General features: G+C 42.5%; 4 protein-coding genes across 7 annotated transcripts in view; 3 read left to right on the forward strand and 1 right to left on the reverse strand.

Annotated features, from left to right (window-relative positions):
- Positions 1–6,505: 6,505 nt before the first annotated feature.
- alms1 (ALMS1 centrosome and basal body associated protein) lies at positions 6,506–24,574 on the reverse strand. Of its 2 annotated transcripts, none has more exons than XM_083791322.1 (19): positions 24,499–24,574; positions 23,184–23,355; positions 22,849–22,963; positions 20,428–22,351; positions 20,028–20,175; positions 18,130–19,113; positions 15,560–15,766; positions 15,299–15,408; positions 13,697–14,864; positions 13,356–13,475; positions 12,378–12,533; positions 10,918–11,894; positions 10,329–10,446; positions 9,823–10,044; positions 9,488–9,738; positions 9,172–9,337; positions 8,917–8,974; positions 7,145–7,244; positions 6,506–6,850 (listed from the first exon to the last, which is right to left on the reverse strand). In XM_083791322.1, exons 1-19 carry the CDS (start codon positions 24,511–24,513, stop codon positions 6,806–6,808), a joined length of 7,056 nt encoding a protein of 2,351 aa, XP_083647448.1. In that variant the 5' UTR covers positions 24,514–24,574; the 3' UTR covers positions 6,506–6,805. The 2 variants fall into 2 exon arrangements, with proteins under 2 accessions (XP_083647448.1, XP_083647449.1); XM_083791323.1 differs by having other exon boundaries at positions 23,184–23,352; positions 24,499–24,572.
- A 1,435-nt stretch (positions 24,575–26,009) lies between these two features.
- Positions 26,010–41,672, forward strand: LOC310878066 (uncharacterized protein). 3 transcript variants are annotated; one of them, XM_083792158.1, is made up of 26 exons: positions 26,010–26,148; positions 26,467–26,519; positions 29,130–29,255; positions 29,961–30,030; positions 30,492–30,592; positions 30,837–30,863; positions 31,511–31,570; positions 31,666–31,710; positions 32,395–33,342; positions 33,941–34,177; positions 34,254–34,355; positions 34,457–34,594; positions 34,672–34,809; positions 34,887–35,018; positions 35,100–35,231; positions 35,312–35,494; positions 35,824–35,887; positions 36,013–36,103; positions 36,212–36,353; positions 36,501–36,605; positions 37,090–37,201; positions 37,853–38,048; positions 38,678–38,764; positions 38,910–39,012; positions 39,608–39,688; positions 40,122–41,672. In XM_083792158.1, the coding sequence occupies exons 2-25, from the start codon at positions 26,478–26,480 to the stop codon at positions 39,665–39,667; spliced, it is 3,441 nt and encodes a 1,146-aa protein (XP_083648284.1). In that variant the 5' UTR covers positions 26,010–26,148; positions 26,467–26,477; the 3' UTR covers positions 39,668–39,688; positions 40,122–41,672. The 3 variants fall into 3 exon arrangements, 2 of the variants coding, with proteins under 2 accessions (XP_083648284.1, XP_083648285.1); XM_083792159.1 differs by lacking the exon at positions 29,130–29,255; XR_014570852.1 differs by lacking the exons at positions 39,608–39,688; positions 40,122–41,672 and having other exon boundaries at positions 37,853–38,058; positions 38,694–38,764; positions 38,910–38,964.
- Positions 41,673–63,750: 22,078 nt separating this feature from the next.
- Positions 63,751–65,324, forward strand: LOC310877498 (nanos homolog 1-like). The gene has a single exon (XM_083791374.1). It carries the CDS (start codon positions 63,839–63,841, stop codon positions 64,517–64,519), a length of 681 nt encoding a protein of 226 aa, XP_083647500.1. The 5' UTR covers positions 63,751–63,838; the 3' UTR covers positions 64,520–65,324.
- Positions 65,325–69,959: 4,635 nt separating this feature from the next.
- Positions 69,960–71,820, forward strand: part of neff2 (neuronal intermediate filament family member 2) — a 3,687-nt gene continuing 1,826 nt past the window's right edge. The window contains exon 1 of the mRNA XM_083791972.1: positions 69,960–71,148. Within this exon, the coding sequence (XP_083648098.1) occupies positions 70,111–71,148 (1,038 nt within the window). The 5' untranslated portion in view covers positions 69,960–70,110. The remainder of the gene's footprint in view (positions 71,149–71,820) is intronic.

Genomic DNA, 71,820 nt, shown 5'->3' on the forward strand with positions numbered 1-71,820 from the left:
GAAAATTAAGAAAAACATACATCGGCCGGAGTTGTAAATTTGTGCCGGAGTTGTGAATCTCTCTGCCGGAGTTGTAAATCTCCAATGGAGTAAAAAAAAACTCAGTTTAAGAATACTTTAACCCAATTCAATAAAAACAACATTTATATCCAATCTGCTTTTATTGAAACAGCCTCACAAACACCAACAAAAACAAAAAACATAAAAATGTAATCGCCATTCAGGCTATAGATGTCCATAATAACACGTCAAAATAAACAGGCACTCCTCGCCATGAAACTCAAAACAAATAAAGGTGCTGGAACTGCTTTGGGTCCCTCTGTGGAGGTAGAACTGAGTGAAACTCAAAACAAATAAAAGTGCTGGAACTGCTCTGGGTCCCTCTGTGGAGGTAGAACTGAGTGAAACTCAAAACAAATAAAAGTGCTGGAACTGCGTCCCTCTGTGGAGGTAGAACTGGGTGATGACAACATCACGATTGCAGGGTTGGGGGGGAAGGAGGTGGAACAGGGGCGGGGGGTGGGGGCTAGTGGTTGACGAGGCCTTGCATCATCATCATCAGGGAGGGGGGGGGGATGCACTTGCTGAGGGGGCTATGGGGGTCCTGCTGCAGGAACTGGAATAGCTTCTGGTGCACCTGGGAGAGCACGGCTGACATGTGGTCCCTGGTGACTGGGTCGTCGTGGTCCAGGTTCATCACCGCTTCCTCCAGGTAACTGGTATGGCAGAAGGGCAGAGGGAGAAAGGTTAGACTTCAAGAGACATACAAGTCACTAGCACAGGGAGACAGGTTAGATTAGGCGTAATTCGGAATTAAATATTAAATATGCCTCCTACATTGGAAAATGTAGAATTCAAATGTTCTCTTACCAGCATGACTTCAGCATTGGACAACAGGTGACGCACATGCTCTCTCTCGATGAAGTCCATGACATCAGCGGCTATGCTGAAGATCTCTCTTGTACGACTTGATTGTAATGGTGATGACTCCCCACTTAGTTTCACCAGAATGTCTACAACTGGACTGAAACAGACATCCTTCCTGCCACGTTTAGGGTGAACATTTGTTGTTGGACCATGGGGATGCATAAACTCCACTTTGACATCTTCATGCTCAGTGTCCACATCTATGGTCTTTGCCAGCCACCAGTTTCCATCATACTCAACGGCAAGCCAGTCTCCCTTATTAAGGCTATTGACAGTAGTTATTGCAACAATGCCCTCTGGATATTTCAGTTGTTCCTCCTCCATCTCTCCTGACATCCTCTCTTCCATCTCTCCTTCCATCTCCTCTTCCTTTCCTCCTGTCTGTTCTTCCAGTAGATTCAGACTGGGACATGGAGGGAGCTCCATGTCCCAGTCTGAATCTACCCCCATATCCTTTTCCATCTCCTCCATCAACAGGGATAAAGGGCGTGTCTTTTTTGCCTTTCCTGACTGTCCTCCTGTTTTGCCTCCCCTTCTTTCCTGCCTCTCTCTCTCCTGGCTTGTTCCCTCTCCTGTGTCCATCTCTGTCCTGCTTGTTTTGTCCAACTTTGTCCTCGGTCCTGTCTTTCTCTTTGTCTTGCCTCTCCCCATTTCCTGACTGTCCTGCTGTCCTGTCCTCTTCCCTGTCCTGCCTCTCTGTCCGTGTTGATCAGGCTGTTGTTCTTCTGGGTGGCCATGAAGATAGAAAGTAGCTGGGCTAAAGCAAGAGCAAGGCAATGGCTCATTACAAAAACAGGACAGCTGTCGGTGGCTGACACAGTTTTGATGTGGGATGACCTGGTGTATTTTTCTCGTTGATGGAACTGGTTTGAGTGGTACTGTGAGTAGATTGTCAAATCTTTGCATGTCTTCTTCCTCAATGTAGTACAGCTGGACACCCTTCAGACTGTTGGATACTTTTTCAAAGAATATGTGTCCATCCGTCACATCATTCCCTCTCAGAACCAGGTTGTCAGCCGTTCTCTTCACTGTTCCCCCAATGCCGTCTGGGGCACCCTTGCCATGGGATGTGGGGAAGAAGTTCCACGTCGCTCTTTGGTAACCCATTGTAGTTGGTACCTTAGTCAGAAGGACAAAGTTGGTCTTGTTCTTATATTGTTTGCTTGGACCATCAGACCAAATGTGCACAGTGGTAACCAGTGGGAACTTTGTCTTGATGTGTTTCAAGATGGGATCCATGTGTGTCCAGATTGCTGAAGCATCTTGTCTCTTTGACTCTGACACTGTGCAAAACCCTGCCTTTTCTCCCTTGGTGTAATACATTCCAGTATGTAGGGTAATCTGTGGCAGGTTTTGTCCAAAATGGCAGGATTGAATTTCAGATTGATACTTGCAGCTCCAGGATTCAGAAAAGTCTACATGTACAATGACTGTATTTTCATCACAGGTCTGGATTGTGTTTCTGTATTCCTTTGACTGATTCCGAACTGAACACACATGTGTTGTAGTTTCATCTCTCAGTTTTCCCTCGTACTGTTGGGTGAGTTCTACGAGATTGCCACTGTGCTCGACGAGTTTTGTGTTCATGTGGGTTCCACTGGCTGTTTCTTCTGGGACTCGCTCCCACTGCTTCCACTGCACAGGGATTTGGTCTTGGTCTGGGGCCAGAACTGTGTGTTTGTTTACACACCGTGTGCAGGTGCGAAGAAGGCAGGCCTCGCTTGCTGGAGAGCAACATACTAACTGAAAACTGTCTTCCAGTTTAGCCGTCTTCACTATCCCTGACGATCTTAAGGCCTCGTGCATTAAGCGTGCGTTTTCGTGATACTGGCACAAACATGTCTTCCGGTCCGATGCTTTTGGGGCTGTGACATGGAATGGCCGCAGAGCACAGAATGAGGAATAACTGAGCTTCACCGTTGGATTATCCACAAGGAAATCACAATGAAGGTTGGTCAGGTAGTCTGTCAGGATCATTCTCTGGCGCTTAACCTTCTTCCTAGTGATGGTGTCAGTTTTGTCGGTGGTCATGCGTGAAGAACTGAGGTAGAACTCCTGAACGGTCCGGGTGATACCCTGAAGGTATGTCGACTTTGTCACAGTTGTCGCTTTCCGCTCTGTCATTGACTTGTAAGTCAACCCAAATTCATGAACTTTATTGAGAAGGCGGTACTTCTTTAGAACTCTGCCAGATAAACTCACTGTTGGTGTCTGTCTTCGTGACACAGGAGTTTGTTTCTTCTTCTGAAGTTCTCTTCTCAGAACGTTGTGAAAGAGAAGCGATCTCTTGATGTTCGGATTTCTAAGTTGACTTCCTGACAGCATTTTCTCAGTTTCTGTCAGTGGGGAGTCTGGTGTTGTTGTATTTGGGGCATTTCTTTCTTCTTTTCTCTTTTTAATTCGCCATTTCTGTTTCCTCAGTTTGTTTCGCTGTTTTGTTATCTTCTGAACTTTCTTCTTTAAAGCACGTATTTCTCTTGAATGCCTTTTCCTGGTTTTACTTCTCTCCCTTTCACCTCTGTCTGGGGGCATGCCACCACGTGGCTCTGCATCACTGAGCTCTTGTGAACTCTCTGGAGGTGTGTCATTTGGTTGCAGCACTGCCTTTCGTTTTGCCCTCCTTTGATTTGCAGCTCGCCAAGCCTTTCTCCGTTTCCTTTTCTCTCTGTCTCCCACCTCACTTATTAGTTTGACTTTCTTTTCTTCAACTCTCTTCTTCCACCTCTGCCTTTCTTTCTCTTTTGCCGCCTCTTTGCTCTCTGGGTTGCTGTTAACTTTCTCTTTTCTCTTCCTTTTATATTCCTTGTTACGTTGTCTTTGCTCCTCCACTGACAGTCTTTGTTTAGCCATGTTTTCCTAAAACACAAAGTATGAATAATTTTAACTAGACACTGGGATGTGGTTTAAATGTAACATGTGTTTTATATTTGAACACTTATAGATGGTTCAAACAGATAATGTAATATAATTAATTAGGGTAAGTAAAAGCTGTATAAGAGTAGCCTACAGCTTGTCCATGCTCTACAAGTCAAAGATGTTGGGTATGCTATAAAAGACTAAAACAGTATAAATAAATAAATAAATCAGCAGGTGTATACATTTTTCCATAGGTAAAACAGTCTAATAACATTGGAATATGTAATCATGAGCATAAGTAATATTATATGTCCACAGTAGGATGTTATAGGAAGATTTTACAACTCCAGCCATTGACATTACAACTCCGGTCAATGGAAAATCGTCCGGAGTTGAAGTCTGCCGGAGATGTAAAATGTGCCCTCTTCCCTACATAAAGTAAATATTGTACATGCTAGCTCTTTGTTGTTAGCACAGTTGCTAGCTGCTTCAAGAACAAAGCTAACATATACACATTCAATCCACAGCTCATACCTAATATTATCAATATTAAGGGGGCGGAGTTGTATTGCATTAGCTGTGACATCAGTAATATCAACATTGTTTGTCTAAAATCTCAAAAAAGTAAAACTTACCTGAGCACATCTTTTACTGCTGCACCCTTCATGCACAGGTGGTGGGAAAGGGGTCCTCAGGCTTATAGCTGACCACTCTATTTACTGATTAGAACTGTTTTTTTTTTAATCATCCGGAGTTGTAAGAAACTGAGGACACAACTTTGATAGGCAGATTTCTGTATAAAATATTTTTTTAGAATTGTGTTATTTCTTGTTTAATGTGTCTTTAACTGTTCTTTTTCATTTGAAACATATATTTTCAAATTGGTGGTGTTTTTAATAGGTTTTTGGAACAGTGTGATATTGTGACCTCTTGCTGAGGACAGGTAAATTAACATGTAATCTCTATGTATAGATCATGTATTCAAGTAAATTCAACAGAAACAGTAAATACATATATACAAATACTACTATGGGTATACACATATCCCATATATTTAAATGTGTATATATATTATTTATTATACATTTCATGATTTTTAACATAAAGATCACTTTTCTATGTAGGACGTGTTTTGTCCCAATTCTCAAGAATGGGTGATCTGTATGTAATTTATTAATTCTGTCACTGAGGAGTGAGGAAATCTCAAATCTCTTACATTACCTGCACAAAAGCACCGGCGGCGTGAGCGGCCGTCCATACGCCGTTACTACGCTGTCCAAGAGAGAGACGGCGTATCAACGTCGTGTGCACGGCGTGTCGGCGTAGTTCATTTTCCAACTGTCTGAAAACACAAAAATAGTCCAAAAAAGTCCGCCGGCGTGAGCGGACGTTGATACGCCGTTGATACGCCGTCCAGAGAGAGGTCGGCGTATCAACGTCGTATGGGTGGCGTGTCGGCGTAGTTCATTTTCAACTGGACATTGTCGGCGCTGTTCACTTTCTTTATTGATTCTTTTATTTATCGTGTCCTGCACACCAAGTGCCCCAACTCCCATGGGTTTATAAGACACACATTTGCATTGCATTATATTCATAATACATTTAATTAGAGTGAGCTGACTGCTGAGTGAGTGTTGGTGTTGGACGTTGTGTGGCTATAATTATGCAGAGAGAAAATATCATATATTAACTTCTTTGTGCAATGTTGAATTTATACTTTGCTCATGCACTTTACTAGAAATATATAGCCTATAATTCAAAGTTCTCCAGAATTGAACTAGAAGACATGGGAATCTGGGACTTGAACATGGAACCTCTGTGTTGAGAGCCTATGATCATCAGACCAGTACACCATCTCTCATAGTTGTTGTAGTGTTCTTTTGTATTTTAGCCTTCAGTTAGGTAACGTTACTTTCCACCACTGCATACATACATGCAGCTGACCTCCCCATTGGTGTATGTGATCCGAAGAGCTGGCCCGAAGATTAAGGCCCGGCCCTACTGCTGGGCCCTCATCGAACCCTGTACACTCAAGACACTGCCCCCGCTGCCACCCTTACATCTCCATATATGGAGTTGACCTGTTCTGACATTCTATATGTTGATCTGACCTCTGAGCTCATCAAACCCTGTACACTCAAGACACGCTCCATATATGGCCAGTACAGAATTCATTCCATATGTTGATATCTGACCCCCCATGCCAAAGCGCCAGCCGCCCAGCCGTTACCCAGCCGTTACCCAGGCGGATGCGTGTGAGGTCTTACTGGTACTTTACTTGAGTATTTTCCAATACCAATACTTTTACAAATCCCAAAATTGTAGCCTACTTTAACTCCATTACATTTATTTGAAAACTTTAGTTACTAATTAATTTGTAGATTTTGATTATTACTACAAAACTTGCATAGGCTATATAGATTTCGGGCATTTGAAAATAGCCGATCTACAAGCTCACATGGGCCACGATGCGACACATTGTGAGCTTGGGGAGATCTGCTATTTTCAAAAGATTTTTATATGTTTAGGACACTTTTACTTTGGGTACTTTAAGTACATTTTGATGCCAATAACTTAATTAAAAAGAATATATATATATATATATTCAAAACAAACTAAAATAAAATAAAATCCAATCCTTGTGTATTTAAATACACAAGCCATATGACAACCAATAAATGAGATAAAAAATTATGTTCCGATCTACTTTCCAAATTTGTTTTAGTATGTTTTATTAAAAACCTTTCAAGTATTTCCAGCTAATTCGTTAATTTGGTCTATATAAAACAAGAGTAAAGCTTTAAAACAGACATTTTAAATACTTGTTCTAATTTATAACATCAGAACCGGTTCACAGATAATAATAAAAATAATAAAATAATAATAAAAAATAATAAAAATACATTTTGTAGATTTAGGTAGCTTTGAACAAGTCATGAAAAAATGCCACATATATTAAAATTGTTCACAGCACTCTGATTTGATCTATACTATAGTAAAAATGTTTTCTGGGCCGGTGTGGTCAATGCCATGGTACTCGTCTTGCAAGGACACGGTTGGTGACTTTCTGAAAAATAAAAATAGAACCAGGCATTGAATGTTGTTATTAGCAAAACGTAATAACATAGACACTATTGAGTAAAAAACAGGAGTTGTAATTAAGGATAGAAATAGTCTCAAACAAATATTTTCCCTTTTGCTGGATAGTTAACTACCTGCTGTTTGGTATGTGGAATCACTTAGATTGAGTTCTACTGTAAATTTCAACTTGGATGGTACTGTACATTTGTGAAAGTAGCAGGATAAAGAGGAATTCAGGGTTATGTACAGTAGAAAGTGATAATACAAAAAATATTAATACCTTATTAAAGAGCTGAGCGTTTAATCTATAGGACTGATACTCAGCTTTTCTTATCTGCTCATCTCGTCTTCTCTGCACCTCAGGTAGATTCTCATATATCCTGTAAGAGCACATAATGTTGAGAGATCACTAAAAGTACACATTTTTACGGTATAGGTCTTACGGGTTTCTAACAGAAAACGAACAGCCTAATAAGCATCAGTTCCCAATCACAATTTAGGCATAAGAACCTTACATCTGTCCAACAGTAGAATATCTGTACAATGAAACTAAGTAAACAATGCTATGTCTACATAATATGCTATCTAAAATACATCATCTTAGCTGTTCGGTTCTTTTGGGTTTTGGTTTAAAAACAAGTAAAATTTATGGGTATAAAAAGGCTCATTCATAAATAATGGGAACTGTGGGGTGTTAAAAGATGTTTATTTCATAATTGTCCTATTTAATAACTTCATGACTCTAATTTCATGTTTTACATTATGCCTGATACGTGTGTCAGCCTGATGGTCATGATTATGGAACTTGGATGGAAGTGTTTGTGCATGCGCGACTGTGCGACCGCGACCGTATGAAGGGTTGATTAGAGCGTCACTCATTTCATTTCTATGATATGTTATCAGGAGCACACAGCCCGTTGGTAAGTTAGATTTGGAACCGTGTGAATGTATAATGTTTGCTATGAGCTACTGGTAGCATTTGTGCAGTAGTATTCTCACAATACAATTATCACGTTGTGTCCGCATTTGATATACCGCAAGTATTAAAAGTGTTCTGGCTAATTCTATGCTGTAGCAATGCTAGCGATCTTAGCCGTGGCCATCGCTGGTTGTTTAGACAGGTTGCTCTGTCGGCACGCTTGTAGACGGCAGCGTGGTAAACGGTGGAAGAGTCCTGTAGCCTGTAATGTTGCGTGGTGGTGGTTTTGTACATATATCTCCATTAAAAATGGTATATTCAAAAGTGTATATTCAGGGAATATATTTATGATGCCAGTTTTCTTTATAGTGCAGTCTGTATCAGTAGTGAGAGGAGCTGTGAGATTTTTGCATTTATATTTAGTAGTTCAGTGAGAGAGAATATATTGTGAAAGTCTTTAAAATAATATTGTACTGTTTATTATTATTGCATTTATATTCAAAGAATATGATAGTAATACAGTTTTATTCTTCTTGATTTTTCAGGTTTATTACCCGTGTACCGACCTGTGTACTGTACCGTGGTCTACAATAAAAATGAAACACGAGTAATGACATTGTGTGCTGCCTGTTACTAGCCTTTCGGAGGGCTTCATCCACAAAACTCCGAACATTAGCCTTGCATACGCCAGTAAGGTCGTCAAGGCAATGGGAAGTTCATTCCATAGTTTGAGCCAAAAGGGAGAAGAGTCTGGGACGTGTGGAGCGTTGTCCCGGCTGTTTTAGTGAAGGTTGTGCCAGCCTCCCTGTGTTAGCTGATCTGAGTAAATTAATCTGTTTTGTCATGCTCTGTACACTACACTCCTAGATGGTGACTGTGTCGGGTGTCTGTCCTCTTACAATCGCTACTTTCACCTGTATGACCTGACTGTATGCAGAGGATTAATGTTACTTAAGACAATTAAATGTTTACACTGAACATTTAGCTTACAAATTAAACTATTTTTGAACAAAAACATTCATAAAGCACAAATATTTACAGATTAAAAACTGATTTAGCAAACTGGTCAATTTGGCTTTCAATTGGAAAGGGATTGACAGGGTGGACTATTACTAGAAAATAAACAAGCTTACTGTTTGGACCTCTGCACCATCTCCTTTCTAGGGACAGCTCTTCTGAATAGTGGTATGCCTATAGAGAGAAAGGAAATGCATGCTTAAAATTAATGTCAGTAATGCATTTAAAATCCTGGCGGAAAACAAATTACAAATGCAAACACATAGCCACACAGAGCAAACAGAAAACATACATTCTCTATGAGCACCTTTCAGACTTAACGACTTTACAGTTGGTTGTCAGTGTCAAGATCATCAATGATTATTTTTTACCTTCTGGTCTGGGTAGCCTCTCTGGCCCTCCAGGCCGGGTATAAAACTGCTCTCTCTCTCTTCTGAAGAGGACCTGTAGTTTCCTCTCCTCTGCCTGCAGCGCTAAACATTTCATCCTCTCCCTGGAATGGGTGATGAACGTTGGTCGATGAAGTTCCAAGGCCTCCTGGATTTCAAAATCATGTTTAATGTTAGACAGGGCAAAAGACCATTTTAAAACGGTAGAACCAATTTTATTTTACTTGACGTCTTGCCGTCAACCCAAAATCCTACAGCTAAATGTGTATCTCATGAATACACACTAACCCAAACCAACCTGCAGAGACACTGGGACCAGACCAGAGGAGGTGGTCTTATCTCTGGGGTCTGGATCAGGTCTGGTGTGGATGCTGTTCCACTCCTCCTGGACCTGTCTCTCTCGGAGGGGTTCTCTCCAGGGAGCAGTTCTGCTGTGGGGCTGGAACCAGGCCGAGCTGGGTCTCTGAACCAACTGCACATCTTCCTCTGGCTGGTTCTCCTTCCTGGCTTCTGACCGCAGGTGTTCAGCGGGGACAAACCATGTAACGCCTAACATAGGAACAGAGTGTGAAACCTGACACAGAGCAAAGTTTAATGGGTGCCGTGGTGAAAATGTTATCCTTATAAACGTACATTGAGGGTAATGTTTGCTGTGGCTTTTCTTGCTCTTCTTCTCCTTCAGGAACACCTGGGTCATGGAAGGGCTCCTCTCATCTCCTCTTCCTCTCTCCAGGCTGGAGGAGGAGGAGGAAGATGGCAGCCGCCTGGCTCCTCTGGCCTCAGCGGGGGAAGGGAATGTAGTGCCAACGTCTCGGGTGTGGCGTCTCGTTCCGTTACTCACAATCTCCAGGTCACCTGGGGGAGGAGGATTAATCAGTCCCTGCGATGTTATGTAATGTGACTTTAATAGCACAAACTCAACACCTTGCCCACAACAGATCCAGATGGAGAGGCCAGGTTGCTATGGTCGGCTCTACGTGCCTTGAAGTGCAAGAGGACCAAGTAAGTATTATATTCACTTTTACTATAGTACAGAGTAAACTCACAATGTGGTTGAAGTGGCTCATTGTTTCCTTTGACTGTATTTTCACCGAGCCAAATAAGTACTTTCAATAGTATAGCTGTTAGTAGTGACTGACCTGCTTGGATTCCTTTGTTGACCTGTTTAACACTCTTCTTGGCTGCCAGAGACTGGGAGGGACCGCGGCGGGTTGGCAGGGTGTAGGTACTGGTTGATGAAGCAGAATCACTGGCAACCTGGAGTACAACACAGACATCAACAGGCTGTTAAATAAAAACAAAAAAACATGGGAATATGTACTCACCTATTTGCAGTATTACACAGAAAAAGCCTCAGTCTTACTTTAACTCGAGTGTACTAATGCAACCCAATTTTAGTATAGTTTAGTCTATTTGAAAAGCAAATCAGAGTCCTTTTTGTTACATTTGTACACTCCCAGGGATACAAAACAAATGTATAAATTAACACTGAGGATTTTACTGTGTACCTACTGTACATGTTTCACATGGTCCCCTGTGCATATGTGAGGTGCTGTTGCCAACTGCCATTTATTTCCATGTGTATCGTCTTACTGAGACGATTGTGTAGGCAGTGGCACCAAGACCAACTGTGTTAACTTACTACACATAGAAGATGATAAAGGTACTCACATTTTGATATGTTCCAGAAAGATATGTGAAGGCTGAAAATAGCTATGTAATACGTACTATAGAGTCATCAGTAACAGTGGTCTCTGAGGGGCTGATGATGGTAGGAGGTGTGACGTCTCCATCCTTCCCTCTCGTCCTCCTCGGCTCCTTTGCTTCCTTCTGCTTGTCGATGGTGCTGTACAGTTTACCCAGACTGGATGCTGACTTCAGGCAGCGGACCCTGTCTGGGCCGAAGGCCCGGATCAGTCGGGCTGTGTCCACAGTGGACATGGAGCCGGACAGGGTGGACGTGGTGTCCGACTCGTCTCTCTCTGCGGGACATCGGTGGCGGCTGGGGCTGAAGGAGGAACGGACGTCGTCTCCTGCGAGAGGGGTTTGCTGCTCCGCCTCCTGTGTCCATACCTGACGAGGAGCAATGGGTTTCTCTCTCCTCTGGGGCCCCCCCTCCCCGCTTACCATCTTCCTCGCCTTTCTTTCCCTCCTTTTCATTGCAGCATCTTCTCCTCTCTTTCTGGACTCGTCCTCGTTGTTGTGAGGACGTGGTTGCATGCCGTCTGCTAGTTGTGACGAGGTGCATACCCCCTCTGTGCTGTGAATAAGACGAGAGAGGCGCTCCAGTCGTTCCAGTAAGGATGCCTCTCTCTCACTGGTTGGACGCCTCTCCTCAGAGCCCCACCTTTCGTTGAACTTAAGCCATAGCTGGTCCAGATTGCTGCAACTCGGCCGGGAAGCAGGTTGAGGGAGGTCAGGACGGCACCTCCCTTGTTCTCGTTCCATTGCTGCCACAGTGTCAGAAGCACTGGGTCTCTGGCTGGCCGTGTTTGAGTCCATCTCCACGTTCATTGGCTGAAACTCCACACGATGCCTCTCTGATTGGCCGTAGCTGAGGAACTGGACTGGGCTCGTCCCTCTGTCTCTCCTGGAGCCAGAGGGAACCTGGTTACTTGACAAAGGCACTCTGGTAAAGGCCTCGGATACCTGAGAGGAAGGTTGGAGAACTTGTCTCATACTTCCATCCACTGACACAGTGGCACCTAGTAGGAAAGTAAAACACAGATGTAAATAGCTTGATAGAACATAAGTTAAGACTTTATTTTCCCAAATGATTTGTCATCACAGACGTATGTAATCCCTAATTTACCACATTTCCAGACCTATAGCAATCATACAGTGCAATAATGAGAATTACATCAGTGTGCTATCAACACTTTTTGTGTTTTTCTTCTGGTAAATTAACACCCTACTTGATCATACAGTACAGTGTCACACAAAAGCAAATCATAAGTAGCAGATCACAAGCACTAAAGCATTTGAGCTTGTAGAACTGCTTCTTTTGCCGTTTTTAAATTTTAATCCTGAAAATGTAATAATCCCCGACAGAGAATTTACCAAAACATTTGATTCATTCCAAGCGTTTTCTAGGCCTGGAAAAGCATTTTTCTCATTTCAAAATATCTCATGACCATGGGAAGTGGAACGCCGAACAACGTAACGGGTACAAATGTAATTCAGTTCACCGCTGTGTCCAGTCGGCTGCATTTTGAAGGTGGCTGTCTTCAACCTCTTGCTGTAGATCCCCTCAACGTGTCTAATGGAGATCCCACGGTCGATGCCTGGGTCCTGCTTCCCAAGGATCTCGCTGCTGAAATGCGGGGGCACGGCGTCATCCGAACCTGACCGTACATACAGTAAACATAAATGTTATGTCACTACAGTGTCCTGTCCTACATCAAGATCCTCCTCACTGTAGAGATAAGAGACACACAATACTGCTGGCTGTACTTCTGTTGATGGTTGAATGGTTAAGACTTCCAAACTCAGCCGCGGCCTCAGCTAGTCTCGATTCAGATCCATGTCTTCCTCTCGAGCCTCTCTTTCGGTGTCCTGGTTAGCTTTCTATAATCTCAATACTGTACTACATTCTTCCCGTGCCTCCTCCTAATGTCTGAATTTAAAAATAAATTAAAATACAAAAAAAGGAGGTTGGACTGTAATTTCACAGAGCAGAAAAAGAGAGAGCGTCCTCTTCCAGTCTCTCAGAGGGATTCAAGTCCCCTGCAGCCCAAGTGCTCCACCAGGGCCTCAACCGCCTTTGTTTCACTCTGCGCCCTGAACATGAATAACGCATGCCTGACACGGTGCACATTACAAAAGAGCCAGCTGCTACCCACCCAGGAGCAGGGAAGAGAGACGTGAGTGAGATGCATTCATTACAGATTCAGTCATAGCTGCTGGGTTCCCCGTACATGATTACAATATCCAAATGGAGACCTATTTCTCTGACTAATTATCCAAATCTCCTGGATAATGGAGGTGATTCCAGGTGATTTTGTATTTTTGTTTGAGTTATAGCCAGGGACTGGGTCATTTGTATGCAAGTTTTAGAATTACAAATTCGAAATGGAAATAACACAAACAATGTGCACGCGCGCACGCTGCTGTATATTTTATTAAGTCATGAATGTTAAACCACGATTCAGAAGTGCCAGTGGTACCTGGGTGGGAGCTCTCCATAGTGGTGTCAGAGCGGCTAGGAGACGTCTGGGCTTCTGTCTGAGGGACATAGAACAGCTCCTCACTCCCATGGGGCTTATAGGGCAACAGGACAGGCACTGCTGTATATGAGAGAGAGAGAGTACACATTAAAGCATACATCTGAGAGAAACTGGAACACTAATATTTCAATGTTAAAAATGAAGCATGTTTTGGCCCTCAACATTACTTTATTAATTATCAGATGTATCTCTGGGCAATGGGGTGTCAGATGAAAATAAGTTGTGTGTGCCACCGGTACCTCCCATAATAAACAACCGTTGAGATGTTTTAATGTGCCTACCTGGTGGAATGACCAAAGGCCTTGTTGAGGCAGCGAGCCTCTGTGGCGGTACATAGGATTGTGGGTAAGCGGAGGTCTCCGGTCCATCATGCACCATGGTTTTGAACAATGTGGCGGTGTCAGCTCTTTCAGGCACCCCTGCTCTTCTTACGCCTCTTGACTCATATGACTCGAGAGGACTGGAAAGACCAGGACCCTCATCTCGACTGTGGGTGGCAGGAGAGGCAGAGTATCTAAGGGGGTAAAACTTGCTCGACTTTAAATCGGGACCAGCGGCAGCATTCCTGGGCTGGATCCCAGAGTCCTGCCTCTGTTCCTGGGCTTTGGGGGACAGTGTGAGGTGGATGTGGGAGACATGACCTGTCCCGGTTGGCGCATCGACTGTAGATGAGCCTGTGGCTTGTTCTGTCATGAGGCCCATGTCAGAAGTAGAATTGAATTGGTCAGACACCATCAACAGCTGGTCGGTACCTTGGTCTTCTGGTTGGGCATCCTGGTCTCTCTGCCGCTGTGCTTCAGTGTAACTGTCTCTGACATTCACCTCCTCCTCTCTAGGTTGACCTTGTAAGGACTCCGCATCCCAACCTCCTATGGCATCTTGTCTCCTGTGAGTTCTCGGTATCAACTCTGAACGCGTCAGGTTTTGTTCTCTGGCGTATAGACTACTGGTCGGTTCGGACCCCAATACAGGCTGGATCGCTACCGGATCGGTCTGTGTTGCCTGTATTGACGCAGTGGCGTCGTCTTCCTCCATCACGTGAGGAAGTTGCTTGTTGGCTGTGGAAAGCTGAGTAAGACAGAGGGGCTCTGGAGGAGGCGGGCTAAGGGGAGGCACGGGAGAAGGTGAAGGAGACGGAGAGGTGGAGCGCCTGCATGTAGATATGGTGATGGAGGTCAGAGCTGGAGGCGCGGGGCTTGCCCTGGGGAGGGTCAACCCCTCCCGGGCAGCAATCTCCTGCACCCTGGACTCCAGGTCCAGGCGGAGGGGAGTATGGAGCTGGACGCTGGAGTCGAAATGGTTGCCGCCAAGTTGCTGGAGCTGACCGGACAGATGGTCCTCGGCCGTCTTGAGAATGGTCGTGGTCTCTGCTGGTTGGGGAGGAGGTTGTCCTCTTTGACCGCCCGTGCTGGACACGGCACTGCTCTCTGTGTCTGTACTTCCCTGGCTCTGAAATGAGGAGCCGAAGAAGAATGAAAACATCAGTATATACTGTACATGAGTACCAACAGTTGGTCCTAGTCCTGCCTATTGCAGCCTGGATTAGAACTACAATTGGAATTCATTTTCGTTGCTCAAGTTCAAGGTTAAGGTTAATAATTCCTCCCTTGTCTGCATACGACAAAGATGACTTCTCACTTCACAGCACACCATGCTTCCTGTGAGACCAACCAGAGTTTTAAAACCCAACTCACACCATGCCTCTTTTCAACACATGAGTTACCTTAAGCTTGGGGTCTACACAATCCAGAAATGGGAGGCGAACATTAAACAAGATCAAAAGACATGAAACAACGTAAAATAAATATATATTTGAAATGGGCTACACATGAATTGACTGCCACGTCAGACATAGATGCTAAGATGAGCAATACAGACTGAACCTGTATCAGGTGTTTCGGCTCTCTCTTGATCTCTTCAATCCGTCTCCTGTCCTCAATGTCCAACTCCAGAGGGTCACTCTGCTGTCCTGTTATCTTCAGCTTGATCCATTCTGTAATTGCATAAGTGTTTTCAAGCAGGTGGATTGGATCAAAATTACAGCCTCATTTTCTTTAATTAATCTACATTTTCTTTCTTACTGAAGATGACTATTTGAAAAATAAACTACCTACGGTTAAGGCAGTCCTAAGAAATGTTCTTACCCCTGGCCCTGCTCTCCTCCTGGTCAGTAGTGCTGGATCTGCTGGACAGCAAAGTGGCTGGTGACTCATTGTGCAGCAGCTTGGCCACTCGGGCAGCCAGGGAACTTTCACTGCTGCTTGCATTGCTCATGGCCTCCTGCTCCTCCCCAGGGATGGGAGGTGAAGACGAGGAAGACACACTCTCTGTAGGAACACGCTGGGAATAAACTGGAACAAACAAAAAGGACCACAAATCCACAATGGAAATGAGTTATGGACATTTTGAGGGGCGCAAGCCAGCTTTTGGTTACTGTGCACAAACTTTGTCTTAAACAAACATTAAATTCCCATTGACAATCAATGGAGAATCTTACATCAGTGTCTGAGCAAATAGGCATAGGGCTCCATTTTCGTCACCGCTGAACCCCTTATCCCTAAACTACTTTGCCTTTTTGAGTGGTGCAACCACTCCTACAACCAGGAATGTCCGTGTGTATCATGTGTGTATCCGTGAGCACGAGTGGTGTGCGCATGCGTGAAACCAACAATGGCCAGCAATGTCCGCGAGTGTGTGTACAATGCGCGTGCCATGCTGCAGCGCACGCAGCATGGCACGCGCATTGTACACACACGCGCAGACATTGCTGGTGTGGTTAACAGAGAGGGAAACTAGAAAAAGTGCCCTTCTGGGCACAGGTCTCCACCAGGATTCTTCCTCAGCCTAGTGGGAATATGCGTGCACAGTTTAATCGCAATCTGAAGCTGCGTTGAGGAGTTATGGCGATTTGTACAAAGCGGGCTACTCCTGAAAACTGTAGGAACCAATCGTGGCCAATCAGGATGGAATATGAGAAATCAAACAAACCTGTCTTGATCACATGACTATGGCGGGGGATGAGGATGATGCAAGGCTGGTTCACTTTCCACAGGCTAGTAACGTAATAGAAAATAAAAACTACTAATGTCTACAGAGCTTTTCATTAGGTGTATTGTACAACTGTTGTTAATGGTGTTAATTTAGAACGCCAATGTCTCGACGTCTTTCTGTCTGATATTTTATGAATCACGCCAAATCAATTTGTCTGCACTTATTTTTTACAACTTATAAGCAACTCAACTGCTTTTGATTTGGCTCTAAATTAATCGCGTGACTGTTGAGAGCCCAGCGTTTAGGTGCATATACCTCCATAGATTGATTAGCCTACTTTATAAACAGTTTGCAGAAAAAAGCACAGGAACAGCCTACAGTTCAATACAAGGTCTGCTAAAAGGATTTTTATAATCCATCCAATTTGTTTCCATTAGGGTAAGGGGTCCTTCATATTAAATTAATCTGAACATTAAAGACATTTGTCACCACAACAATATCATTATTGCAATGTGTACTGTATTTAATATACAGCAAATTGCAATATACAGTACAAATTGCAACAATGATATTGTTGTGGTGGCTAGCTGGTGGTGGTGGTGGTGAAGTTTAAATAATAGTGCCACCTCATATTTGTAAAGTGCATTTTCAATAATTGAATTAATTAATTTGTTTTTATTATGTACTTGGTTAGGTTAGTTATAATATAAGCATAATTTATATCAGAAAAAAGGGGAAAAAAATAATATTAGGATCCGTTAAGGGAACCGTTAGGAACCGGAACCGTTAAGAGGGATCCGGGAAGGATCCGGAACCGTTAAAATCCTAACGAATCCCAACCCTAGGCAGGCAGGGTGTGTGGGTACTGGAGCTCCATTGGCAGACCACTTCTGTCTTGGTGGTGTTGACAGACAGCCCCATCCTGCTGTAGGCCTTGACAACCACAGCAAGGATGGACTGGAGGTCCTGTGGGGAGTGTGCCACAAGAGCACAGTCATCTGCATACTGCAACTCAATGACCTGCTCTGTGGACAGTTTGGTCTTTGCCTGTAGCCTCCTGATATTAAAAAGGTTTCCATCCAGTCTGAAATCCACTAAAACACCACTGCTGGACTCAAGCTCCTTATGGAGAAGATGGGTAACACACATTTCCTCGGGTGGGACAGTACAGTACAGTACAGTACAGTACAGTGAACCCCTGGGGACCCCCACACGGTAACTCTGTTTCTCAACTGTTTCGGACGCGGGCGGCCTGCCGGAACCGGGCCAGCGCCCTGGGCTCGTTCCTGTGGGTCTGGAAGTTCCGGGGACCCCCTGGGGACCCACACACGGAGTTGCACCACTCACTTCACACGGGTGTGATTTTTTTTTTTACTATTTTGCAAAACATTTTTGAATAGTTAAAATGGCCATTCTACAAGCTCACAACTTGTCAATGTAGATTGGCTAGTTGAACTATTCAAAAATGTTTTTCAAAATAGTAAAACAAAAAGTCAAAGAAGTTTAGGGATAAGGGGTTTAGCGGTGACGAAAATGGAGCCCATAGTGTCTATTTTACGTCATGATGTACGATGATAAGATCGCCCCTCACTTTACACGGTTGTGATTTTGTGATTTTCCTGATTTACCTCCCGGTAAGATTACTTATTTCTCCAACTAAACTATTTTCACACAGGTGTGTTTTTTTTTATTCACATGCATGCATCGTTAATGCTTTACTTACATCCATCTTGTGCATTTCCTTCCTCCTCCTGCTCCGAGACGCTACCTAACGTCTCTCTCGGACTAAGAGCTGGCTGAGGCTGGCTTACAGCTGGTGGTTGTGGGACAACTGTTAGCTGAGCTGGGCCTGTACTATCTGGAGGTGCGGCACTGCAGCCCTCAGGCTCTGCCCGTCGGACTGATTTGGAAAGGTGGTGGTATAACCCTGCCCCACCGTCTGCTGTACTATCCTGGGGCCTTATGTAGGCGTCGACAGCAGGTGGGCTACTCGGGGGAAGTGTGGATGGATAATTTGGCTGCCCAGATGATGACATACTTTCTCGACCAATAGAACTTTCCCTCTGTCTTTCGGATGTCAGCATGGAGTCCGAGGAGGAGCGTGTCCATGGGAAAGAGGAGCGAGTCTCAGGGCCCTCTGTGCCGCTGGCAGACGAGATGAAAGAGGAGTCCTGGAATCCACCCGTTCTCTTCCTCAGAGAGAGGAGGATGTCATCATCAGAGTGGAGGTGGGAAGTTACAGAGGACGAAGAAGAAGGCGAAGAGGCTTTCAGAGATCCACTGGAGAAGTCATCCCCTGCCTGGCCGAGATGTTTGCGGATCTCCCTCAGGGTCTTGTCACCAACAAATGAGTCTTGGTTGCTTTGCTCTATGACGCTAGGCTGAGAATGTGACTCGGATTCCCTGCATCCAGTCACTAATGAGCACTCTGACACAAACTGGTCACCAAGCTCTATGGTGTTCTGGCTACTGCTAACACTGTCATCCCTCTGCTGTTGCTGTTCCGGGTGTGGAGCAGGGAGGTAGGGGGCATGCTGAGGCTGAGCGCTGGGGATCGCTGCCACGTCCGATTGAGGAGAGGCCCTGGTCTGCTGCTCTAGGAAGTGCATTGGTTGGCAGAGGCTGTCCATGCTAAGTGGTATGGACATACTCGAGTCTACTGACAGCAGGCTGTATCTGGAAAAGTCAGCCTTATGTGGAGTGCCACCTGTGAGGATGAAATGGGGAGAAGAAAGATTCAGTGTTTACCATTAGACAAAATTTGATAATTTGTAAAACATTCATTTTGAATAATTAATAATTCAAACCCAAATAAGTAAAATTGTTGAGTTGGAGAAATAAGTAATCTTACCGGGAGATAAATCAGGAAAATAAATGTGGAAAATATAGAAAATAAAGCAAATTTTCAGCTAATGCAGACAAAAACTAATCTCTCTCTCTTGTAATGATATTGTGAAGTCTTCATCATGTAGGATTACGATCATCAAGCTAGCTAGCTCTTTTCTGCAGGCTTGTCTCCAAAGTAACACATACACAAAGGTAACCTAACTTCACACACATGCAGGTTATCATGTTAGCAGTTAGCACTATGGTGACAACAAGACATCTTTAAACATAATCATATTTCACTGCTTTGACGTTATTTTATGGCCACCTTTGTAACCAGGTATATGACTAGCACCAACACTAACGGCATGCATTCCAGGACACTTAAAGACATTTTATCAGAGCCTCATAGTCATCGTGAGTCTCGTGACAAAAAATTGTCTTTTATTTTGCATGGTCTTTAATAGGGAAACATTCAATTAAGTGTTAATAAAACAGTAACTGAATGTGAAACTAATGTAGCTTCAGTTCAAATTGATAAAAAACAATGCTTACAAAATGAATCACTGATTTCTATCTGCCCACTTATACCTCTATATGCGTTGCTATCTAATATACCTGACGAAGGCCACAGAGGCCGAAACGTTGTTTTTCCCCCGCCTTGGTAAATAAAATTCTTGGGGAGCTTTCAAAACGGTGCAGACTTATTCTTTGGTACATTGGTGATTGTTTTATTGAATATTCTGGATCAATGCTTTAAATTCACAAGGGAAAATAACCTCCAGGATTAGCTACCTTCAGAAGGTTGAGTGCTTCCAACGGATCCTTTGATTGTACAGAGATCAGTGGGAGAGAATTCTGGCTCTCTGATTGGCCCTCTGGGTCCAAACGGTGTCAGGATGGTTGATGGAGACTGATCAATACCCAGATTGTGAAGATACAACTGCGAGGAAAACAACAATACATTGGCATCAGCATCTACATCTAGCATATTTCTAAATTAGTTATCTACTTGTTGAAATCTCAAATGTTGTACAAATGCAACAGTCTAGTCTGTTTGGACTCCAGGTTATGAAAATGTAAAAGCCTCTTGTTTACTTTGTCACATACTAATTTATTTATTTGTTGGTGTTTTTCCACTAATGTTTCATTCTTGTTTTTGCTACTTTATCTCTATATTTCATAATGACTTTACCGGAATTCTCTCTTCAATGTTCAGCTCTCTGGGTTTGGGTGGCGGCAGTGGTGAGGATGGTATGGAGCTCCAGTAGGGAGCATAGTTATCAACCTCTAGGCTGACAACAGAAGAAGCCACTCCGATAGAAGCACCCAGATTCTGGCCACTGTGATGACTGTGCTGGTAATTTGACAGTGTGCTACTCACTTCCCTGTCCAGCGACACATCGCTGAACCTGCCCAGGCCCAGGAGAGGCGAGGGCTGGACCACAGCACTCGTCTGCTGAAGCCTGCGCTCCTGAATCTGACTCGTCTCTCCTTTTGTCAGTCTCTCCGTTTGTTGAGCTTTCTGTATTGATGCTACAACCGTGTTGAGGGATGAGTGGGACTGTGACCTCCCAAGGGCGGAGGCAGAGAGGCCTGCTCCAGAACCAGTGTTATCCGTCTCATTGGGAGCACTCCCCACTGCTTCCCCTCTTCTGGGTGAGGAGGAGGAGGGGTTCAGAGTCAGGGCTGAGCTCTGTGTGACACTGAGGTTGGTAGTGGTTGAAACAGGAAGCTTGTGCTGCGTGGTTTTCTCCTGTTGATTCAGTAGAATGTGATTAAGCGAGTCGGATACTGCGTTGTAGGCCTTCTCTTTTGGAGAGATACCAGAAAACCCTTGCAGAGACAGGTTGTCGAACAGCGAGATCTTCCCTGAGTTCTGGTTCGCTCTCCAGGCGTCTACTTTCTGCATGTAGTTTAGACTTGGAAGACCCTGGACTTGTCCCGGCCCCGTCTCCTCCTGACATGATTTTTCTGCGCCATGTCTACTGGTAATAGGGTCAAGAGAAACAATATCAGGCATAGCTCCACTCTGCGGGGAGACTCTTGAGCTCGATTCATAAGAGGCCCTTGCATTGGACTCAATGGCTGACAGTCTATCTGATGGAGATTTTACTCTACATTTATCAGGTCCATGAAAGACGCCTGGAGTGGACTGGGATTGTGGGAGGAAGCCCAGATAGGAACCATCATTCCCAGTTTGATTCCCCAAAGACAAGAGGCCCCTTTGCCTCAGTCCGTGTTCTACACTATAACCTCCCGAAATCTGTGGCCCTGAGCCACACATGCCGGCCAGGATTACTCTGGCCATGTTTGGCTTCCTTGTAACAGATTCAAAGTTTGGTGTAGGAGCCGAGAGTGGTTGATCTTTAAATCCGGCTTCAGAGCCATTACGTCGCTCTATTTCAGACAGCAAATCTCTGTGAAGAGCTTCACTGGTGTCATCCGGCTGTGTGTTACGGGAGCCCAGGGTAATGTTTGAGACATCAGATAACCGTGGGTGTGAATTCCCTGATTGTGACTCTAATGTTAGTTGTGGTGTCTGCTGCTGCTGAGTGAGAGTAGCAGTACCAGTTGGGCTACCTCTCCTCCCTTTGCTCTGGTCAGCATCCGGGTTGAAAACTCCTTTAGATTTCCCACCAAGAGACTCCGCTCTTTTAAGGGAGGTCTCGGAGGCGGAAGAAACGGCACTACTGCTGTCGCTAGGCATGCCTACATCTTTCTGCAGCAGCTCTAGTAGTTGTCGAGCGGGAACGTCCCCACGTAGAAATGATGTGTCTTCTTCAGGGGCCTCTTCCATAGGATTGACGGAAAGATTGCTAAATGGATGACCATGACCATCTCCATCATTGTTCTCCATGCCATCTATAGAAAAATGCATTTCTTGCAGATGGTCTTCAGTTACTGGAGAATGTACCATCTCCCCCTTTCTACCCTCTTCTCCTGGTGATATACTGTGCTGGGAGAGAGAGCAGCAGCTGCTTGCTGAATCATCTGCCAGGACGGTTGCTTGGGCCAGCGGGTGCTGGGACAGGGACCCGTGTTCAGAGGCCTGGGAAGTGTGACCCTCGGGTAGAAAGTGAAATCTCTCAGATGTAACAGAGATATCTGGAGATGCTCTAAAGGAAAGAAAGCAAGTAAAGGAAAGAAGGAAGGAAGGAAATAAATACAATTTTAGTATTCTATAACATATCAATAACATCAGTATAATCAACTCCTTGAATTCTGAGACAGATCAGGGTGCTGCTAAGTTATTAATGCACTTCCCATTGCAATTAGAACTGCAGACTCACTCCCAATCCCTTCAGACTGCATTTTAGCCCGTAGCACTATATGCAAACACTAAACTTAAGTAACTTAGATAGCATTTTATGTAAACATAGCACTCTATATTGTATATGTATTAGCTTCATTATATAGATTCCACTGTTAGGTTATTAGCTTACGTATGATTCATGATGACTATTTTTGATGTATTTGATGTATTACCATTTTGTTCTTGCTTACTGTAAATCGCTCTGGATTGAGAATGCCAAATGCCTGAATTGTAAATTAAGACCATGTTATGTTTACAGCAATCTGAAAACCCATCGTCAAAATGTTTACAGTAGTTCACCTTAAAGGAGCAAATTCCAAGTCGCTTTGGTGGAAAAGGGAATATTCTGTGATGTTCTGTTGCACTGTTGATGGCAACAGAGGAAGGACGGGTGACAGGTGGCTGTCCTGAAACACTAATATTGAAAATGGAAAGGACACTGCATTATTTTAAAAACAGATGTAAAGGTATATATTTTCAGACCCAACAGTACACCACCACCATATTGTATGTTGCATACAGAGCTGGATATCTAAAATACTGTATAAAAATAATCATAATTGTGATCATTGTGAATTTGTGTATTTGTGTATTTGTGTAAATACACACACACAAACAGGATTGAGAATATATACCTAGGTGCAGTTGCTTTAGTTCCCATTCTTCAGCGTTTGTGGGTCTGCGGTTTCTCTGATTCTGGTTCAAACCATACAGATTCTGATGGCCCGGAGCAGGGTTCACTGATGCTTGTCCAATGTACTGACTGGTATCCACTTCTGGGGGCAATGGAGTAAATGACTCTGTCTGCTTTGAAAGAACAGAAAACCAGAGCGTCCTGGATGTCAAACCAAGTGATGTTACTTATTACAACATAGTTACAAGTCAGTCTGTCAAAGTTATGTCAGCTTTTTTGAGTGGTGCAACCAGCACCAGCTATGTGTGTCCCTGCCTGGCCCCGGTTAGCCTCGGTCCCTGGCTTACTTATCTGCGAAAAGAAAAGCCTGGTCACAACCTAAGGCTGAGAAGCTATCGGCGGTTGTATCCTCCGGAATATCCGTCAGATGTATTTCCCCCGGATACGATATTTCCCAGACCAATCACAACACCTTTTTCATTCGCGGAGAATGTAAAGTGATTTGTAAAGCATCAACGTCATTTCCTTCGGCGATACTTCCGCTAAAATCCCGCACTTCCGTTGATAGTCTTTTCAGTCGCGGTCTTGCCCAGGGTGGGCCCCGGTTGGTTTTCACATAGTGTCACTGTTGCGCAGCCTAACACACACACACACACACACACACACACACACACACACACACACACACACACACAGTATATAATATACAAATCATCATATTATGATGATGATTTGGAGTGGTACAGTACAGGGAGTCGGGATGCCCTGGGGACCACCACACGTTCCTGTGGGTCTGGAACTTCCGGGGACACCCACACGGAGTTGCACCACTCACTTCACACGGGTGTGATTTTTTTAATGTGATTCAAATTGCCTCCGCGCATTTAAACGTTATATCCAACACCACGCGTCTCTGGTGTACTACATCATGTTAATGCACAGCTAATCCCCAGGGATAACCGCACTGTTGTAGGCTACAGTGTGTCGTGTAACTGTGCGGTACGGATTGATCGTGTAAAGATAAAGAATGGTAACTCGCGTAATGTAACGATGGGCCATCACTCCCTCGCTATGTCGATATCAGCATCATAAACTACTGAACTAGCATTAAATGGTGTTGCTTAATTGATCCAAAGCAACAGGTTCTGTGAAGTTAGCAAATTTAGCCAATTAAGCTATCAAAACAGTTAGTTTGCCGCTGCTGGTATTGCAGATCCACCACGGCAGACAACACAAAGTCCGTGCTGATATTGGTCTTTGACATAATATATAATAACGTATTAGTATTTTCCCGGCTGCATTTCGGTCCAATTTACCTCTGGAGGCTCCATGTTGTTGTGTTTTGTTTTTCTTATGTCCACCGCCACACTGGGCGCGCTTCATGAGTTCCTGTGACCTGTGTGTAACCAAGAAGCGTTGCTAGGAGATGTAGAAAACGGTTGAGTCTACATCCCATAGCCTAAAAGGACGCACAATTCAAACAACAGGGTTTATAACAAAAGTGGTACATTTCATGGTTTTAAGCAAGTACACATAAAACATCATGGCACTGTGTGTATTAGCCTTGGGCCAAGACTATACCGATTTTTACATTTTATTGTCTCCACCAGGCCGAAGGCATGGGGAGTATGTTTTGCACTCCGTCCGTCCGTGTGTCCGTCCGTGTGTGTGTCCGTGAGCAGCTAATCTCGGCCACCGTTAACCCGGTCGATGCCAAATTTTGCACACACACTCCCTGGATGCCAACGACGAACCTCTGCCCCAAACTTTCCAGAACGGCCTGTTATAGCGCCACCAGGAGGCCGCTTTGTGCAAAACAAGTTTTTGCACAGTACACCTACAGATTTTGTCCAAACATCGCGCAAATTGGTACACAGTCTCTCTAGAGCCATCCAACGAAACGGGTCTTTCAGATTTCTCAGACTCCATCCTGATTGGTTAAGATTGGCTTCCAAAGTTCACAGGAGTGCTCAGTTTCAAACAAAATGCTGCAAATCATGAACACATCGCGTGATTTCCGTCAAATTGTGCACGCACATTCCCACTAGGCCGAGGAAGAAATGCCACATGAACAATTTCAACTCAGCCTCAAGGTGGCGCTATAACTGTCCGAAAAGTGTTTTTACCTCTAACTGCACGGATCTGTGGATAACTTTGTATGCCAACTCCCTAGTTTACTTTTGTTGCCCTTTTATCCAACCACCAGATGAAGGCAAGCTGCAATGTCCTACATTCCTATCCTGGTGGAGACCTGTGCCCAGAAGGGCACTTTTTCTAGTTTTTCATGTAATAAATCTATCTTGATCCAAGGCGAGCACTGTATTGCAGAAAAGATAGCCTAGCTACTAGACAATATACAAACAAAGATACTACTAGACAATATACAAACAAAGATACTAGATGACAAACAACAGCCGCCCCAACTATACAAACATTTCACATGTTATAGCCACAGACAGAGTTATGGTTATCTATCTCCTCATCTCAATGGTTGCCTGACAGGCTGAGCCTGACAACCAACCTATCATAGCACGTGATCTCGTCCGTCAGTCTACTATTTCGACTGGTGACAACAGCGACACATGCTGCTTGATAAGAACCGGTAGTAGAAAAATAAACTAATGTAATAAAAGAAGACAAAATACACAACCGTTTAATAACATGCCTGCAATGAACATCTAAACCTATATTTCTGTATACAGTCGTTCTATGACCAAAGGTTAATTTGCGTATGGTGGTGCATTCATTGCAGGCAGTGCGTGTTTCTGTCCCCACCGGCTGCAGTGGTGAGAAAAACGAGTGCACACAAAATTTGCCCTGTGAAAAGTGCATTGTGTCGACTGTGTTAGCCACATCGAACGAATGCGGAAGCACACAACAAATTCATAGAAGAAGCAGGCCAATCGCCACAGCATTCCACTCATTTATTTTTATAATTCAGAAGGAGAACAGGATCAAGCATCAAGGTAAGAAGGAACCAGAGGTTGTATCATTATTTTGAAGTTCGATTTGGAAAATAATTAGCTTCTTTTTTTTTGCTAACCACCATTTTTGGACATGTCGTCGATACGACACCAAGGCCGATGAGAGATAGGCGGCGGCCTACATTAGCTCTGAACTCTGATCCATAGTTTATTTAGGACTTCTTCTTAAGGCTGGAGACGTCTTAACGGACCAGAGCAGAGCTATATAGGCCTACAATATACATGATTCTTACAACAACAATATATGATAACTTCAACTGATGACGGAGTGTTTACTTTCCCTTTCCCCCCTCTACACAGTTGGTGCAAGCATGCCGAAAATTCGTGAGAACTCGCGACTCGAGCGCACACATGTAAGTACGAAGTATCCTGAGCCCAACCTGACGCATATAACTTTAGGCTGACAAAGTGCAAGACCAGATTAAATTACATAAACAAGTATTCGACAAGCATGGTCTGCAAAGGAAATAATTAAGTGCTACAAAGTAAACAATCAAACTGGCTTGTCTGAATATTTCTATACAACATCATACATAGCATTTGTGAACAAGCAAACAATATGTCTATCACTATCTAAATAACGCGAACAAGCAAACAATAGGCCTAGGCCAATATGTCTATCAAAATATAACATGTTTGTTTGAAGTATTTATTAACAGTATGCAGAATGGTAGCCGCAATTTGCAACTCTAGATTATTTTTTATAATGGGATGAATCTAGAGTTGCAATACCCTCCATTGACTCCGCACTCATCCAATTTGCGTTTACGATCTGCTTGTCTTAAACTACGTTAAACTCCCCAACATTGCAGCTGTAGTCCAAGCTTGAATTATCCTCTTTCAATCTGCCGAGCTTGTTTTTCATAAAAATCCCCCGTAGACCTGTTATGAGCTACTTTCTGTTAAGAAATTCTGTGCAGGTGATTCTTTTTCTAAGTGCTGGATCTTGGAAGCACTCGTTTTTGTTAACGGGTCGCGCTGCTGCGTCCTGCATTATGTGCAAATTCGAAACAGGTGGTACGCAGGGCCGTTCAGTGATTTACGACGAGTGCTTCCAAACTCCAGCACTTGGAAAAGATATCACCTGCACAGAATTTCTTGACAGAAAGTAGCTCATAACATGTCTAGGGGGGATTTTTATGAAAACAAGCTCGGCAGATTGAAAGAGGAGCTTGGACTACAGCTGCAATGTTGGGGAGTTTAACATAGTTTAAGACAAGCAGATCGCAAACGCAAATTGGATTAGTGGGGAGTCAATGGAGGGTATTGCAACTCTAGATTCATCCCATTATAAAAAAATCTAGAGTTGCAAATTGCGGCTAGCAGAATGGGTACATTTCAAACGAATGCACAACTCAATACAAAAATTGTGTCTGTGGAGTGGACGACACCATGATAAAGCATTACACTGACTTGTTTACAACAGGGTCCAACATTTTCAATTCATCAGAACATTTAGAGACATACAAATATACACTTCTATATAAAAACAAACCGGAAATCACCATATTAGGAGGTTAAAAGTGGAAAAAAAACATGCAGTTAGGGGTAAAGTGGGTGGGGGGGGGACTCAGATTGGTGGTTTCGGGGAGTGAGGCCAAGTAGTAGCCTGACAAGTTTGTTTTGGGAAGTCTGGAGCCTTGTTTTTAGGGTCTTTGAGGTACCAAGGTGCAGTCGAAGAAACCTTGTATAAGGGCTCCTGTTCAAGGTGTTTTTGTTGACCAGTGTATGATTAAGAATCTTGTTCTTTGGTTGGCTTTTTTGATTACGTTGGTGGCCATTTTATCACCGGAAAGATTTGCCTCCAGGATGGAACCTAGGTAGGTAATTTCATCTTTTCGTGTGATAATATTATCATCCACTCTAACCAAGAAGCCATCTTGGCTTGTTGAGATTACTATTTGATCCAAAGAGAATGGATTCAGTTTTTCACAAGTGTAAAGATAGTTTTTCACCAAGCCAGCCAGGTGCAGATTCTACCGAGTTCAGGGCTGTGGGTCTTTTCAACCTGCAGTTTGTTCCTGTCTGAGACCAGCAGTGCAGATTCATCTGTGAACAGGAACAAGTTGCAGTCACAAGCTGATAACAGTAAAGAACCCAGCAAAGTGGAACGCCACAGCTTTCCACCGGTTGGAGAGCCAGACCTCCAAAATTGGAACGTTAATTATGAATTTAGTGGGCAAAACCATATAAGTAAATTAATATATGATAACCCTTCCACAGTAGTAGTTTTTTCGTATATATTGTTTTTTGCATATTTTCCTATATAATGCCTTATTTGCATTTTTAAGATTTGTAAAACAATAAATCATTGTCTTTGTAAGTAATCAACTGGGGAAGTTTCATGGTCATAACAATTTAATTTAGGTATAACCAATACAATACATCACCAGGGTCTTTTCTATTGATGCCATTTTAAACATGGCCTATTTTATGCTGGATTGTGAATGTGGAACGGGCTTGATCAGTATGTAACCTGTTAAAATACAGATGGCCTGTAATAATGTCAGATAATTGTTTCAAATACAATTATTTTCAATCAACATTTAGTCACTGCATTTGCATAGGGCTTTGATGAATAAAATACAATTTGGTACTAGCTAATCAGTACGATTTCAGAAATTGTGAAAAGTAATTATCACATTCAAAACTGTACCCTGCTGTGAGTGACTGCAAGTTATGTATATTATAAGGTAAACTATTGATTGCCCTAAACTGTTCACATAAAAAATATTGCACAGTGCATGATAATTGAGAACAAATGGGGCCACATCCGCCATTTGAAAAAGTAACATGAGGAAGAATATGGTCCAGCTTAAAATAATGGTGGTTATACTTGAAAAGCATGTTTTTCTTTTTTTTTACAACAATAAGTGATTATTAGTATTCGTTTATTTTTTTATTAATTATTATACGTCGCCTTCCTCATTTTATTACATTCGTTTTATATTTGTTTTTTCTAGGGCAGTCCCGATCCCATAAGTGGATCGGATCAGATCGGACTGCAGGAAAAGGAATCGCCCCCATTGGACAGAAAACGTGAACGCCCTCCAAGAAATTTGCAAAAGATTTTGCAAGATAATAACTGGGTCCGTTTTTTTTCCTCATAACCTACTGTTTTGGTTACTATTATTCTGGGAAAGTATATGTTGTTTTCCGTTTGAGTAATATCACTTGATCAAGCCCTTTCCAACATTCTAGACAGCAAATAAAGTAATGATGAAAGTGAAGATGAAGAAAAAACCTGCTGCTTGCCTGAGAAGACTAGACCAGAGAGACAGAAATAGATGTTGGTATCAAATTATATTGGTTTTGGCATATATATATATATATATATATATATATGAAAACTATTTTTGGCATCTGCCGCTTGAATGACTTTATTTACATCAAAAGCGGCCTGTCAGCTCAAAACCACAAAGCAATGGGCCTACTTGCTTGTTGCAGTAGCATTACAAAGTTGTATACAAAAAATGTTCCATCAGATTTTTCCCATTCCAAGTGCGTTTGTCTTGTATGTAACGCCAGCGGCACTATTTTAAAGCCCCCTCAGGTGTGTGTGTGGTCCGCTCTTGTTGAGCTGGTCATTTTGAAAGTAGCTCTCAAGTTAAACTGTGGGCACCCCTGCTGTACACGAATTCATATATAGATATGTGTGTGTATACATTTTTTAATTATAAGTATATTGATATGCTGAACAAATATTTACACAAACATTCACTCATGCTCCTATATGCAGACATACAGTAGCTCCATTTGTTTGAAATTATAGATATTTTTCTCCTTTCTTTCAGGATTCGGTAGTAGATCTAATATTCAGACGTTCTGATGACAGCCCTGTCCTAGATGCATTAAACTCTTTTGGTAAGTGAGTGAGTATCACAACAGTTGATACGCAGAGATGGGTGAACCTTACTTTTATTTATGAATGGTCTTGGTGCTATGCTGGGGAAAATTTAAAGAAAATTAGGAGCATCTGTTTCCATGACAGACTTTATTAATCATTAAAATCAAATACCCATGTCAAATCTTGTCACCTATTTCAGCATATTGATTGGGAGGGGGGAAAAAATCGTGTGTGTGCCTGTGTGGCGGATTGGAAGTTCTTGACAAAACTCCTCGACTCCATATATGGTACATGGGCGTGGATCAGCGTTTCTGGACAACCGCCTATTCGGCCGAGTTTGAAGTCGGTCTGTGAACTACAGAAACACACACAGACGGACGGACAGTGATTTTCACATTTATAGTGGGATGAGAACCAGGATGGGTAGACTCTTAATCTGGTTGTAAACTAATTTTGTGTTTTCTGTTGTATTTTGAAGGTTTAGAGTTTGGTTTACCCATCATGAGGGCATTGGACTCTGAATTATCCAAAGACTTGATATACAGTGATGAAGAGGAGGTTTTACCTCCAGAGCCTGAGGTACTTAAACGACAGTATCAGTCGGTTGGCATGATGCCAGCCCATTGACACTGCCTTGACATTATTGCTGATATTTTGCATATTGTGTTGCTTGATTTTGTAGGATAGAAGAATATGCTATTTATTTTAGTATGGTATGAAAATCAATTTGCAGATACTTGCTTGACATACAGGTAATCAAAACAATACATTTAATCATGTGGTTATATTTTGTCAAATGTATGTTATTGTTAATTTAACACAGGAGAAAGAAATGGAGTCCGCAACACTGGTAAGGGAAAACTCAACTCCACTGGTTTATTATTATATAAAAGCATTTATCATGAAACATGCTAGCCAAAGTGCCAATTATTTATTTGGATGCAGAGTAGAATAGAAACCATCGTTTCGGCAGGTACAACTGCCTTCTTCAGGGTATATGGAAAAATATTTCAAATCACATATTATATAGAACCAGGGCTAAACATTCAACCAATCACATCCTGATAGTGTTGCGGGCAATCAGGAACAGCTGTCTCACATTCTTGTGTTATTATGGAGGAGTTATGCCTCATGAATAACTGATGAGACGGGGAGGTTAATTCCTTGTCACTAAGACAAAACTGTTTGCGCCGTACAGCTGATTGGCTATAAAGATGAGCAGTGACTAATGCCACCTGAGCCCAAACCAATTTTCCAATATCACAATAGTAATAAGCATGACAGGTTTGAGTATATATACACATATAAACAAGATACAGAATGTATACACTATGTAAGTACATTACCATTGATTGTACATTTTTACCACATGGATTACAAGTGTGAATTGCTAAAATAGCTTGCCTTTGGGAGGCTTTTTGTTTCCAAAAAGCTGTTCATGTAGATTATGTTATTGTGCTGAGCATCGTCAAATTCCACATTTTGTCTGTCTTTTAGGAAGTAAAGCAATTAGGAAAGGAGGAAAAGCGCGCAGAGAAGAACAAGCGTAAGAAATTGGTCAGTGAATTCTGATTGTAAATTATTCTGAAATGTTTAATTCCATCATCTGACAACACAGACCATGGGTTATTTATTTTCTAATTATATTACAGCGGCGAAAAAAGAAGAAAAATGAATGGAAAAAGGAGAATATGTCTGTAAGTATTGTCATTTATATTCCATAGGTGGAGCGATTGTGACATTCAAAGGATCTAACCTAGAATCAATTGCAGGGAGTAAAAGCGGTAGAATAAGCTTAAAGCTCTATTTCACAACTTTAAGATTTCTTTTAGTCCATAACATATTTTGGGCATTATCATTTAAAGGCAAACATTTTCCAAAAATATCAGATTACAAGCTGTAGATCTGCTATTTCTGCTATTCGTCAAATGACAAAGTATATAGGGCTTAAGTGGTTAACTGTTGCAATGTTGTAAAAATACAGTAGCTTACAATACATTGTTGTCTCCCTTCATACCACAGTTGCTCCTGAAACTTTCGCAACCTTAATCTCAACTCTATTCCCATCTTTTTATACTATTTGGTATTAGATACAAATGAATCGTTTGTCTGCCATTGGTGAATATCTTGCTCAACGTTTGCATCTAGACTGCCAAGATGATTGTTGATTTGTTCACAACATGAATTGGCCTGTCTTTGTTTGAAAATGCTGATGAAAATAAACTTGATCCAACTTTGTGATCACTACCAATTAAGCATGACCATTACACATTATCTTAAAAATAAATGTTACAATCCCGAGCATTAAATGAAATAAGGAGGTAAAATCCAGGCATAAAGATTTGTTTTTGGAATCTTGACAAATGTATTTCTCTGTTAAGGACGATGAGGATGATGATGATGATGATGAAGAGGAACAGGAAAGTAAGGAGGAAGAAAACGTGGTTGAAAAAACTTCTGCAGAGACGGAACAGTCCCGTCTTGAAAGTAGCGCAACTCTAACCGAAGCTGCAGCCACTGGTGTGGGAAACGACAGTGAGACCATGGATAAGGCCAATCCTGACAGTAGTGTAACTGTAACCGAAACTGCAGCCACTGGTGTGGGAAACGACGGTGAGACCACGGATAAGGCCAATCCTGACAGTAGTGCACCTTCAACTCTAACCGAAACCACAGCCACTGGAGTAGGAAACGACGGTGAGACCATGGATAAGGCCAATCCTGACAGTAGTGCACCTTCAACTCTAACCGAAACCACAGCCACTGGAGTAGGAAACGACGGTGAGACCATGGATAAGGCCAATCCTGACAGTAGTGCACCTTCAACTCTAACCGAAACCACAGCCACTGGAGTAGGAAACGACGGTGAGACCACGGATAAGGCCAATCCTGACAGTAGTGCACCTTCAACTCTAACCGAAACCACAGCCACTGGAGTAGGAAACGACGGTGAGACCACGGATAAGGCCAATCCTGACAGTAGTGCACCTTCAACTCTAACCGAAACCACAGCCACTAGAGTAGGAAACGACGGTGAGACCACGGATAAGGCCAATCCTGACAGTAGTGCACCTTCAACTCTAACCGAAGCTGCAGTCACTGGTGTGGGAAACGACAGTGAGACCACGGATAAGGCCAATCCTGACAGTAGTGCAACTCTAACTGAAACTGCAGCCACTCGAGTAGGAAACAACAGTGAGACCATGGATAAGGCCAATCCTGACAGTAGTGTAACTGTAACCGAAACCGCAGCCACTAGAGTGGAAAATGACAGTGCCAGTGATCTTCATGAGTTGGAATCGAACAAGGAACCAGACGAGAATTTAAAGGTTTGAAGAGATTCAATTCATATCTCAAATCATTTCTTTACACAGTACAATCCTGAGTGTGAATGTAACCCAAGAGTGTACAAATTTAACTACTAACCCAGAATGTTACTGTGCATATACTGTATGTATGTACTGTGACCACACAGTGGATCATCCTCCCAAAGTGTCTTTGATGGATAATCAACCACCTAGGTGACGTTTCAAGCGCCTCACACTCTTACTCAGACAAATAAACATTGCAGAGCACACACCTTCAAATACCCACCTGGCAGGTCACATAACGCATCACCCTACTATGTCTGATACATTGACAAATACATATATTTTGTCAGCGGTCATGTTACCTCCAAGGTTAATTAAATAAGGTTAGGAAGCGAAGACCGTACGGTGGGCTCCATGTTGCTCCATGGAAGGAAATAAACATGCGCAATGGGCTATATGCCATGCCATGGCATGATTTATTCAAACCTTATGTTGCTATATAGATGGCAACAACTACCCAAAAATGTGTCCCCATGTTGAAAGGTAAAAAAACTAAACAAAAGGGCTTCCTGTCCTCAATGGGTTAATATTAATAATACTTTGTCTTTCCCTGTAGGAAGTCGAAAAAGAAAGTTTGGATGTGTCTACTGCTGGATCCACTATCAAGAATCAATTGGATGAGAACCCCAAACTAGAGGATGAGACCCCCAAACTATTGGATGAGACCCCCAAACTAGAGGACAAAGGAAAGCATGATTCTTCACCAGTTGTTCATGATCCAGAAGAGAAGAAGTCAGTTCAGGAGAAAACTGAAGAAACAAAACCGAAAAAAGACCCTCAAATTGTCAAACAGGTGTGCTATATGATGCATTAGAAACCTTTGTTTCCCCTGTGTTGTGTATGGCTGTCTAATATGTGTTTTTCTTCAGAAAATCAAGCCTTCTAAAATGTCGGAAGGAAAGGATAATTCATCACCAGTTCATGATACTGAAGAAAGAAAACCAAAAAAAGACTCTAAATTTGTCAAACAGGTGTGCTATATCATGCATTACAATTAATTTACAATACATTAGAAACCTTTGTTTACCCCGTGTTGTGTATTGCTGACTAATATATTTGTGTTTTTCTTCAGAAAATCCAGCCTTCTAAAACGTCAGGAAGAAAGGATGATTCATCACCAGTTCATGATGCAGAAGAGAAGAAGTCGGTTCAGGAGAAAGCTGAAACTGAAGAAACAAAACTAAAAAATGACCCTAAATTTGTCAAACAGGTGTGCTTTATGACGTATTAGAAACCTCTTTTCCCCCGTTTTGTGTATGGCTGTCTAATGTATGTGTTTTTCTTCAGAAAATCAAGCCTTCTAAAACGTCAGAAAGAGAGGATGATTCATCACCAGTTCATGATGCAGAAGAGAAGAAGTCGGTTCAGGAGAAAGCTGAAACTGAAGAAACAAAACCAAAAAATGACCCTAAATTTGTCAAACAGGTGTGCTTTATGACTTATTAGAAACCTCTTTTCCCCCGTGTTGTGTATGGCTGTCTAATGTATGTGTTTTTCTTCAGAAAATCAAGCCTTCTAAAACGTCAGAAGGAAAGGATGATTCAACACCAGTTCATGATCCAGAAGAGAAGAAGTCTGTTCAGGAGAAAACTGAAGAAACCAAACCCAAAAAAGACCCTAAATTTGTCAAACAGGTGTGCTATATGATGCATTAGAAACCTTTGTTTCCCCCAGTGTTGTGTATGGCTGTGTAATATGTTTGGGTTTTTCTTCAGAAAATCAAGCCTTCTAAAACGTCAGACCGAAGGGTTGAATCATCACCAGTTCATTATCCAGAAGAGAAGAAGTCTGTTCAGGAGAAAACTGAAGAAACCAAACCCAAAAAAGACCCTAAATTTGTCAAACAGGTGTGCTATATGATGCATTAGAAACCTTTGTTTCCACCAGTGTTGTGTATGGCTGTCTTAATATATTTGTTTTTCTTCAGAAAATCAAGCCTTCTAAAACATCAGAAGATCACAAAGAAACAAATATTGAAGGGTCCAGAGAAATTGAGGAACCTTCTGTCCCCAGCCCACTCCGAAAGAAAACTGCTAATGGTGGTTTCAGTAACAACAGTGGTAGTAATGATGATATTGTGATCACTAAGGAAGGAGATGGAAATCTAGAGGTTTGTGATGAATTATGTGCACATATCCCCACATTTGCTTTTTTAGTTTCAAATGAAAAATAAATTAAAAGGCCTGTGAGTGATATGGTGGTATAAAAGCGAATGTGTTTGATACTATATGATAAGAGCTGACCCCCAGTTACAGCAAGTACTGTAATTATGGGGAAGAATCTCTCCTTGAATTTTAGTATTCTATGGCTGTATATGGAATATATAACGCAATGTTTGTAATATCAGCCATTTTAGGAGGATTAGTAGGATTGTTGTCCTTATCTTAATGCATTTACCTTACATAATAATGGTCTGTTTTTGTTTTTGTTTTTATAAAGCCTACAGTGAGAAACATGGAAGTAGTGCCAGAGCATTTAGCCAAAAAAAGTACAGAACTTGCCGGTAAGTTAAATTTCAACGATAAGTTAGTATATTTACATTTACTCAGTATCTTTTGAAATTAACCAAGCATTTTATTAACAAACGTTGAACTGAATAAACACACCACTCTTCCATCTCTTTTTCAGCTGTCGGAAATCGCTTTGCGGCTTGTGGACAATATGAAGCGGCAGTCAAATGCTATACTGATGCCATTAAATTCAATCCACAGGAATTCAAGTGAGAAAACATTTAAGTACTACATTATTCATACTTAAAACTAAAACACTGGCAATTACTGACATAATGTGTTTATTATTCACCTCCATCCTTCCCCACCCAATTCAGGTTATTTGGAAATCGGTCACTTTGTTACGAAAGAATGCAGGACTATGAGAGGGCGTTAGCTGATGCTCGTCTGGCGCTTTTCATGGAACCTAAGTGGTTAAAAGGTTTATTTAGGAAAGGAAAAGCGCTGTGTGGGCTCAAGGTAAATCATCATTTACCCAACTATTAGGTCATTTTTCCATATAAAATGTTCCCAGTGAAACATTTCAAGTTTGTCGTTTACTGTGATACATCAAATTGTGTATTTCTACACTTGCTAATGTTTTCCTTTTTTTTGCTTGCTACCCAGAGGTACTTTGAGGCCTCTTTGGTCTATAAGGAGATACTACAGCAGGAAAGTTCAAGTGCTGAAGCTGCCCAGGAGCTGAAGAGGGCACAGACCTTACACCTAATGGTAAGGGAGGCCAATAGCTGCCACAACAACAAAATGACACAAACCAGTGCCATCCACTGTCTTACTGACAACAATGAATGCAAACATGATATACTATTTTTTTTTTATTAACCTTTATCACAAACAAGACAATGTGAATAAATAATGAGGTACAAGTAAGATGGGTTTATATTAGCAAAGTAATCATTATTTAGTTGCTGAAAGCTGCTCCAGTCAAGAAGTTACAGTACTGCAATGTTAACACACACACCATGCCAATGATAACATACTGTACTGTATGCACAAAATAAAAATGTTCATCCATACTTGAATTACTTGCCCAAGTAGCTATAGTACTACTAGTACCACAGGCAAAAGCATTACAAACACTAACGCTACAGTAGAAAGGTTTACCCGCATTTGACTCATACCTAGCAAAAAAATACTATGAAACCAATTAAGCGTTATGTGGATTCAAGACATTGTCGTTGGTTTTTCTGTTTAGGAAATGGGCTTCACCTGGGGTCAGAGCTCTGAAGCTTTGAAAAACCATGCTACACTGGAAGAAGCTGTTGACGCTCTGTTTGGCTCTGAAGGCAGGCGTGGTCGTAGTGAAGGTAAGTCAATGAAATGTCTAAACCCATTTTGACCTGAGATCAGATTCTAAAAATGTCTTCTACATCCTGACAGTTTCTGAAAAAGAAGTTCAAATCACTGAAGAACTTGATGAAACCAAATTACCTTTATTCCTCTGTGTACAAAAAGAGCTAAAATAATTTGGAGAAAAGAAGAGTATGGAAGAATATTAGTTTCCTTAATGGCTCATATGGTATTGTTATCCAAAATTATTTCTACAAAACTTTTCATAATATAAGCTGTTTTTCAACATAGTGTATGGAACAGGTAGCCAAAAGGTTTACCACCCTGTGAGATAGTTGAGGCCAGAGTGAATTGTATGTAGGGATGCTGCAGATCTAGATTTTTCACTTCCAATCTATCTGATACCAATATAGCAGCAACAATTCCGATCCGATACGGCACATATTTAAGTCTCTCCATGCTATGTATTGCTGCTGCCTGCTGGCTAGCTGCCTGCGACTAGCAAACAGTTATGATCACGTGGCCTCTACATGCTGCTACATGCTAAGTTTGCTTCCTATTTAGGGATGTTTGTCAGTGGAAGTTGGTCCAAGCTTCAAACCATAACGTTATTGAATGACTTATTTTAATTATTTTTAAATGACACTGATGCTTTCGTTTCCCCTCAGGTCGGCGCTCTCAACCAGCAGAACATGACGTCAGTCAAGACAAAAGAAATGGCCAAGTGGAAGAGACCGAGGATGAGGACAAAAAGATGACTCCTGTAGGAAAGAAGCAGCCGAGTATCCGGAAAGTGAATACACCTACCGGTACTTCTATGGATCGTGCCAGGACAAAGTCTCAGTCTCCCACTGGGGTCAAAACGTAAGGCGCCGTTATCTTTTTTTTTTAGATATTTTTTTTTGCGGCTTACGCCTTTTATTGATTTTTGAAGGGACAGACAGTAGGCTGACAGGAAACGGGAGAGAGATGGGGGGATGACATGCAGTAAAGGCCGTGTCGGGTCCGGGAGTCGAACCCGCGGCACACTGCGACTGGATTACCAGTCCGGTGCCCAGACCGTTACGCTACGGCCTGGGCGGCGCCGTTATCTTAACCCCTTTTCTCTATGAAGGGACTGATTCCAACAAATCTATTCTATCAGATAATTGATAACAATACTTTAACAGTGCTTACATGGGCTTATTTAGAGCACATGGTAAATAATATTTCTTCTGTGTGTTAGGGCATTAACGAGTTGAGTTTTTCCAAGTCTACTTGTCAGACAGTAAAGTAGAAGTTCAGTCGATGCATCGTTTTATGACCGGGGGGGAGGGGACTTTAAGCGACTATTTATATAGCACTTTTTTCTTTTGTTTGTACAAAGCACAACAGATTTAAAGCTAAATATATAAAATAATACAGTTGTAAATATAAAAGCATGAATTAAACGCTGGACTGTAAAAAATAAAGAGGAATCGATTTATAGACCCGTTACTTTTCTATTGTTATAGGATTGGACTTGGAGAGAATTGTGACCTTTGGGTAGGATCCTTGGCACCTACTGTTACAAAGGTGAAGCTCCTCAACATCTTTGGCAGGTAAAATAATATGCGTGTTCTAAATCCCTGTGGGTCAATTTGATTACAGATCAAATACTAAGAGTGGACAAGCAACTTTTGGGGGAAACAAACAATGATTGTATCTACTCATACATTCTCTTCTCCTGTCTATTTTTTCTTTCAGAGCTGGCACTGTCTCCAATGTCACAATGATCTCAAACCAACAGTATGCTTTTGTCAAATACACCAAGAAGGAGGCCTGCGATAAAGCCATCAACATGCTCAATGTATGTTTGCCTTCTTTCAGTTCTTTGTTAAAGCAATAATGCGGTGGGACTCGTAGGAGTTCTTTCCTGTGGCTGATGCAGTTTAGTATAAGGTGCAGTTATACATAAAGTTGACTCCAGCCCTTTCAATTAATTGTATTGATCTACATCTTTATTGGTGTGTGCAACTGTGTGTAGTGTGTACATATTTATAGGTAGTGTGCATACTTGGGAATGAAGAGCTATGGTTAGCTCTAAGTGGAATAGTATGAGAGTGACGACACAAGTGTTGACTCCCATTGTAACAATGGAATGCGGAAGTTCTCTCAATGGGATAGTTCCAATGTTTGGAACTATAGCCCATAGGCACCTGCTTTGCGGCGAGATCAAAGCTTGTCGCCACTCTTACTATTCCACTCTGGGTTAGCTATGCCTCATTGTAATCAGAATGGATTACAATACCCATTGTGTGTTTAATGAGGCAATTTGGTACACATTAATTGTGGTGTTTTTGTTGTTGGTGGAGGGTCTTTATTTGTATGGCAATTATACATTAGTAACTAATGTATATCATATTAATACAGTATTGGTAATTGTTTGCTTCTTGCTTGACCAGGGAATGGTGGTAGAAGGGTCTCCCCTGTTGGTGCGCCCCTCCAATAGATCCAGATTCTGAACTTCCACTCAATGTCTGTGGGTAAGTAGAATATAACAGTCAATCCCCAAGAGTCTTAACACCTTTAATCCCTATCAGAGGGGATCAGATTTGGATTTGGGAGTGTTGAAAGATATCTTATTACACAAAAACTGAATCTGATCCACTCGGATTTGTATTAAAACTTGTGAACTGTTGCCCGGGCCGCCGGCGTGGAGGTCCGGGCACCCTTGGCTGCATGCCAGCCTGACGGCGTGTCGCAGGTTTGAATCCCGATCCCGAAGTCGGTCTATTGTCCTCTCAATAAAGGCCCAAAAATAAATCTTAAAGAAAAGGTTGTGAACTTTTGGGCCCAAGGCATGTGCAATAAATAAAAGTCTTATCAGACATAAATGTATACTTGTATAACCATGCTCACATTTTAATTCATATCGGCAAGTGACACTTACTAATGGCATTGTTTTGCTATTAACAGGTCCCGTAGGTTGCATCAGGCCTTGTTCCAACGTTCAAAGGTATTGACAAAGACACATTAAAGTAGAGGAACACAAACGATGTATGAAAAGCTGCATTTGCAGAGTTGAAAGGAAATCTCCATGATGATACTAGCGAAGGTTTTAGATTTTTTTAAATGTTATTTAGCTGTGATGGAGTTCCATCCCTGACCAAAGAGGAAAGGATATGTGCAGTGGGACTAAAATATTGCAGGCGAGCTCCATCACTAACCAAGGAGGAACTAAAATGGATACAACTGTACAAAGATATTTACCATATTAATTATTGTGCCTTGTGATGTACATTCAAATAAATTATGGACCAAGGCCTGGCTTTGAGCACTCGTTTGCCACAACTTGCCATGTGTGCAAGCTAATTTATAGAAATTTGCTGCTATTTCTTGTCCAAATAGATTGATTAATGGATCTGGATTTTTAATTTGACTGGGATTTTATTTTTTATTTTTTTTATGTTTTTTTGTATTCTCCGATTGAGACTCATACAAGTAAAGTCCAAATTGATTATGATTCATGTGTAGACTAGTGAGGTTGGAAACCTAAGGCAGAGAGAATTAACAAGACTTGGTGGTAGTTGGATTTGAACTTCATACAATAAGATGCGTCCGTGGCTGAGCCACCAGGTATCCTATGTATATCTTGTGTTGCAACTTATGTAAATATTTGATTGCATGATCAAATCTTTGAATTTCATATTTTGTACTCGTCCTATTGCTTTGTCATCTTATAAGATGCCTTACTGTAAATACAATCTCATTATTATTAGATCATTTACACTTGCCAGTAGGTGGCAGTGTTGGCTTGATTCCTTTGATTATTATGAGGCCTTTGTGAAGATAAAATATCACTCCGTGCTTTGCACCTACCTTTAGTGGAACTGATTTATCTTACAATATTTTTCTCTACAGTCTGTGACTCACTGGATATGCCCTGATGTTTTGCTCATTTTCCTGTTGTCTCATTCATCATTATGATCATGTAGAACATAAACAATCTACTGTACTCATTGTCTCAATCAGGCCAAGCCATTGCAGAGACTTGTGTTTTGCACCCTGTTTACATTGCTTTTCCACTGCATAGTACTGGCTGAACATGACATGACAAGCTTATGCTAACACTGTCTGTCTGAAATATTGTCTATTTCACTGTATAGTCTAACAAAAACCATTTTAGGTTGCTCCATCTATGATGTAATCACACTAGTGATGATTAGCTGACTAATAATCAGCAGTCTGCAGTGTTTTCATGTCATATTTTGGTATCACCTGAGCTCACTTGGAACCTTGACTGAGGTCGTGTGCTAGGTACTTTTCCCTAATGGAAAACCAATAAAAGGTGAGCCAGTACCATGTAGTGAAAAAGCTAAACCGTGGCAGTGCTGGGGCAATGTTCTATGCTGGAAATGTTAACACTAAAACCATGCATTTACTGTCGACCATATCCATACTTGCAAAATGGCAGCCGTGTGAATGTTAAACATGAAGTGCTCTAGCTTGACTTTGAAAAATAAACAATCTACACACTCTACACATTCTTCTTCCTGGTGTGCTTATGTCAAGACTGGAGTTAGCAATAATTTATAAGATATGGTTATAGTGCACTAATTGCCCACTTATCCAGAAGTTGACCGGTTTGATCCCAACAACATCCTTGTATCCCGTTAAATGAGCCCCCTAGCTGCTTTCATGCTTTGTCATTGAATTGCTGTACATAAGTGTGTTATCCTTTTGTAGCTGAAGTTATATTCCCCATTAACTTAAAATGTTAATGGTGAGTCAAATGATCACATCCAGTAAAGTCACACTGCAGTCACATCCAGTAAAATCTGATTCAAATCTGATCTTTTGGCCCGACCATTCACACTGCATTTGCAAGTGTCCAGATCTGATCTGTGTGTTCAGACTGGCAACCAAATCCATCCAGAAGCGGATCTGTGCCACATCCAGATTGGAGTCTGAACACATACAAGTCACATGGAATCTGATTTAGATCGGGTTGTTGCATTCAGACAAAAGCGTGACTCGCACTACACCGCATCAAGGCTTTTATTTGGATGGTATTATTCTTCAGGTTTGAGGGAAAAGATGTTCTGGTTTAGAGGGTTCCGGCATGATGACTACAAAACAATGACACGATCACACAGCAATTTAGTAACAGACCAGGCTGTCCTCCGAGGTGGAAAGCCTGGTGAAGTACAGCAGCCTCAATGTCTGACAACCTGCTATATCAAGATCACATTTATGGGCCTTTTATGTAACATTTTGGGGTGTGATTTTCAAAACCCTGCAAAAGAGCTGAATGATGAATTGAAAACCAGTCCGTAAAAGTCCATAGCCTTGCCCTTAACCTTTGTAAGAAAAACATTACACAAGAGGGCTTTAATTGGCTGGTGATGGCATACCTTACAAAGCCCTTTTGATCTGTGTGTGATTGGAGAGCATGAAAGGGCTGTGTAACACTAATAACATGAACTCTGGTTGAACCACTAGCACTCCACAGAGGCTTGCAGTTGGTACATTAATGTGGAAGGGGAAAAAAGGAACCCTATATTCAATCTTATTGGTGCTCTTGGCTTTTGTGTTGCTAGAGAACCTATTTGAGATAAGGCCCGATAAGGGGTTAGAGTTCAGAAGCCGCTTGTTGGAATCAACCTCCTGCCATTTTATGTGTTAGTTAGGAGAAAGCCACACCCTTTGCTTAACTTAAGACAAACACTGGGAAAGATAAACGCTGTCATGTTAAAAGGCTATATGTTTTGTGTCTTCTAAACTGATTTATCCATCTCCCACCCACTAATGGTGAATAAGTAATCTTGGTGAAGAATTATTCACCACACATCTATCTAGCACAATTAGCTCCAGAGTGCAATTTTGTCTTGAGTAAATGAATGCATAGTTGTCATACCTGCGGGACACATAATATGATTTTTATTCTAATTCTGTGGTTGCTACCTACTGGTAAATACAGTATTGATGTGACATGGGGAATAGCTGACTCATACACCAGCAGCAAGACACTGAACGCTCAAGTGCTGCCTCAGAACTGTTGAACTCGGTAACCTCCACAGAGACGCTCGGCTGCCGTTTGCTTCAACTCTTAAAGTGTCTTTTTAAAATATGATGGCTATGCATTCCTGCTTTGGTTCACAGCTCAGTGGCGAGAGAAAGGGGGTGACTTGCAATGCCAGATCATGGAGATTTTAGCAAATGTATTCACTTGGTTATTCCACCCTGGCATCCAGATTTTGAGCATGTCCTTATAGGCAAAAAATAAATAACTACCGGTAATACAATGATATAATACAAACTTTTCAGAAAGAGCAAAAATAGATCTAGCTCTTAACATATCACGATACCCCGGCTATTTGTCATAGGATTATGTATAGGGCTGTTATCTAGTGATAATTAATTGGCAAACTCATCGGTATCGGCCGATTCTAGTTTTTAGATTAATCAGCATCGGTTCAATTAATCAATCAGACTGATTCATTAATCTGTCCGATTAATTTTGTCTGTCTTTACAAATAAACAAGCCCAAAGTAACCGCTTGAACAGATCTACAAGCTCACAATATTAAGGTGTTGCATTGACTTGGTTAACGTACCAGGATGACACTATAAATAACATTTTCAGTTTCTCATTGTGACAGTCTCATGCGATGATCATCAAAACAATATATTTTGTGTCATTAAATAGGCTGTGTAAGCTAGGCTAATGTACTTAGCCAGACTAGACCCACACATCATTTGAAAATAAGAGGAATTCACCCTAGGCTTAGTTTCTATTTCATTGTGCAACCCTCCCAAAAACACATTTTCAACAGGAAAAAAAGTGTCTGTGTCAACACTTTAGTTTTTAGCCTTTATTCTTGCCTTAACGATCAGGACTAATGAGTTTTGTAAGAGTGCAGTACTAGAAAGCGTCCCCTCCTCAGAGATTTCCTCAATTTCCTTTTTTTAGATACTGATTAACTCAAACCGTCCCTGACCCTGCTAACCTCCGCAACAGAGCTAAATGGACGTTTGTATCACTACCTCCTATGTGTCATTTTATACACGGTGTGCTAGTTTGCAGACATGTTTTTTATTTCCAAAGCATATCACCAGTGGATTAATGGACACGGTGATACATTATCGGGGACTGCCCATATGTCCGACATCCCATTAGTCCGAACTACGTGGCCGGTTAATGTTGGCGATTTTGGAACTTAAGTTGTATGAAATACTTTAATATAGTGGTTGCAACTGTATTAATTGATTGCCAGAGTCCCGTGGTGGGAGTTCTTCTCTGGTTTTGGTGAATATTAAGTAGTTCCCGTCATTTTGTGGGGGCCACTGGGGCCAGGCATTAAAAGTAAATGTATTTATTTATTTCTAAAACATTAGCGCAACTTTCGTTCAACTTTGACCCCTCTATCACATGGAACTATGGAATTTTTTGGGCGTAGTGATATGGACACAAAAAACATAGTTCCATGTGATAGGGGTAAAAAATGAACGAAAGTTGCACTATATGGGAGAAATAGATCAACAATACAAATTATGCTAGTTTTGTGGATTAATTTACTTTTAATGTGTGGCCCCCTGTGCCCCCCACAAAATGATCGGAACTACTTAATATTTCACCAAAACCAGAGCAGAACTGACACCATGGGACTCGGGCAATCAATTAATACATTTGCTACTTGCAACCACTATATTAATGGCGAGTATTTCATATAGCTTAAGTTAAACATTTCTGAACTATCTTTTTAAGCCCTAACCACACCAAAGGGTCAAGACTGTTTTAGCGTTGTCCCTGCGGTGTGATATGTCTTGTTGCACGTTGACCCACGTTGACCCTAGTGATTCAACGCATGGAATTCAATGGCCCAAACCACACCAAAGGGTCGAGATGGTTTTAGCGTTAAACGGTTGCAAGGGCAATCGTTTTGACCCAAGGAGTTGCATGGTGACCCTTTGTTGTGGTTAGGACTTTAGACTGAGGTTAGTGTTTGGTATAGTGTAATCGGTCAGACTAACTGGAGGCCGGAACAATGACATGTTGCCAAATTATCATCTGTGCAGGTTTTGATTGATTTGTATACATACTGTGAAATTTGTATTTCACAGTATGAAATTTACTGTGAAATTTGTATTTCACAGTATGTAGAATGGGTACATTTAAAAACAAAAGCACAAGTCAATACAAAAAAATGGCCAAAGTGGCCAATCAGGATGGAATATGAGAAATCAAACAAAGCTGTCTTGATCACATGACTATGGAGATCATGTGTAGCGATTTGCGTGAAATGTGGATAAAATCTGAAGGAGTAATAATAGAAAATGTGTTTTACATATGTGGGCCTCCTGGTGGCGCTATAAAGAGCAGATGTGAAAAATTCCAGACAAAGGTTTTTCCTTGGCCTCTAGGGAGTTGGCATACAAAGTTATCCACAGATCCGAGGTTCATCGTTGGCATCCAGGGAGTGTGTGTGCAAAATTTGGCATCGACCGGGTTAACGGTGGCCGAGATTAGCTCCTCACGGACGGACGGACGGACGGACACACGGACGGACGGAGTGCAAAACATACTCTCCCCCTAGGCCTTCGGCCTGGTGGAGACAATTAATCAGAATATCCAACATGGTTATCCAACCGAAGGCTGGCAACGAAAAAAGTCAACAGAAAAGTTAATGGCTGTCAATGAACTGCTCCAGTGAATGAAATGAAAGTCCCGCAGGGATTTCCCAACAGTGTGGGTGGGGAGTGACTTTGCTGAAAACACAGCCAGACTTACAAAGCTATTCTGTGTACCAATCGAAGGTCACTGCTTTCGGCTCCGTTTTGCTTCCTTAGTGTCTAGATAACTCCAGTGTCTCCTTAGCCACGAATCTGTGCAAACCATTTACAGCAACAATGTTTGGCCACAGAGAATAACCCATTTAGGCCTGACGTCGAAATTTATCAAATGTCTTCTAAATCCTGACAGTTTTCTGTCAGGATTTGCGCCACATTTTCCAGATTTTTCAAAAATAGCAGACCTACAAGCTCGGAGCTTGTAGATCTGCTATTTTTCAATAGCTAAATTATAACGTAATGTTTAAAACACCAAAAGGGGTTCCCGCCCAAGCAATGTTTGACATGCAGAGTTCCTTCACCAGCAATGATGATTGCAGACTTAGCACTTTCTTTCTTTAGGATCCTCCTAGGTTACTACTCTAGTACCACAGTAACAACTATTCTTCCTGGTGTCCACAGCTTGCAATGATGATTGGTCAGGTGCCATATTGTAGTCTTGACTCCCCAATCCCCACACCCTCCATGTCTGCCTATGTGTTTAAATCAGAAAAAAACCACCCCCCATCAAAACATTAGTATAATACTAATGTTTTGATGGGGGGTGGGTTTTTTTGGTGCGTTATTAAGACTGCGGAGTTGACGTCAGTGGTCAGGTGGGATTACTGTCCTGGGACCTGTGCTGTGTGACATTCCCTCTGTGCGTTCCTATTAATCCATAGGAAATGCCATTAAAAAAATAAAATGTCCATATGTGTGCCTAGCACAGTGGGAATCATCTGGTTCATTGCAGATGCCCTCCCAAGGCTGACTGGACCCCTTTGTGGTATTCTAAACGTATACAGTAATTGTCACAATGAGAAAGTGACCTTCCCGTTAATCTAGACAGAGGCTCCCTTAACAAGTTGAAATCGCACAAACCCAATTAGGGAATTGATTGCTTGCTTTCATTTGCATCAGGGTCATATTGGGGAAGATAAATGAATGTCTGGTCTTTTGTCCACACTGTCATTTCTATTTGTGGAATATCTATTGCTGAAAAATTGGCAGGGAACAAGTCTTTGTGTCCCCCTGAAGAACAAGTGAATTCTTCTATGCTCACAATACAGAAATCTGCTGAGGATTTGAAACCAAAGATAATTTATTATTGTCCCTCTACATGGCTACATTGAATTTGTTTCTTTTTTTAGCTCATTTGACAGATCATTTCAGTGTGCTCATTTCAGGGCTTTATTAAGCCCAATTTATACGTCAATGTGTGACACTGCTGTACAATGAAGTATAAATTAAGCATTAGCCCACATGGCAAGTTCAGACATGCTGTGCTACTGCATCTGGCAGTCCAATATGATGTGAATAGTGTTTGTTTATGTGTGCATACGCACACAAGGGTAGATATGTGCATCTGTCGGATTTCTCTTGCTTTCTATACAGAGTAGACTCAGTAGAGCATACTGTATAATAATAAATAATACATATACTTGATTCAAGACAATGTGTGTCTGTGTATACAGTACAATCCTGCGTCAATTTCATCCATTTGTTAAAATGTTCAAATCTAACCAAATGGACCTGTAATCAACACTAAGGATTTTACTCTGCATGTATGGGTATTTGTCTTACTGTATGTGCCCGTGTTAATGTGTGTATTTGTGCAGATTTGTAGCATACAAGCACCTGCTTGTAAGGGGAGCACGGTAGGGTGCATTAATTTGCTGCTTGGGTGATGGCAGTAGGCGGAGGAGAATGACATTGACTGTCTTTGTTGTCTTCCCTGATAAATGATGGGTTAAAAGTTGAATCCCATGTCTCTTTCATCTCCCTCAGACTTTCTGCAAGGCACAGTTTTGGAGCGCTGTCACAACACGTCTCTGGAGTGTGATAGATTGAGAGATGTATGGAAAGCATGTCATTTACATGATTAGGAGATGGTAAACAAAAGGCCTTGGGGGTTAAGTACAACCTCATGCACACAACATGATGTAAAGCTGGACATGCTTCAACTTGCACGAGTATTTATGTGACTATGGGGAAGAAATATGTGGCCGGCTTGGATTGTAATCATTAAAGTCTGTAGTCGGGTTGTATTTCATCTGGCTATCGACCTACATTCCCAGAGGCAACATGTTCAAGGGCACGAAAAATGTTAGAGCTTATAAATCGTCCCATTGTTGCTCTAAGCAGTTTGACTTCCAATAATTGATGCCCGTTTCTATGTGTCACTAATCTTCATTTCCTCTTTATGAAGAATCTTGCACACATTCTTGCAGCCCCTTATCAGCCCTTGTTCCTTCTGGTGTCGTTCATTTTACAAAAAACATACATTAACCTTTGCGGAACTGGGCAAAAAATGTCACCATTAATCTCCAGCTTTATGCTGTCGACAATGATTTACAACAGGAGACACTCGTAATAAAACTATGCCCTCCAGGCAGCACCAACCAAACTGCTCACTTCCTGTAGGAATGGAACCTGCTTCCTTTAAAACTGCTTGTGGCCAATCAATGATGGGATGTGTGGTAGTGAGCTTAACAAAAACGTGCATAATTTATAGCAAAGACTGCTGTATATGATTAAAAGAGGGCATGTTTCACTAGAGTTAGGCAATGAGACTCAAAAGTCTTATAAACCAAATATTCTCAATTTTGACATTTTCTCAAAATGTTCTTAATGACAGATTTGATTATTTGCCATTTTCACTCTTATTGGATACTCTTAAGTGTTAATGTTATGATATTGAATATAAAAGAATAAAATTAATCTCCCATTTGAGAATGTGATCAACTACCCAATAACCATTCATTTCTTTAGAGCAGATTACAGTTCCAGTTTCATGTTTCTTCATTACTTATAACCAATTAGCAGCATGCCAAGTGTTGTTTCTGTGTGTGCAAATAAGGCAACGCAAATGAGACAGTTTGCATTGTGATGTCTACTGCCCGTTGGAGAGGTACGGCCTGTTTAACTCTGCTTGTTAGGGCAGCAGTGTAGCAACCAAGATGATGTCTGAGGATTACAGGCGTCCCTTCTGCTCTCCTTCGCTTTTCCATGTTGGGGAAAAAAAGAAGGCTGCATAGGATCCATCCATTTCTGCTGTTGTAATGAACCTCCCAGGGGCCCCACGTACACCACACGAAGACGCCTTTGTACCAGAGCGATTCATTACCTCGGAAATGTGAGCTTTTGTTCTGTTTTCAGCGCAGCCCCATTAATCTTGGGCTGCCTCCTGGCATGCAGTCCAGGTACAGCTTAGGTAATTACAGTTAATCATCATTCAGACCGTGCACATGGACTGCGGGCTCCCATGAGCAACTCCCGGACATGCCACGTATGGGCACATCTACTCCTGTAAAGCCACTCTAGCCAAACTCCTCCTAACCAGAGTCCCAGTTGTCCATAATTAAGTTATTTTTTTGTATTAGCAGTATGCCTGGCAACCAAACTCATTTTTTATAAATTGATCATCGCACGACTTGCCTCCGGTTCTAGCAATATCCCATGCTGAAACAAATAAACAATCCCAAACCGGCCCTACACCCGACACATCCACACTCAAGCATTTACACTATCCAGATGTCACTGCCTCACTGTCACACAGTTATTGGAGCCTACTGCTCACCTGCTGTATCTTATTGTGATTAATGGATGGATTATGCAGAGGATGATTTCCGTGAGCAACAAGCAGAAAGAGGCCATCTGTATCTCAGCATCCCCTTAGCGGAGGGACATGTTGGGGGAGAGAACTTCATCAGCCTTGTATGGTCCCTATAGTACAGACATATCTTGGAAGCTGGTGGAAAACATTCTTATACGTTAATATGTATATCAATGATTTGCACAAAGAATTCGAATAATTGTTTATAATTGACTAAATCAATTTGTCCGATTAACCACTTAAATCCTGTATTTGTATTATACTTGTGTTGTACAATGGTGGCATGCAAAAATAGCAAGCCTGTAATATTTACAGTACAGACCTTTTCAGAGAGCTATGAAGGCAATTAAAAAGTCTATAAAATGATTGTTCATTAATCATAATCGAGGCAAAAGTTTGAAATAGTTGTGATGTTTTGAAGTCATATCGCCCAGCCCTAGGGGATAAGATCACAAGCCTGATCCCTGTGACAGTGACGTCAATTAACAGTGGTGTCCTATTGAAATCCTATTGGACAAACACTGGAGCTCTGCTCTCTACCAGGCCGAAGGCATGGGCAGACTGTTTTGTACCCTGTTGCTATTACGTCCAAAAATCATGCAAATCGTTAAACAGCATCTCTACTCATGTGATCAATACGGATTTTCCCGATAATGTTGCATGCACATTCCCACTAGGCCCAGGAAAGAAATTACAGCCTCATGGTAGCGCTATAAGAAGTCGATTCACGCTTTTACCTATAACTGCAACTGCACCGATCTGCATGAAACTTTGCACGCATGTTCCCTAGAGGCCAAGGAAAAACCTCTGCCCTGCATTTTTCACATCTGGTTTTTATACCACCACCAGCAGGCCGACATTTGCAAAACACATTTTTTATATTGGTCCTAGAGATTTTTTCCAAAAAAAATCACGCAAATCGATACAGTATCTCTATAGTCATGTGATCAAGTCGGATCTGCCCGATATTTGATATTCTATCCTAATTGGCTTCCAAAGTTTGAAGGATTGGTCGGTTTTCAACAAAATGCCTCAAATCATGAACGCAGCGTGCAATTTCTGTGTCACTGTGTCCGAGCACGAAAATAGCGTTGGAGCGTTTGTTCACCACCAAGTGTCACTGTTGCACAGCCTAACACACAGACACACAGGTCAGGGAGGAGGGCTTGTACAGTACAGTACAGTACAGTACAGTACAGTACAGCACCACTCAGTCTACAAACTAGAAACTTTCTAGTTTGTTTTCAATCCCCTCTGGATCCCCTCTGGATGAGAACTTACCTGCTTATTTGTTATAGAAATACTGCAATAATGTTATTCAGTATTTTAACCAGGAAGAAATGCTGTAATTGCCACACTTTCACAGAGCAGCAACTATAGGGGAAACCTGTAGGTGTATTGAGTAACATTTTAGATTTGAGCAGAGACGTGTTTGCTTGTTTTTTCTTTATTTTCTTTCTTTCAACACAGTGCCTTTGGTGCTTTGTACTCAGCAGTTTGAATGAAGATAAAACACTGACGCTCCTGGGCCACAACAACAAATGAGTTACCCATTTTCCTTTTTCCTTCCTCATAAGGATAACAAAACAGCTTAAAGAAGACCCAAGTCTTGTATTCTTTTTAGTAAAATAAGATGTGATCATAACGGTAAAAGAATGTTGGGAGATGTTTGGGTCCCGTCTGTTGAGACTGAAAAATGGGCAAGGACACATGACCTCCTAACATCTGATGTTAGGAAAGAGATGAAAGCCTTCTGAAATTGTCTCCCTCCTGCTGAGTTTGGTGTTGCTGTTGTGGCAGAAATCGTGTCCAAAACCGTTACTTTTGTATGCAACCTATGCGTTCACTATATAGTCCATCAGGTGGAAAGGGGGGGGTTGTTTGTTAGGGATTCCAACGAGGAATCGTTATGGCTTGCATAAGCAGTGTGTACTGTACTGTAATCGGCTGCGTATGTCGGTGTTGTCCGTCGGCCGTAACTAAGGTACGTTTGGTGATGGGCTGGGTCTGTATGCATGTATGTATGGGTAAGAATGGTGGTCCCTTATTGGCTATTGATGGTGACGTAACTACGACGTTTCAAAGTTGGTATAAGGTCATTAACGGTTCTAAAGGATTTAGAACAGCAGTTGTAATAGACATTAGCTAGTGCCAGTACTTGCGATGATACGATAAGAGCGCCCCTCACTTCACACAGGTGTGATTTTTAAGTTATATTATATTACTGCTCTGCACAGTGTGTTCATTTATCTCTGAGTGTTCAAATGGACCAAATGTGCAAAGCCAAATTGGAAATGTGAAATAAGTGAAACATGAGTGTATCCCCAATATAAAAACCGACTTTGAAAAAAAGATCATGTTTAGTTTTGAGACTTTAATGCTACTACTTTTGTTGCTAGGCTTTCTGAACCCAAGCCATGGCTGTTGACCTTTAAAGCACACAAAAAAGTAGTTAGTGGCAGTGCTGTTTGCCTTTTGTAAGGCTGAATGGGCGGAATCCATTGAAAGGCACACTGTTATCAGCAGGTCCTCTCAGCTCTACATTCTATGCCTTGTACTTCCCTGTCCTTCACATTGACAGAACCACGAGACACCTGTCCCTTTGTGTGACACTTTCCACCCGCACCACTTTTGAAAATCTCTGAGGGTTTCTTACCCAGTCATCTGCTACATTTTGATGTTGAATTTAAAAAAAAACAAGACCAGATGAGAGACAGCGAGAGAGAGAAAGAGAGAAGGGAACGGAGAGGAACCAATCTAGCCTTTCCAGTCCAGTGAAAGGCATTCTTTGTTGAGTGCTCCTGAGAAACACCCCCCCCCCCTCCCCTCCACCACCATCCACCCACTGCCCTCTCTCCCTCTTCCTCCTCCTTGTCCTCCCTGAAGCCCGGATGGATTTTTCATTAAATGCTATCAGAAATGTGACTGGTCCTATTCATGGGCAGATGGAGGGCCGGCTGAGCGGCTGCCTTGGAGAGCAAGAGACCGTGCCTTCACTGGAGAATGGCAGGAATCTGGGGCCTCTGCGCTGTGTGTGGATAGACAGGAGAGAGAGGCTGAGGTCTCTAGGGAACACAGAGTGAAAGCTTCACTGGTGATTATGTTATTTCTCACATCAAACTATTCTGCTGGAGATGTAGGTGTTCATCGTCTATGCCAGTGGTTTTCAAACGTTTTGTCCCCAAAGCACACCAGAAGTCACAATCGTCACAATCTAGGCACACCTGTATTTTTTTATAGAAAGAATAGCAGATGATCGTACATTAAAAAAAAATCACTTCACCTAACCCTAATCACCCTAGGGTCCGTTTTGGCTCCTACAATGGGGCTTTTATGGAAATTGGTCTCAGAATAGGCCAACTAGTTTGGTGGTACCAGAGATGTCATATGTATCGCCCTACTTTGTATAATCCCTCCCTCTGGCCTCTTCAGTTCCAAATTTTCATTTCCTCTTTGTTTAATATCATATGAAAATACAAGGATAACCAAAAATACAAACTGGCTAAATAGTGACTCCAGCCACATCAGGTCATTGTGGTACTGCAGCTAAAACTGCTTTAGAAGCCAGACAGAAATGATATGAACTGTTTACGGTATATCAGAGTGGTGATTTAGGCTCAAATCATTAGAAATATGTTTGAGGGACATAAACTATGATATTAAAGTCCAGCCTCATACTGGGGTTTTAACCCAATCTTGTTTCTTCTCTTCTTGCAATATACACAACTACAGATAGGTGTAGAAGCTCTATCTTTGCACAATACAGTTTTCTTTCCTGAGATTGTTCCCAAATATGTTTGTAAATGCTAGCTCCATAATACCCCTTTGTCCCCCATATTCTAAAAATGGTTATGGGACTAAAGGACACCAAGACAAAAAAATATTCTGCCGCTCTTTCCCTGAACAAATATAAGGCCACCAAATGTATTCGTTTTCCTCATGTTTCCACAAGGCGAGATAAACATCTCTGTTCGTATTGTTAGAGAGCAATCGATTATGGACAAGGTTGAGCAAACAATGGCGGGGCAGTTGGCTGGAAGAAAAATACAAACAACGATTTCCGCAACACCAATTTAATCCACTGGTGTTAATACGTTACACAAAGTGGACAAAGGCAAGGAGGTTGGCACACACAAAAAAAACTCTAGAGATTAAGCGAAAAAAAGAGAATCCTTTGTCTCGAGGCCCTTTATCTCCTTTTGAAGTTTGTGAGACCTGCCAGCCGTCCTCAGCCTCGCCTTAGCTAGCCTCCACGTCCCATGGAAACCTGCTACTTCCCCTTTCATCTACCCGTCATCTTAGGGGGCAATTAATGCCATTCAGTTCTGGTCCTGGACTGCCCACCACACACACAGGTTGGAATAAGGCTCATCTAATCGAAGCAGACTCGGCAACAGTCTAGTGCCATTTGGTGGTCGGTGACATCTCATGGTCTAACAGAAATGCCTGTGTTCTTTTCATTATCATTGCATTTTCTTTTTTCTCTGCTTGATATCTGCAGGAGGGAGGGGCAGTGTGTGAAAAAAACAACAGCCAGGCACTTGCTTAATGAATATTTCACTGCCTTCACACAATAAGCCTCCCATCATAGCCCTTGTGAATTGCAGGGCTGCTCAGAGCAGTAATTTCACCGTGCTGCAATAACTCAGCGCTCACTTGTACTTTATAAAGCAGCGTGTGAGGTGCAGCCCGGGGTTTATCACTGACCTTTTCCCTCTGCCGTGGTTACTTCATACTCTGGGGAATCCCACTGTTTCTTCTCGACTGCTATAATACAGTGCCCTGCCTGGGCCCAGCGCCTGCGAATAGACAGAGGGGGAATAAAAGCCACCATTTGCATTACGTAATTTCATGCATTATTCAAGACTTTGGGGCGAATCATTTCACCTAGACAACTCCTCTGAGGGCAGCGACGAGATAACTGTTAGTGACAGGACCTGGCTCATGAAATGCAGAGTGACTTAAACACCCAATCTGCAGATATTACCCCCTGACTGACTGATTTGAAATACACAAGTATAGCTTCTACCTCCACACACAGCACACAGACACACTCGTATACAAAGTATACGCATTCAATAGATATTTTCATCTGTACGCTGAGAAGGGAAAGAATGGGGGGGTGATAGGCCCCTATCAGAGAGAAAGTCACCTTTCTATACGCGTTTTAGTACAGCTCATTGTTGCAACTACGATTTTGATGACAGTGGGGAATGATCACAGGGCTGGGAAGTTATCTACGAGGAAACAGCAGTGTAGGTCATTGACCATGTTTATTTGTTTGATACAGGCTGTGATGAAGAAAAGAGATGTGATGTTCCATTGGCATATTGAGTCGGAGACAGAGTAATTATAATTCGCAGATGTAGTGGTGTTTCGCTATAGCCTAGTCTTTCTTTATGTGGAGCTTTGCTGGTAGCTGCTGCATTTTCCATCATCTATGAGAAAGCTTGTGCACGCTCGCAGCACGCACATGCACACAGAAAGAGAGAGAGGCCAATTAGTGCAATCAAACTGTCACTGGTTCACATTTAGCTGTAGATGTGCCTATAGCCATTCACAGATAGACATGCAGGGCATTGTTGCTTTTATTGTCCATGGCGTCGCACCAGAATGGAGCCTGAAATGTGCTCACAGCTTCACGGAACATTTGTTATCATGGCCCTGGAACATCCTAGCACACAGGACCGCTGAGAAATAAAGCATTCTCTCCATAATCATAGACAATGGAGTGTATTTCATTAAGCCCGATAATAGTGTGTGCATTTCATTACCATAGATAACTAGGGATATTTAGATGAGGGATGAGGTGCTCATAAAGCGCGCCGTTGGTAGCCATGGTAACCGACCTTGGCAAACAAAAGAGTCTGAGAGAATGTTTGCGAACGGATAGAAAGGAACGGGAAAGATATAGAAATGCAGGAGAGGGAATTACGCTGTGTGGCTTTGAACGCTTGGGAGGACTCAGGTGATCGAGGGACCCCCCCCTTCTTTTGTTCTCACAGAGAAATGTGCCTCCTCTCCATAGGACACCAGACATAATCACATGCTAATGTAGCCTTGGGCTAAATAATAACGTAATCACCCAAATGTGGAAATCAATGTGCGGTATAGGGAAACCTATCCAGTCATCTTTAAACTCCTTCTCTTATGAATATCGCAGCCCCCTCATCGCCCACCCATGCTGTCAATCAACGAGTTGTGTGAATTTAAAATGAAGATTTGCTTGATAATAAGAAGCAGCCTTGTGGCCCCAAATCAAAGCGTCAAAATAGAATGACCTTGACCTTGGTAGACGCTTCAGTTTACCTGAATAGTATGCCATGATAGCAATGGAAATCCTTAAAGATGGAGTACTTTATCACTGTTTTTTTCATTGGCACGTTTGACTGTCAAGATTTCAGCCTCCAGAAAGAAACCTAAATACAAAGGGAAGACATTGCAAATAACAACCACACCAAGGGGTCTAATGAAGTACTGTCAACTTATAAACACATGTAAAACTGGATCACGGCACTCCATCTTTAATCTTTGTGGAATGTGTGGCATTTAGCTGAGTTACAGACTGAAGCCCAGCCCAATCAACTTTATTGTCCCATTACAGGTTTACAGTGGGTGGAATTCGTTTTTGTACTTGAAGCGCCAAAGGTTTTGTAGTTTCCAAGAAAAGAGTTATAAGGGTTAAAATAACTCTCAATTTATAGAGAAAGAAACAAGGGAACCGAAGTCAGATAACAAAAAGGCACAATGTAAAATATACAGTGTGTCAAAATATAACAATACTGTTGTTAAGCAGAAAGCCACATTACTATGACTGCTGTCATTAAATGTATACTTCTGCAGAAACATAATTGTCTCCACCAGGCCGAAGGCATGTGGGGAGAGTATGTTTTGCACTCCGTCCGTCCGCGTGTGTGTCCGTGTGTCCGTGTGTGTGTCCGTGAACAGCTAATCTCGGCCACCGTTAACCCGGTCGATGCCATATTTTGCACACACACTCCCTGGATGCCAACCATGAACCTCTGCCCCAAACTTTCCAGAACGGCCTGTTATAGCGCCACCAGGAGGCCGCTTTGTGCAAAACAAGTTTTTCAATGCCATATTTTGCACACACACTCCCTGGATGCCAACCATGAACCTCTGCCCCAAACTTTCCAGAACGGCCTGTTATAGCGCCACCAGGAGGCCGCTTTGTGCAAAACACGTTTTTGCACAGTACACCTACAGATTTTGTCCAAACATCACGCAAATTGGTACACAGTCTCTCTAGAGCCATTCAACGAAACGGGTCTTTCAGATTTATCAGACTCCATCCTGATTGGTTAAGATTGGCTTCCAAAGTTCACAGGAGTGCTCAGTTTCAAACAAAATGCTGCAAATCATGAACACATCGCGTCATTTCCGTGAAATTGTGCACCCACATTCCCACTAGGCCGAGGACGAAATGCCACATGAACAATTTCAACTCAGCCTCAAGGTGGCGCTATAACTGGCCGAAAAGTGTTTTTACCTCTAACTGCACGGATCTGTGGATAACCTGGTGGAGACCTGTGCCCGGAAGGGCACTTTTTCTAGTTTAATTGTAAATTCCAACTAATTACAAGTAACGGTTTTCTAATGTTTGTTTCTGACAAATACATAGGCCTATTAGATAAATGGTATGTATAACAACAGATGCTAATGAAACTGAACATAGCTGTGAATGACCTGGACCTGGAGTTCACCCATTATAAGTGAAAGCAGATAGCAATATGGGCAGCTCCTCTGACCAGCAAACAACATTACTGCTGATACCCGTGGTGCTCCAGAATTTCAGGAATGCACTGCTCATTAAACAAAAACTTGTATCTCCAGAAGAACACTTTTTAAGGCTTAAGAATCCAGGTTTCCACACACATGCACGCACGTGTGCGAGCAAAACACACACACACACACACACACACACACACACACACAGTCACACACACACACACACACACACAGTCACACACACACACGCACACACGCGCGCGCGCATTCGCGTGCACCCACACACTTACAGTATACCATTGGCCTAGACTCCTCGTCTTGGCCAATGGTAATAAGATCATCCTCCGAGGGCCTGTGACAGCCTGAGCGCCTCTCTCTGTCTCTCTCAGGGGTGGCCCATCTGGCCAGAGCCCAGGCTCCGTGCACCATTTGACTCTGCTGTGCCGAGAGGAGGAAGACCCATCTGTGGTCCTGTGTGTTCTGCGAGGTATCGACCATTATACCGCCAAGCCTGTCCCCACTTGCACATGGGTCCACTGACTCTGCCTTGTGTGTGAGTGCGTGCATGCGGGCGGTTGCATACGGTCTTGAGTGCAGGCCTTGGTCAGATATATTATTATTAATAAACATATTAATATAATATGATCTGTTCATCACATGCATACACATACACATCTAGGGTTCACACACCGCCGATCCGACCGATATGTCTCATAGTGTTAGAGTACCGACTGTACCTGTCTGTCTGTCTGCCTGTCCCTTTTATTGCGATATATTGAGATCTCTGTATCTGTTTGTCCATGTCCAACGCCCATGTTTGGGGATCCCTGCTGTCATCAGTATAGATCTGATGTAATTTACGCATCCTACCTGGGTCGTGTTTTTTGAGTGTGTGGCTTATTGTCAGTGTCAGTGATAAGCGATAAGCTCACCCCAACGCATGGCTCTGTTTTTACTAACCACCGAAAAGGGGACTAGCTTATCAACTTACACTGGAGTATGTGTGGGCCTTAAGACAGGTCCATTTGGTTAACAACTGACAGTGGGCTCTTAAATTATTTTTATTAGAAAATGGATACATTTTTATCTCTTTGATCTCTCTAGTACAAACTGAGAATGCTGCTCTCATGACAGCATATTATTCCCGTGGTGAGTAGAAAACTCATCAAAGCATGTTTTAACAGTTGCCCAGCGTACAGTTTCTTTTTAATTCAGTTCCTGAGTACATGTACGAGCAGCGAGCACGAGATGAGAGAATGTTGAGCATGGCAGCTGCACAGCTGAAAGATCACAGGAGACAGCCAGGCATGAGCTAATATGAGACGAGGTACTCACATCTGCTTCAGAGAGCCTCTGCTCAGTGGTAGAATTACACCAAGTCCAGACAAAAAGCACAAACCCACATGAGAGAAGAGAATACAAAGTACAATTGAATATTGATACGCTATATTTTGACGTGTGTAACCGTCAATAGATGTATACACATAATTGCTTTTCCTTTGCCAATTCTGCACTCTCTGTCACTGATAACCCCTACAGTTGGTCTTGGGGAAGATGTGGACAACCATGTGTCTCCTCTCCTCCAACACGCATGAAGTCGCCAGCCGCTTCTTTTCACCTGACAGTGAGTATAGTTTCACCTGGAGGGCGTAGCGCATTTGGAGGAACACGCTATGTCAGTTTCGCACCCTGTTGAACAGGCGCCCGGACCAAACCATAAGGGTCGGTAATACAGTGCCGTCACCTGCAAACATGGCCAGTTGTGGTTGTTGGAACGCCTGGCCAATGGCCACCAAGGAGGATTCGAACCCCTAGTCTCCATCGTGGTGGACAGTATGCACATCATTTCTGATTATTATTATTGAGTCCTGGACTCCTGTGAGCAATAATGCTTGAGGAGACCTGCCAAAACTCCTGTTATCTACTTGCCTAGGTGCACATTTTAAAAACTGAACATGTTGTGTGGGACAATGGCCCTCCTCGGAAGCTCAGTGGTAATCGGGGCCAAAGGAATTTTCCCTGCATCATTAAAAAGGGATTGGTCCGTTCACTCCACTCATGGGAAGTGCCGTTAGTTAACCCAACAAAAGGCTGCTCTTGGTGCGGACCCCCAGAGATGAAGGGCATTGCAGGGGCTCATAGAGTCCCGCCCCCATTCCCCTTTAATCCCCTCTGCCTCATTGTACCAATACACTCTGAAGCCTTTGACCGCATCCTGCTCTAATCCCCCTCAGATCTTGGGGACGTTAAACAAGTTTCAGACCGGTGTGCTTTAAGATCATTCTCCTCCTCCCTGAACTCCTCTTCTCGCCACCTCACTGTGACGATCAATTCTGTTCTGTGCCCTGTCAGACACACACACACACACACACACACACGCACACACACACACACACGCACGCACGCGCGCGCGCACACACACACACACACCATAACACTTCTATTCATATTTACTTGAATGTTTGGAGAGGGAGAAGTGTTCACTTTCCTCTGTCGATGGTTTTCAGCAGCCCAATAGATCTGCAAATTGTTTAGAGTTTTACTTCTGCCAGAGTCCCAGTGGGTGAGGTTTGTTACATCGAACTGAATCCAGAAAGTGTAGACAATCTCAAGCAAGTATTTAAAAGTCAATATTCTGTAATTTTCTGTGAATGACAATTTATACCACTGACACCATCTGAACATTCTTCATGTGATTAAACCCCATGCACCCTTCTGGTGCAGCTTACACAAACACCAGGAGTTATTCATACTTACAAACTCTGGCCTGATACTGATCGCATAACATTGTGGATCGTGACGTATTGAAAATTCATATTACCACTGAAATATTGTACAAGATACCGGTTTATTTGTAGGATGTAGGATATATCAAAATACCAGTTGATTCAAGCTGAAAGGCTAAGCATGCAGGTTGGCACAAGAAAATAGGAGCCACAAAGAAGCCTTGGTACAAGGTTGTTTCCTTACATTCAAGGGGGCTTGTGAAGTTTATAATTCATACTTCATTGTATGGCCTTGTGGCTTACCAAAAGTAACTGATTTTCACCGAGCAATGTGTTCATAGAACTGACTATGAATAGTCTGCTGGAGGGCACACTTGGAGCTAATCATGGGGTTGTTCAAGTGTGCGTGCGTGTGTGTGTGCGTGCGTCTGAGAGAGGCTGGTTGCAGGCTTTCCAGAGAGGTAATTGCGGATGGCATTCAGGGCAGTGTGGTTATGACAGAGCTCTTGACAGGCCCAACAGACACCCCTTAATTTCAGCTTGACCTTGGATTGTTTAGCATTCTTCACTGGTACTGGTGACAATGACACGTGTCTGGGTTGACTCTTGGTGCATGGGGGTGGGGTTCAGGTTGTGTGTGTGTGTGTGTGTGTGTGTGTGTGTGTGTGTGTGTGTGTGTGTGTGTGTGTGTGTGTGTGTGTGTGTGTGTGTGTGTGTGTGTGTGTGTGTGTGTGTGTGTGTGTGTGTGCGTGTGCGCGTGTATGTGTCTTTCGTGACCATGTGAATGATTGAATAAATAATGTGTATGTCCATATATATGTGTGTGTGCCTGTATATGCAGTGTTGGAGGTGGGCTGGGGGTTGGAAGAGAGGATAGTACAGATGGAGTGACCGTTAGGGATGCAGTCCTACTCCCAGGAGAGCATGGCTGGAGGTCGGGGATCAAACCCCCAACTGACACCACCCACACCCCCTCCAGCTCTGTGTCTGGGGGGAGCAGTGATCCAGAATGAACAGGCGGGGCTCCTCCGACCAGCCACATTATGCAGTTTATGCAATTAATGCAGCAATGGAGATGGCAGCGGTCTTTGCTGAGGGGTGGGGGGGGGGGGGGGGGCAAGGGTTGTTGTGGATATGTTGGGTTGTTCTTGTTCTGCCAAGCTGTTGTAGATAGCACAGCTGGCACGTGCTGCCACACACATGCACGCGTGTGTGCACACACACATGCACACATACACGCACACGCACACACACACACACACACACACACACACACACACACACACACACACACGTAGTGTGGCGGTCTTTTAATTAAGGGATTTGTTAATTTCCCATTGAACTTGACAATGATGAATGGAGAGAGCATTGTCTGACCATCTCAATGATCTCAGCCTGAGCTGCTGTGCAATTAGGCCAAGGGAAAAACATACTTAACATTATGAAGATGCAGGATGACTTTTGTTATTTATTTTGTGTTGTAGCCTCCTTGACCCACACTATTACCAATTGGGTAAGTATTTAGTTGCCTACGCCGGTGTCATTGGCCAAAACATCTGATCTACAAGCTCACAGCACTTTGCAGGGCAAGGTGTTGTGTGCTTGTGGATCTGCTATTTCCAGCATACAAATCTTGACAATCTAGATCAGTGGTCGAAAACCTTTTTGACATAAAGTGCTATGTTTTTCTTTTCTTGATAGTCAGTGTGCAATTACTGCCATATCAATATTCAGTTACACCACACCCAAATGTAATATTTCCAACATGTTTTGATTGTCCATTTTCTTATTTTTCTTTAGAAATATTATATATATCAGGACGTAATGATCATTAGACTCAATAACCCACCTCCCAGACTCCCTCCCCAGTCAGAGTTTATTTTTATTATTATTATTTGTAAAGAAAAAACCTCTCACATGTGCCAGTGATCATCCTATACCCTGTGCCAATGTTGGCATACGTACCTAAGGTTGCCTACCCCTGCTCTAGATAAGGGTACTTGCTAAATGCCTAAAATTATCTTTTTAATTTTCAATGTCCATAGTTGAATTTATTTTGCTAGTGAAAGATATATTGTATGAGATCAATAGATGCAAAGCAGTTACCAAGGAGCCACATGTCATATTGCCCCATGTGCAATTTATCTATTGTGATATAGCAGCCATTCATCTTTTAAATGCTCTTTCATGATTTCCTTTGTGCATGCAAAGCCAGAGGTGACCTTGAAAATGGCCATGTGGTGTGTTCTGGTGATAATATATTCTCATACACAAGATACTGTCCCCCTATGCTTTTATTCATGCTTTGTTGACTTTACTATCTTTACTATATCACCAGCAACTCTTATAACTTATACCTCTGTTTGGATGTCCAATTCAGACTATCCATTGAAATGTATAGAATGCACATTTATAGGCAGATTCTATGTAGATATGGAAACAACATGTTTAGCTCTAATGCATCATGTTTGTTTCATAAAGACACGTTTGACTTCATGTTTACAAAATTATAATTGTAAAGCAAACAAACATAAATACATAATAGTTATGCACATTACAGAATGTAAATAACCTTTTATTTTAGCTATCGGATAGCTACAGTACACTTAAATTATATAAATACATTGGATGCGTATTAATAATGAATCATATGGTAAACAAATCCTGCAGTGTTTCAACGGAGGCCCCTACATTACAATTGTTGCTTCAAGCTACAGGCCTACTATTATTAATCTCATTTCATAATAATTCTAATGCAGATACTTACAAGATTACTTACAAAGCACCAAGGCATGTACTGTATGCTGTATACTGTACGTAACTAGGCCTATAGAATAATGTCTGCTGGGATTCTATGTCAATGAATAGTAATTTTTCTCATTACAGTAACTCTTCTTGTTGGTAATAATATTATAGTAATGTCATGTTATTGTTGTACTTGTACCAGGCCCAGGCCTAATAGCCTATCTTTCTCTCGCTCACACATGAACTCTCACGCACGCAGTCGCACGCCCACTCGCGCGTGTTTCAGTTTTATTGGGCCTTGACTTACACATGTATACACCCACACCCACACACGCACGCACTCACACCACACGCACGCGCGCGCGCACACACACACACACACACACACACACACACACATGACACAGGCACACTCCGTTTTAATGCATATTAATGAAGTTAAACGTCTCGCTGTGGAGTGGAGACAATGGAACGGAGGACAGGCTGGTTCTGAGCACAAAGCCCTGAGGGACTGAGAACAGGTGCAAAGAGGACGTGTCATGTCTATGCCAAACGGCTCGCTATAGGTCTATTAATGTAGAAAAGTGATGCCTTCAACATAAAAAACAAAACAAAAAACACACCTTCCATTGAAAAAACACTGGAAAAACAACAAAACAAAAACGTCAAGAAGCATCAGATAGAAATCTGATAGTCTGCAGACTCGTGCAGAGTGTCATTCCGCTGTAAACATCAAAACGCTCCTTAGTCCTTCCATCATAGAGATGTCTTTTTTGGAGAGGCAAAAATAATTTCCCCTGCTTCAATAATGCCCTGCCTGCACTGGATGGATGGATCTCTCACTGGATAATCAACTGGAACCAAGCCCCGCCCACTGCCTTTTTATTCTAGGAACCACTCTCAGTCCATTCTGTTGAGCGCTCTGCACACTGGATAGAGAGCATCGCTTTCTCTTACCCATGCTGCAAATCCACATTGTGCAAAACACCAATTCCCTTTTGTGTACATTAGCCTGTCCTGTGTGGAAGAATGGATTATTTAGATCACGGGTACTTAGAAGCGCGCTCTCCATATGATTACACGTTCAATTTTTGGAACGATTACCTCGGTCTATCGACCCTTGTCGCTAAAAACAAGATCAGCAACTCATCGCTCAGTCCCAACTCCATAACGGAGTCCCTCAAAGCGACTCTTGGCTTGGACGATTCTCCGATCTGCTCATGCGTAATTGGGCACGGTGGGGACAGCGATGGACACTTGGACTGCTGCTGCGCGCCTCCAAACTCTCCCCCGATGTCCATCTTCGATCTGAAGGAACGGCTGTCGCTTCTCAGGCCGTTTGAGCACCTTTCCAGTGACGCACGGCTGACAGACAGGGACACCGCTGCCTACGGAGGGAGCTTCGCGGGGCTCGACATGCTCGCCATGGACAGAAGGCGCAAACAGACTCAGAGGAGTAAGCCAGAGCCGAAGATATGTGTGTTCTGTCGGAATAACGGGGCGCCAGAAGAGGTGTACGGTTCTCACATTTTAAAGACAGTGGATGGCAGAGTCTTGTGCCCCATTCTACGGGCATACACATGCCCTCTCTGCAGTGCCAACGGAGACAACGCGCACACGATCAAGTACTGCCCTCTTTCAAAGGAGCAGCCCAGTCAGCGAGTGGTGAAGAGGGCTAGTGCGATTGGCAAAAGGATGAAAATATTCTAAGCAACATTTATTACGTTTTTTTTTACTTGATTTTAGACTGCACTCTCTGAAATTAGGCTACTTATTGTTGTATTTCGCAGTAATTTTGCCCCAATTCATGCACATGACAAGTCTAGAGAAGAGTCTTAAAGATGTTATGAACATAGCATTTTAATGCGTTGATTTTTGTACGTTTCACTAGTTTATTTTAATTGTCTAATATTTTGTTATGTATCTCTTCTTATTGGCACATTACACTTGGACGCTCTGCGTGCAACAGGATTCCCCATGGCATAGCACACTTAAGAACTCGATGATCACAAATGCTGTTCCATTTCTTTATGAATGAACCAAAGTACTGTAGGCTATTTAGATCGACATGTTGAATGATAACGACTTTCATACTGTAATCAAACGTTGTGGCGTTCAGTTTAAAACAGGCCAGGCTGTGCATGTCAGTATATTATGACTGCATGGTTTGTGAGATGCATTAATGCCAACGCGAATGAATATGCATTCCCAATATGAAATGAATGTTTGTCCCATAGTTCATTGGCTTTGACACACTATAAGTTTGATAGGCCATGCAAGATTTCAGCACATTTTTTTCTGAGACAAATGTTTTCTACCAAAGGAGTTCATTTTTGTATTGAAGCTTAGCTTAAAAGTAATTTCTGTATTGTTTGTATGTTGGATGTATATGTTCAGTCAGTGTATTTTCCTTCACAATAGTATTTTACAGAACTGTACAGATTTCATCTGAATGTAAAAGATTGTGAAAGATGGTTGGCCTTGCTTTTTTATATGGGTCCTCCAGACTATTAATACTGGCAGAGAATGTTCTGAATTTGTATTTACCGTAAATACTTCAATAACACAGTTGCCTACCTAAATAAAACCAGTTGATTCTCAACATGTATACATTTTCATGTCGCCATATAGTGTAGCCAATAGCCATAGGCTATTCTGCAATTATGTAGGCCTAATAAAGGGTTTTTTAGCTGCTGTGAAAAACCTGACATACCAAAGTCGTATAATTTGTCATAGTAGGCCTAATTGTTTTCTGAAATATATTTCTATGTACTGTAGGCATATCATTTGAAAGTACATTCAGCCTATAGTCTCTATAAATAAACATAGCCTACAATTTGTAGGTCTACTTGTATTTAATAGGACAACATATCTTGGATATCGGAGTCGCCCAAACAATATATGCTATGCTACTACTAGCCGTGGGCCGTGGCATTTTAATGTAGCCTTCCCTACACATTCCATCCAGGTATGCCGATATACGTAGGTTACAACTTACAAGAAGATGAAGAGGCATTGTTGAACTTGACACCGAAGACCGAACTATTTCACGTGGAAATTCAATGTCAATTCTGGTGTGATACAATGGCGCCACCCTGTGCTCACATCTTGACAATATAAATGTAATGTAGGCTACCACTGCTACTCAATGCGGGTTCTTTGACCGATATTGTATTCACCTGGGTTGAGCCTGATTTGTACTTCGTCGTACAGTCCTTGTGCGTGGAGTAGCTATTCACACGAATACATTTAATGTATCATTACAATCCAATAATATGATTGTGAAGTAGCCTACTTTAATAAATTATTATTATTAATGTATTCTTTTTGAGTAGCCTACTTTTACACTTAAAGCTATTTTGATGCAGTTCAATTTTGCATGCAGGCCTATTTCTACTTGTATTTCTGTATTTGTACATAGTTAACTTCTTAAACCTTATATAGCCTACTTAGTATAGTCCTACAGGCGTCTATACTAGGCCATATCTGCTATTTTCACTGAATGTTCACCCCCCAGAATAGGGGTTGAGTATTAGTATTTTCTTTTTCTCCCCTTTTTTTTTTCTTCTCAGAAATGAGAAATTCTAATCTTAGTGTGGTACGAGGTGTATTTCCGTAGGATTTCTTTTGCTAAAAGTGATTTTTTTTGATAGTTTATTAGTATTCTACCATTATTGTTGACAGATGTTACTGCAGGGAATAAAGGTATTGCAACTTCTCACTTTGGGCACGAACGTGTCCATTTCACACACTGCGCTCACACTAACAACACAACACACACACACACACACACACACACACACACACACACACACACACACACACACACACACACACACACACACACACACATATCCTCTTAAAGAGCCCATGGTCAATTATGCCTACAATACATTATTTGCAGGATCTATTCATCTTCGTCATCATCATCTTGAATGTCCTCCCTGATAGTGTTGACACAGTCTCCACCATAGCATTTGCAGAGAGGAGTGCAAGGCAGGTTATTGTTTGAGCAGCTGCACCGTCCCTTGCAACCTGCTTTGCAACCACATTTGATGATCTCAAGTACTGCCTTTGGAGCAGGGAGGGCAAGACACCTGACTGGAACATACCCTCCACTATCTGAATTCCATCCATTTTATTCGATTAGTGAAAGCTCAGGGAAATCTGTCAGGTATGAATGACTTATCCCGCATTGTGACGTAGTTGGCACAGAGTTGTGGTAGCAGTGCAGCATGAGTTGGAGGTAGCATCTCACCCTTCAAGTTCTTTGACCGAAATAGTTCCCATCTGAGTAATGGCAAGGTTGTTGGGCCTTTTGGACTGTAAACGCGGCATGCAAAATGCTCCATTGACTCCAATGGTGAGGGAAGCTTGCCGTTATCAAGCTTAGGAGGAATGGAACCCATTCCAAGGTCCTTGAAGCAATTAATGGCAGGATCATCATCATCAAGCCTCAAGTAGGCATTGACCCATGTCTTCTTGGAGATTCCAACTAATTTTCCTCCCCAGTCAGCACCAGAAAAATTGTGTAGGCCCAGGAAAATTGTGTAGGCCCAGGAAGAATGTCATTTTTTGCCCCATCTGACACAAGCGCTGATGAAACCAGACTCTTCAATGGTGTGTTCTCTTTGAACAGATTGCCTCCACAGTGCAACTCAATCAATTTACATTGCTTGAGAGCATTTTCTCTTGACCTCTGATGTGGTAATGTTCTTTCCTTGAAGACCTGGAAGCTTTTGGGAAGCTGTTGAGGTACTGATTCACTAGACCAGAAAGATGAGGTGTGTAGTGACTAGTCGGTCCAGAGCTGCTTCATCTCTACTGAGTCCAACCATCCCACCATGTCCCTTTAGCTTCTTGATTTTCCTGCTCAAGGGCTTGCTCTGTGAAGAGATGAGTGAACGGTATGTCTGACTTTGCCACCACAAATTCACCTGACTTCAGTGCGTTCCATGTTTCTGGGTCATCCTGTTCAAGAGCGTTCATTTGGGCAAGATAGACTGGCATCAGTCGAGCATATTTAAGGAGATCACGGGCAAAGAAATACTTGACGAGTTCCTCTAAGGATGACAAGTAGCCCCCCCAGTCACCTGACCGACAACAGAAAGACAAAGAGAAAAGAGAAAGACAGCAGCAGCCTGGCTGATCTTGGCTGATCTTTATTTAGCAGCAATATTTGCTACACTTGGGTCTGATGCACCTTACTTTGAAAATAGCTGATCTACAATCTCAAACTACTACTACTTGTAGATCAGCTATTGTTGGCTAAAGTTCTCCTTGGAAAAGGGATGCTATGGTTCAAGTGGTTTAATGTAAAAAAAAGAAAAAAAGTTACTATCCCACAAATTATTTGGTGGGCCCCTGTATAGTAACTCTGAGGACCCGCTAGGGGTCATGTGCCCCCTGTGGAAGACCCCTGGTATTGGCTACTACTATTTTTATCAGAGCCCAGCTACAAATACTTTTATGCTTCATTTATGATCTAATTTGACAATATTCTGTAGCAGGAGCAGAGCAAGGAATGTAATGAGAACTGGGATAGGCCCAGGGGTCAGTCCAGGAGGTCCCAGGTGAGGAAACACCCCTACCAAAAGTCAAAAAAGTTTCTTCTGACCACTTTAAACGTTTAAGAAATCAACTCAGAATGTTTTAAAACATACAAAACAATTCTAATATTATGAAAATCAGACATTAACTGGCTGGCATACTGTTCTGGGAGGTCCCAAATAGATGACCCCCCCAGAAACGGGGTGGGGTCGGGAAAATTTGAACCCCATCATTTTCTCATAGTTTGGACTCTATAGAACCAAGATCTGCAAAAAAATCTATTTTAGCACAAAAATCCTACGGGAGCAGTTTTTTTGACGCCTCGTACCACACTATCTTACTTAATTGAAGTAGGACTTCAATGATTAATAAGTATTTGGGTTGTGTTTGGGTTCTGGGGACACACCAACATTTCTCTTTTGGGTCTCAAGATGAAAACATTTGGGGTTCAGGGTGAGTGTCTGTTACAATGCCCATGAGTGTCTCCCACTCACTGGGCAGCTGGGGCAGCTGAAGAAGAACATCTGTGACTCATCAATTTGTGATTTAAATAGAAACAAGTAGTGCACAGTAGGCATGCAGATCTATACCAAGGGAAGTTACAGTTAAGAACTTCCCTTCCCAAAATTAGGTCCTCAAAGGTGGAAATCATGTACATAGGCCTACAGTATAGGGGGGAAAACACAAGAGTGTGGACCTGTAAGGGTCCAATTAATTACAGTTACAAATGGATAAATGAACACTTTTACTGTAAATATAAAATAACTGGCACACCAGCATGTATCAGGGTCAGAAAGAAATAGTCTGCACAACCCGTCTTTATCAAAACCTTAAAACAAAACCTTATATTATTGTCAACTCAATACATGATGCGTTACTTCATATAGCTTATGCTTAAAATATGAACCGTGTCTTGGAGACCACGCACTATTTATTTTTAATTAAATGTAGTAGATACAGTAGATACAGTATATTGCTACCTCTCTCTTTTCCTTGCATCTTTCATCAATTTATCTCATTGGGTTGTGAAAAATACCTTGTTTCAAGTCAACTGTCACCACCTTTGGCTTTTTTTCTTACTCATGGGCATGGTGAAAATTATATAAATCACGGCTTATTCGACTATTCCACATCCAAACGTAGTGGATTGTAGCTCTTAGACATGTACATCAATTGTAATAGTTATTTGTTGATGTTTTCCCCCATCAATTTGATTTCATTCTTTTTTCTTTGCCCTACTGCATGCACTATGCTGGCTATGTTGGACAGTTTGTCTGAAAACTAACCATTCCTCACTACACTGCAGCAGTGTGTTCTATTGGCTTAGCACATGCTGACAGCACTGATGCTGCTCTCTGGCGGAGGACAGGGATGGCTGGAAAAGGCTTGGCTTATACTCCGTCGTATGGCAGTGTTGCATGCTGAAAATAGACAATCTACAAGCTCAAGCGTGACGTATCCGCAATGAGTTGTGAACTTGTAGATAGGCTGTTTCAGGCTATAGGAGGAGAGGAGGGGAAGGGAGGAGGAGGGGAGGGATGCATCCTGACTCTATAAAAGGCAAGGTTCTGCAGCATCACTGAGCTGGTGCAGTGTAAAAACGCCCGCTCACCCTCACCGATGGTGTGCAGAACAAGGGGGACTTAAAAAAAAATAAAAAAAACTTCTGAAACAAAAAAACATTCTCTTCATTTCCTTAAACCAACCCCAAAGAAATCCATCAACGGTAAAAGAAGAAAAAAACTTCCATCATGAGCTATGATTCCTACATCTACCGGCGTCCCTGGGACGGCTACAGAGGCTCCCGTGCTTCCAGCGGGAAATCCTCCTCCTCCATCATGTCTTCATCTGTCTTCTCCTCTTCCCGAGCCCCACCGACAAAGAAGAATATCCAGAGGTTTGCCTCCTCTTCTCCCTCCTCTCTCAGCCTCCTGCCGGACGGGTCGGAGCGGATGGACATGGCCCAGGTCAGCTCCCTGAACACGGAGTTGCTGGGCCTGCGGTGTCAGGAGAGGGAGCAGCTGGTGGACCTTAACGATCGCTTCGCCACCTACATAGAGAAGGTCAGACACCTGGAGCTGCAGAACCGGGCCCTGCTCGCCGAGCTGGATGCATTGAGGAGGAGGCACAACGACCCGTCCCGGCTCCAATCTGTCTACGAGGAGGAGGCACGGAGCCTGAGGGCCGCAATCGACCAGGAGAGCGGGGAGAAGGCTCGAATGGAGTCTGAGAGGGACTACATGCATGACACGTACGAGCAGCTGAAGGAGAGGTACGAGGAGGAGGCGAGGATGCGAGCGGATGCTGAGGATGCCCTGCAGAGGGCCAGGGATGAGGCCGCCAGGGCTGTGCTCTCCAACTGTGACGCTGATGCCAATGTGGTTTCACTCGCTGAGGAGATCGCATTCTTGAAGAAGGTGTATGCGGAGGAGCAGTTGGAGCTGCAGGGCCAGGTGCAGGTGGCTAACATCAGCGTGGATGCAGTGGAGGTGTCCCGCCTGGATCTGTCCTCGGCCCTCCGCGACATCCGGGGCCAGTACGAGAGGTTGGCCAACAAGAACATGCAGTCCGCTGAGGAATGGTACAGGAACAAGTTTGCGAGCGTGGCGGAGATGGCCACCAAGAACAACGAGGCAGTGCACGCCATCCGTGAGGAGACAGTGGAGTACCGCCGGCAGCTCCAGTCCCGCTCCTCAGAGATCGAGACCCTCCGGAATGTCATCGACTCCCTGCACAAACAACTGGAGGAGCTGGAAGAGAACCAGGGGAACGATGTGGAGAAATATCAGGTGTAGTGTTTAGATCTAAGCTTTTCTACTGTGTCACGATCAATTTAACCCTTGACAGAGTACATTGTCAGAGTTACATATGCACTCTGGGTTTTACAGTGTACCTGCAGGAGAATTAGTAGGTCTATAGCTTGGGGTCTTTTGTGCCTTTAAAGTGGCATTGAACAAAATGTCAAACTTTTGAAATAGTAGTTGCTCATTAGAATAGATCAAAGTCTACTGCCACACACGAGGAGTGGCTTGAAATTTGTTTTTTGGTCCAGCCTGACCTACTATAATGTACATCAGTAATTATGAGAATACTGAATTCAAGGCACACAATAAATGTAACTAAACCTTTCACTGCTACAACATTCAAACTAGGATTGTGGTTATCAAGTGGAGGCATTAGCCAAGGTGCCTTTTCTGCTGTGACATGACATGCATAATACCCAACACCACACACGCACGCACGCACGCACGCACGCACGCACGCACGCACACACACACACACACACACACACACACACACACACACACACACACACACACACACACACACGCGCTCAATTGAGCAGGACGAGGAAGGAGGCTCATAGAACAGGATGACAAGGTGACCGTCTGGGCAAGAACTGAGAACCACAGCTACAATGACACAGCTACAAAAATGAAGGAGTACATGCCTGTCAAATT

This window comes from Protomyctophum parallelum, assembly GCF_964188405.1.
Source record: "Protomyctophum parallelum genome assembly, chromosome: 20".
NCBI lineage: Eukaryota > Metazoa > Chordata > Actinopteri > Myctophiformes > Myctophidae > Protomyctophum > Protomyctophum parallelum.

Bases quoted from the DNA above. Each gene is read 5' to 3' on its own strand.
- LOC310878066 (XM_083792158.1), top strand. From the start codon at position 26,478: ATGCCGAAAATTCGTGAGAACTCGCGACTCGAGCGCACACAT. The intron at 38,049-38,677 runs GTAAGGCGCCGT...CTATTGTTATAG, and splicing joins TCTCCCACTGGGGTCAAAAC to GATTGGACTTGGAGAGAATT. The intron at 39,013-39,607 runs GTATGTTTGCCT...TTGCTTGACCAG, and splicing joins AAGCCATCAACATGCTCAAT to GGAATGGTGGTAGAAGGGTC.
- alms1 (XM_083791322.1), bottom strand. The intron at 15,767-18,129 runs GTAAGTAAAGCA...TGTTTGTTCCAG, and splicing joins AGGAAATGCACAAGATGGAT to TTTATTCCCAGCGTGTTCCT. The intron at 11,895-12,377 runs GTGAACTGAATT...CTTTCCTACTAG, and splicing joins GCAGCCGACTGGACACAGCG to GTGCCACTGTGTCAGTGGAT.
- LOC310877498 (XM_083791374.1), top strand. From the start codon at position 63,839: ATGGATTATTTAGATCACGGGTACTTAGAAGCGCGCTCTCCATATGAT.